Below are 71,674 nucleotides of genomic sequence, written 5' to 3' on the forward strand. Positions count from 1 at the left end.
GTTAGGTTTCTCATATTACAATGTGCTGTCCTGACAGGAGTCCTTGTCATACCTTGAGCAAATCAAACAAAACTAAACACAATATCCTAATTATCTTTGTTCACAAACACTCTTATTGGTATTAGTTTGCTCAACTAAATGTTGGATCTTTTCAACTGCATGGGTCTCATTTTTGTATGTTAACATCTAAAATTGATGACCAAATTGCATCTTGTTATTCTAGGTCCTATCTGTATCTCACATGCATTTGATGTAATTCTATCCGTTTTTCAGCATGGGGGAATGCGTTTTTGTTGAAACACATGAAAACTCAACCATCAGATTGATGTTATGAAAAACCCAAGTACAGTCTTTTGTTTAAGTGATAATCAGTAGATTGAGAGTGGGGTCATAGACCAGTGTTAAGTTATGAATTAGGTTATGCTGTGTGCATATGTATTTATTTGTTTATTTAATTTTTCACCTATAGTTCAATTTTTTTTTACTAGCAGCAAGAGGGCAGTGCTGCCATTTTTGAGTGAGTAGGTGTCAGCTCAGGGCTGAAGAAGAGAAGAAGGCTTCATTAGTGGGTCCTGGGCAGGTGTGTTTCCTTTGTTCTTCATTGTGCTGATGACTGCAGAGACGCCACTGGTAGGTTGAGACAGTTTCAAATGTATTCAAAGGATAAAACTGTAATTGCTAATTTGAGTTATGGTATGTTGGATGTTAAATGATTGTTGATAGATTAATTAATTAATTAATTAATTAATTAATATGGGTTTGTGTTTTTTTTTTTTATTTTAAGGTTATCAACTATTGAACACTCAGCCTGATTCCTTTCTGAAAAAATGAAATAAAAGATGGAAATGAGTGAAGTTGACCAGCGTCCTCTGTGGTCGTCAATGCCGAGCCGAGTTTAGGCAGATAATGAAGTTCATGATCCAATAACTCGACAACCAGAAATCACAAGTCAGTAGTGAAGAGTCACACATCTGTATAGAGTTAATGAGGTTGTTGGTGCAGGCTCGTGTAATGTTGCCCTATGCTTCCTGAAGGGCTTGTTGAAGTTGAGGATCAGATTGTCAACTCCTTCTGATCAGAGCATTATGTGGCAGACTGCGTGTCATACCATGCTGTCTGAAAGTATTTCTTCAACGGTGAATGGTGGAGTTTTGGACATTCAAGTGCCTGGCTATGGCTGATGACATGCCAGCATCCAGCATGCCAATAGCCTGTTCTCTTGTTTGTCTTGTTATCCATGGTATTATGTTGTTTAAATAAAAATGTCTTTTCAGGTGGCCTCTTTAGTCACTGGTGAAAGGAGTGTCTTTTATGATGTGATCATTGTCCTTTAAAGTCACACTTGATTCAATGATTGGGAATTTGTCACTAGTTGAACAGTTAAGAAACGTTTTGTGCACAACTGCCTAAATTTAACCTTTTTGCAAACACAGCAGCTGAAGTCAGATTTGCAATATTTTGCCTTAAGTCAGAAAATAAGGCCCTGTTGTGCTGCCTTGTTCTGTGTATTTTTCCCTTTCTTTTAGGTAAATTTTTATTTTTCAAAAATAGTTCAAACATTTGTAAAGATTGTGTTGTTTTTGTTTTAGAGCCACCATACAGAGATTTTCAAGTCTTTTAAATATCAGTCGCATTTTATTGTGAAAATCGGCGTCTTACGTCGACGTGTTTCGTGACGTCGTACGTAAATAAGTTGATCAGGCTGTTATTAGCTCGGTTGTTTTCCTCCTTTAGTGTGATCATCCGCTTCGGTTATATTAATGTCAGGGCTAATTTTACATACAAACACGGAGTTAAAACGGTACTAATATTTTATCCGACACATTAGGATATGCCATCCGACTTTGTAACGTAAATACAAAGTGAGCCTCGTCTGGACAACAAACCGAGTCTTTAGGCAACCTGCTAACCGGGGTTAGCACCACAAATCTCCACGCTGTGTGCACACATTCTCTTCCATCTTTTCTTCGTCTGTAGTCGGCCTTGTATTCTGTCACCGCTTTCAGTCCGTGGTGTCGCCAGGAGAGAATGAACTGGCTTTTCCCCCTGTCCAAAGGCTCCGGACCTCTCCCCCCTCTGAACAGCCTACAGCAACAAAGACAGCGGCAGATCGAGTCGCTGAAATCCGCTCACCCAAGGTAACGACGACCTGTCACCTATAAAAAAGAGAAAAGAAACAAGAAACAGCTGCTCGTTTGCTTGTTAACATTGTTTTGTCCGGAACAAAGCGCTTTACCGACGATGTTTCCCAACCACTTTAATCAAGAACACGTTGACTCAGCTCACATACACAGCCCTTGTTTACTTAGCACAGCTAGCCACTTGGCTCACAGCAAAGGAAGAAGTACAGTATGCTAACAATTAGCTTATCATTTGTTATCGTTCATATTTATCCCTGCTATTATGTAAACATGTCAAAACAGTGCCACGTGATTTTACTGCCACTGCTTTGACACCCCTAGTGAGTTCTTTGCAGGCTAATGTTTGCTAACTTGTCCTCAGAGCTAACTAGCTTGCTCGCCAGGGAGCTATGTTAGCTGGCGTGCTAATCAAGTCAGTCAGTGACAGTGACAGCGGCTATTTTTAGGGTTGATGACACCAGCTGGAGCTGGTTGGCCGTGTCCTGTGATCATTCCGTTGTTTGTCACGCGTGTAGTTTTAGGATGAGCTCGTTACTTGGATGTGGAGATTAAAGTATTAACCTTTGTTTACCAAGAAGTTTCGTTCCCTCAGTGAGCATTTGTCTTATCTTCGTACTCAGCTAGACACAGACGAACTGTTCTCATAATTCATCTCTTGTAAGCTACACGCATGAAATCATCGTCGTATCTGTACTGCTGTGAAGTATGCCAAGTGTGTGACTCAGGGGAAATTGGATTACTCACTTTGTGTGAAGGAACCATGCGTTTCAATTGCAGTTCATGGGATTTCCGAAGCTAATGTACAATGGAGAAGGCTGTTCATGCCATGGCAGCGGTGTTATGGAAAAACTAGTTGAGCAGTGAGAACATTTTGAACCCTGAAGCCTGTACAGGACTAGCCTTTTTTGACTTTTAACTCTCAGCTTTGTAAAGAAGATGTGGATTGTTTGAAAATCTGGTATTCATTTATATCATCGGCCTTAAAACTTATTGCAGTTTGCTTCAATTCTTTACTGACATGAATCATATGAACAGTGTAATGTGGTGACGCTACAGCGAGTCAAGCAAATATTGGGATGAAGGGCAGTGAACGTAGAAGTTTGTCGTTATAGGGTATTAGTGAACACTGAATTATGATTGTAAAATTGGCAAAACTGAACATCAGAAGAAAATAGAGCATTTTTTCTTAAGTATAAATATTTTTGCACTTAAGATCTGATATAAATGAAGAAATCCTGTTAAAATATACGTTTTTGTTGCGCTCTTACATTGACGCAGCTGCATATCAGTAAATGCTATAAACCATTTGTGAGGAAATGCGATCACAAAACATCTTAAAGACGTAAAACACTTGTACACTGAAGAATACATACTATATTTCATGAAACCACTGCTGAAACTTGTTTCTCTTTTTTTTCAATAAGAAAAAGAGTGATTTGGTGAGGATAGGCAATAAAGACTTGTCTTTATAAATCTGTCTCTTTCTCTCCAAACTAGAAGAATTTTCATAAACAACGATGGTAGATGTATCATATGTTTTCTCATTGTATTATGACAGAACATGACCATAAATACCTGATTAGAAATAATCACATTTCTGTGTTCCTGTCTCTCCCCAGCCTTGCAGAGATCCAGAAAGATGTGGAGTACAGAATACCATTCACAGTCAACAACTCCACCATTAGTGTTAACATGTGAGTACATCTTTGCACATACAGTCACAATGTCAGACGATCAACAGCAGATGTTCTTCCTGCCTCATGGTCAGTGTGTAGCTCAGTCACTGATGTGGTTTAAATTCTGGCTTTGATTTGACCGCTCTGTTCATGCAACTACATCCAAAGGACTGCTAGCGTTACAGTAGAAAAAACACAGAGAAGAAAGAGGTGACAAGAAAAACTAGAACAGCCAGTTAACAACCCAAACAACATGTGTCATTGGCTTTAGTCCCTGAACTAGTCAAACTCTGTATATTTGCAAGAGCTTAGTGAAAACGTTAACTGCATTCCTTTCTCTTCGTGGGAAGACTTCCATTTTTGTCACCTGCAAAGCCTCATAGAACATAAGACTGTGCTGTGTAGAGACTAGGGATGGGTACAGCGGACTGGTCTTAAGTAGATTCTGGTTCTGGGTAAGTCAAACCTGTCCAGGGTGTACGCTTCATTTCGCCCTAAGTCGGCTGGGACAGGCTCCAGCAACCCTCTGCAGGACAAAGCAGTATAGAGATCATGAATGGGTGTTTATATTTTGTCTCTTTCTTCCAGTCTGCTGCCTCCTCAGTTCCCTCAGGAGAAACCGGTTGTTAGTGTCTATCCTCCCGTTGGTCATCATTTAGTTGACAGCAATAATGGCACCATGATCACAAGCCCCCTCATCACTAATGTAAGTAGTTGTCTTTTTTTTTTTTTGATTTGTGATGTGATACAGTCTAGAAAACCTCAGGCCAGGTTGTTGGCTGGAGAGGTGGCTGCAGCATATGCTAATGAGCACACTAATACAAATTCTGTCTGCATTGTTGAGCCTATTGATGCTGGAATTAATATTTAAAATGATATTTTGTGTCAATCTTTTGATGCTTAGGAGATGAGTCTGACCACCCCTAACAGTGGTAGAGATGAGATAGCACAATGTTGACTGCAAACACTGGCATGATTTTTAATCGTTTTTAAGAGAAACCCAATAACTACAGTGCATGAAGGGGACAGTGTTGCTGTGGCAGCAGTGTGGCAAGTTAAAGGGAAAGATCATTACTCATGGTAGTGGCCAAGGTAATTTAATCTCACATCTGACTATAACTGAAACTGAAATGAGTCAGGCAAAGTAAGGTGGTTTCCAGTATGTGTTTGAAAAATGAAGCCACGTGAACTCTAAAGAAACACTGTACTTTCTCAGAACAGAGTTTGTCTTATTATTACAGCCTTAGTCCACATGCTCTGACTTTTTGACAAGGAAAAATGTGTTCATGACATTATTTTTACTTGCTTTTTACTTTGATATTTCATTTCCTGTTTTCATGATTTTATCATGCCACTATCCCTGACGTTTTCTGACACAAGGGTACACACACACACACAAGTACATGCTATAAAACCCTGATCAGAGGTATTAGTGTACATGTAAACACAGTAACAAAATAATCAAAGAAACCACTACATCTAATGTCTAATGCAGTAATATATACTGAACAGAAATATAAATGCAGCATGTTATGTTTTCCTAAATGACATCTATTTTTTTTTAGCATGGGGGGAATAAGTATTTGTTGTTCCAACACATGACATCACTATACAAGAGGTATGGACTATAATGGGCAGAGAGTGGGATTTTAGACCAGAAATCACAACTCACACATCTGCTACGCATAGAGTCAATGAGGTTGTTGATGCAGGCTAGTGTAATGTTGTCTTGCTCTTCCTGAAGTGCTTCCTGATCGGAGATATTAGTGTGCGTGTAAACATACTAATCAAATATGCCAGCCCAAAACAGAGACATGGGGAGAAATCTGAGTACCGAGCAGCTGCATGTAAACATTGGTCTGACAAAAATCAAGTAAATGTGTTCTCCAGGTTTGTCCTTGGTAGCTTGTTTTATTTTTTTGTGCATCAGATGTAGAAACTTGTTTTTCTTTTTCCTGCTTCTTTTCTTCCTTCTTTTTCTCTCCATTAAGAAAATGTCCTCATTTTACTTAAGATCTTTTGTTAATTCAGGCTTTGTTCTGCTCATGTTCCATCGAGTATTTAGATTGTCTTGTTGTATATGTTGCAGTTTGGGATGCATTCAGATCTGGGCAAGGTCATTCAAAGTCTGCTGGACGAGTTCTGGAAAAGTCCGCCTGCCTTGATGTCCACCGGCCCTCCTGGCTTTCCATAGTGAGTCTCCTTTTAAATTCATTGAGAATATCGAAATCCTATTTCTAAGTATTTTCTCATTACATTCTCAAAAACATCGGGTCTTCTTTTTTGTTGAGATTTTCCTCCATGCTTTTTTTTGCACACTTTTAACTTCCCTATTTAATTTTTTTAAAACTTTTAAATAAATTGTGTTAAAATTTGTATATTTAATATGTTTGTTATGCTTGTTTTTCTCTCCCCCCATTTACGGCAGCAGCATTTACAAACAATCAGGCATCGCTCCCTACCCTACTCAGGCTTACCACTATGGTCCTCGCCACGTGGGTCCCAGCCAGACTCCGCCTCCTGGTCCGGGCCCAGCACCATCTCCAGCTCCTATGCCTCACCCGGGGGTCGATAGTGCCCATGGGCCCCCTCGAGCTCCTGCCCCATATGGACTGATATCTGACCTGCCACTGCCTGTACCTACTGCAGACTCACAGGTACACTGTTGGTGGATGATACACATGGTTTGGCTCCTAACATCCATTCTGACACAAGCACACAGAGAAGCATCATGTAGAATTTGAGTTTTCTAAATGAAGGGAAATAAATCTTTATTTATTGGTCTGTAAACTGCTTGTTATTCTTCAACTCAATAAAATTAAACTCTCGAGCTCCAGTGTGCTCTGAAAGGCAAATGTCAAGTTAAGCATTTGAGAGTTTTCAAAGTTTCAGTTTCACCAAACCAGATAAAAATAAATTACAAAAAACAAAACAAGCAGTACAATAACATTCTCTGTAGCACTGACACCATAACAGCTTAAGATTTTCCAACACAGTTAAGAAGAGATTTTTGATATTTTTCTTGAAACTGATTGTAAGAATTCAGACAAATCTAGCGTCCACTTAAATCCATCTCCGTCTCTTTCAGGCTGGACTGAACGGACACATGTACAAGATGCCTGAGATTCCCGAGACTTTTCCTGAACTCTGTGAAATGAAGTAAAGTATTTCAGAATGCTATCAACATAAAATGTCTTTAATATTTTATTATTCAGACATTGTTTGAGCAAGTCACAAGTGTTTCAGAAAAGAGGTTTGAAAAGCATTGATGGTTTGCCTCTCTTGTTCTTGCTCACTGTTATGTGTCTCTCTGTGTGTGTCCACCTGTCGCTTCACGCCACTCCAGTCTGGCCCAGCTGTCTGATATGTCTGATAACGAGGACGTGTTACTGGAGTTCTTTGTGAGTTTACCACAGCTCAAACAAGTCACCAGTGATAAAGAAGAACTGGTCACCAACATAGTGGACATGGCTAGTAAGTTCCTCTCTTGTCCCTTCCCAGACAGCAAGGCCTTCATGGTCTGCTGTGACAGAGGAGCTTTACTTGAGTCCAGCTTTATAAAGAATCTTTCTGTCATTTTCAGAGAAGAACCTTCAGATGGAGCCACAGCTGGAAGGAAAAAGACAAGAGATGCTCTACAAGGTTGGTTCTTTCATTACATGACCTACTTTCATCCCCACACATGCACAGCAAATACATTCATGCCTTTTGTCATGCTGCTCACAATGTGTGTTTTTGTCTGTTGCGTTGGCAGTATGAACAGCTGACTCAGATGAAATCGGCCTTTGAGACAAAGATGCAGAGACAGCATGAACTCAGTGAGGTAAATCGCTACACTAATAGTTTCATTGACAGCCGACGTTTAGAGCAGATGCACGTTTTGGATTGATGCGCTTGTTGCAGTTTTTTTTTTTTGCATTTCAGTGACCTATACTGATGATTTGAGTTGCTCCCTGGCTTTAAGGATGTTGGAAATAGTTATAGTACTTTTAACTTAAGCTTATGACAATCAACTGGCCAGTGTCAATCAGATCATATATATCATATTTTATTGTGTTTTATTGATCAGCAGAGACGTCTAAAGCCACATTACTGTTGCATTGTCAAATAAAACAAATCTAATAAGGAAATATTGTACAATTCAAAGAAATCAATCACCCAGAACATGCTTGAATATGTCCTTAAACTCTTCTGACATTTTCTGTCTCTCATTTTCTTACTTTTGTGCCTTTAACCCCCACCAGAGTTGTAGTCTAAGCACTCTGCAGGCTCGATTAAAAGTTGCAGCCCACCAGGCAGAGGAGGAGTCGGAGGAGACGGCCGAAAACTTCCTGGAGGGACGCACCGACATCGATGAATTCCTGACCAGCTTCATGGAAAAGAGAACGGTGAGAGGCCAAAAGTGCAGTATTTGTGTAAACATACTTGTTTAAATGTTGACTTTATTGATTGTGCGAGAAGTGTACTGTACTGTGTGATAATATAAGAAGGAAAAGGGCTCATTGGTGGGTTTTTATGTTTTTCTGCAGCTTTGCCACAGCAGACGGGCCAAAGAAGAGAAGTTGCAACAGTCCATCAACACACATGGACAGTTTCCTACCAGCCACTAGAACACAAGGTAGAACACACAAACATGTGCTATCTTTGTGAGGACCCTCAGTGACATGAACTCACTTTTCCCCCCTTTACATCACAGTTAAATACATAATCCTACCTTTAACCAAATTCTAACCTTAAAAAAAACGATTTAACCCACAAATTTAAGGTGAAGAGGACCAGCCTCAAGGTCCTCAAAACCTATGAAATGCCCTCACAGCAATGGTTCTGAGTCAAAACTGGTCCTCACAAAACCAAAATTCCTCATAAAGATTGCAAAACATGTTGACAAGGGCAGTTAAGAAGCAAAACACACAAGACTGTCACATCACAGTCATCTGTTGCCTTATAGGCTAAAAGTAGTGCTTCTCAGCTGACAGTTTCACAACAGAGCTCATGCTTGTTGTTTACAGCTAAACTCTCCTCTTGTTTTAATCAGATAAATCTGACATGTTATGATTGTCCATTCTGCTCCTCATGCCATGTCTTTGGTCCTCAGGTTTGGTGTTTTCTCAGCCAACTGCTGCCAACTCAAAGGAAAAAGACAGTAAAGGGGCCGAAAAGCACACTGAGTCAACAATGGGCACTTTGGAGAAATAAGAAGATAACAAAGGCAGTGCTGGGCTAAAAATCAGAAGCCCGTTGTGTCCAGATTTGAGCTTCAAAAGAAAACTGTTGATTTTGGATCGTGTGAGCGCAAGATGGAGAAACTTTTGAGTCACCACAGGAGGCCAGAACTGGGGGAATGAGCGACACATGCCTAGATGTTCCAGTCACATTACTAAGGACGGATCACATTGTGGATAATTTTTTATTTTTTTGCACATTCAGTTTGTCCAGTTTTGACTTGACAGTGATGACAAGAGTTTTGTTTCTTACTCGGATTCATGTCACGTTGCTCAGTTCAGAGCAACACCTGCACTTGATCAGAGTGTTTGGTGACGTGAAAGACGAAAGTACAAATTGCTTAGCACAGTATTCCAATCTTACATTTCTCCATGCAGTGAGCAAGTTAATATCACTTAAAAATTGTTGTGAAATGCTGATGTTGGTGTCTGTACTATCCATCTCTGAGATCAGTGTCCGGTCCTTGCTTTTTTTTGTCCCTCAGAGGAAATGCTGTGCGAATATTTTCGCTCACATTGAAAAAGTTGTTCTTGACATTGACATAAATCAATCTGGGGTTTAAGAACAAAGAAGAGAAGCAAGGATGGGACACTGTTGTCAGCAGACCTTTGACTCGGGCTGTTAAAACTGCACATCTTAAAAGTGGTTGATTCTTGATCAGGTTGTTGGGTTTCCCATTTTGAGCAAATCCGACACACAGCCTGATTATCAGTGTGTTTGCATAGACACGTATAATTCGTTGGATCATATTAAGGCAGCGCTCTGATAACCCCGTAAAAATGTATCTACTGTATGTCATAATAGTCTTGTTTCAAAATCAACCTCGACCAAATGATGAATAACTGTCGTCTTTAGAGTTGCTGTCTTTGAATCCTACCTGTCACACTGTAAACAGGATGCTGACATGATTTGCGGTTGTGGTTCATCTTATTCGCACAGAGAACAAACACCACTTCAGTTAGCTTTTGTGTTTCACAGGTGGGATGATTCCTACAGAATACTCAAAACTATTTTCATCAATTCTAGGGGTTTTACATTTATCGAGTTATTTATGTGGATGCAAACAGACTGATTGCCACTTTTCTCTGACGTGCGCTGTTATAACAGCCCGACTGTTTTGACGCCTTTTGAACTTGAAATTGCTGATGAAAAGCCTCCGAAGATATGGGATAATGTCGAGGAATATTAGGTTAAATGCTGCAGTAACACTCGATGACATTGGATACTGTATTTAAATAATATTAATAATAGGCTATATTGTAATCAAAGACTCAGACACCTTGTATTATATGTTCTTATTTAATTTGTTAGAGTAATAAAGCATTTAGAATAAATCCTGGTGGTGTTTGACAGTAACTATTGTTGCACTCACACTTTGGTACAGGAACACTATAATTTAGTTTGTGGTACTGAAGTTCAGCACCAGCTTACATCTCATAGTAAACAAGGAACTGTTCATTCTTAAACAGGATTTTCATTACTACACACCTTCATTGCATTGAGTTGAAATGCAGATTTATTTTACTAGATGGAAAGTTACAGCAAAATCCGTAGAGGCTGTATTGGTTACAGCATAAAAAGGTTGTTATTGTTGTGTAATACTTATTGTCTTGGGTGACTAACAAAGGAGCATGTTCACACACCTTCTTAACAAGTCAAACCAGTGGTGCAGTCAAGCAGAAGTTGTTCAGACATACTCTGGTGTAAACACACGATGGGAAGCTTCACAGAAGTAACTCTGAAAGAATGCACAGACTTAAAAACTTCTATTTGTTTAAAAAAAACAAAAAAACAAAAGTAATAGGATTGCTACATTAGTTTAAAAAAGGGCAATTGACAGTAAAACAAACAAACCTAAAAAAAAAAACGAACTAGAATCACACTATTGACCACGATCAGCCCATGACAGGACATCCATGGTTGCTGGTTTCTATTACTGTTGGTTACTGGACCCACCAGGTTATTTTTCTGAACCCAAAGTGCTTGTTCAAAGGGAACTATTACATTTGTTGGGTTTTTCTCTATAATATAATATCATGAGATCTTTAACTTACTGCATAAATTGCCCTCAGATTACCTTGGTTATGAACTGGCGTTCTTTGAATACAACTGAATTGAATGTAAAAGACAGAATTTAGCATTAAATACTAATTGTAGATTAAATTCATAATCCATGTTTCCTCCAGTTATTGTTAAAGAAATATATGACTGTCTGGGTTCATTCAGCAATTACTTGCTTCATGAAATCATAGATTGCTTAGCATTTAAAAATGCAGGGGTCAAATGTCAAAAAAAAAAAACATTTAGGATTATAAATTGTATAAAGTTGCTCCTTTTGGACTTTTATAGGCCTTAACCTTGCAGGCTAGGATTAGATGCATTTTTGTAGGGTTAATCAATATAATTGTCCTTTCTTATGATCCTGAAGGATAAAATGCTAAAAGATTTCATTATATCCTTTATGAGCCAATCCAATCATTTTGAAACTAATCTTATATGATAGGCCCCGAAACCGAGTAGATCGGAGTTTTATTTTGAAATCCTAAACAATATTTTAGGCTAGAGCAGAATTAAAGCAGCCACTTGTTCTTCAAAAGGTCAAAAAGTAAAAAAACAAACAAACTGTGACACCTCTGACAGAGGGGGGGATGAATCAAAGCGTGGATGTTGCAATCTGGTTGTCAAATAAATGTAGTGAAGTAAAAAGAGCAATTTCTCTCTCAATTGTTGTGACTTTTACGAGAAAAAAAAAGCAATATACAGTAATTATGGTGTAGTAATACAATTACGTTGTTTTGAATATAAAAATAGATGATGAAAGTGTAATTCTGTGCTATGAATGAAGTCTGAACCCTTTTTGTTGCACACTGTGGTGCACCTGATCCTCCACAACAGCAGGTGGCAGGAAGTCTCCACACAGGACGACGACCGGAAATACGCACGACGAAGAAGAAGACCGAGCACAAACACGGAAGGCGCGCAGGAAAAGAGAGAGCAGGCAGAGCCGGTGAGTTTATTTGCAACTCAGAAACGAAAAAAAAAGCTTGATTGTGTACATTTTTAAAGAAAGCTGCTGTAAAATAAAACAGCAAATGACTCAACTCAGCCGTTAATTGACAAAATCTCCACGGTGTCGCACGTTAGCAAACAGAAATACACCGTTAGCTAGCATGTCAGTTTGGAAGATTAACTCCATGTCTTTGGTATAACATTAATTAAGTCGATATTGACATCCAGCCTCAATAGTTTTAGATTCAGTTAGCTATGGAGGTGTTGTTCCACAGACTTAAATGTGCTGTCATGGTCATGGTTGGCAGGTGTCTGTCAGATAGTTGTAGTAACTTAAAGATCATCTCCAGACATGTGCAAAGATATCCAAACACATTCTCTTTGGTTTGAATGTTAATTGATGTGTGGTGTTTTATCTCGAAAGAAAAGGTTAAATTTCGTGTTTAGAATTTTTTAAAATGACACCAACTCCTCTCTCATTGAAAGCATGTAAACATTTGTCATTTTAAAAGTTTATCGTGTGTCTCTCATGTTACCAAAGGATCATTCTGCAACCTAAACAGCCCCTCAATTCATTATAAGTCATACCTAAACTAAGGGTATATGATTCAGATTTTGCTGAAACTAGGACGTGATATGTTGTTTTTCTGCGACATATGTTGCAATATGACAACAAAATAAATAAATGGAATAATTCTGTTTGAAAATAATTAATCAATCTAGATTGATCAATAATAATAATAATACATTTTATTTATAAAGTGCTTTTCTGAATGCTCAAAGACACTGCACAGTGAATAAAAACAACAAGAAATAAAAATAACATGCAAAAAAAAACAACAGCAGAAAGCACATGCATTGAGTGCATTTAAAAACAATCATACTTTAAAAGCATTTTTGTAAAGGTGAGTTTTGGTGAGCGATTTGAAGGTGGACAGGTTCGGGCAGTTACCGATGTTTGGTGGTAAGGAGTTCCAGAGGGTGGGGGCGGCGACAGAGAAAGCTCTGCTAGTTAATGTTCATCCAGGATTCGAGTTCAGTCAGACAGTTAGTCAGGGTGGCGATGGTTGGGGCAGATATGGAATTTGTTGATATGTAAAGTTGGATGTCGTCAGCGTAGCAGTGGAAGCAGAGACCATGACGACAGATGATGTTGCCGATTGGGTGATTTTGTTGAGGAGTACATTTGCATAGAAACTACATATTTTCATAAACTGATGACAAAAAACAAGGACAACATTCTTTTAGTGCAACATGTTTGGAACCCTTTTTTAAAATGGTGTAACACTGGAAAAGGCATCCAGAATAATTCGACTCTATATTGCATGCAGGCCTGGCTTCATTATGCTGATTCAAATGGTCAAACAAATCAGCTGTGATGAATTTCATGGTGTGCAACAGTCGCAGGACACTGCTCACAGAGTAGCTGTTTTTGCATTTGTTTTTACAACCAAGTCTTCCTTTTCATCAGTTCCTAACTCATTTTTCTATACACATTTGGAGTCTGCATGTTAACAAACTCTTTTTTTCCCCCTCAAACTTTTTCTTCTTGTATAAAGCAACAAAAAATGTACTGTAATGTGTCATGTGTTAGAAATGTGGGATATTAATTGTTCTTACTTCATACTTTACTTCCTGTGATAATTGCACTTGCACATGTTGATGTTAAGACATTGCATTGTAGAGCCCTAATTCAAACAGTTCTAAAGAGGTTGTGTCGTCATTTTGAAGCGTGGAGTTTGCGGTGTTTCTTCATCGGTAATTGATGCTGCCATTAAAATTCTTACTGTGTAGACTTTGTACAACTATGAAATAGAAAGAATCTTCTGAAACCTCTTTGTAGGAACTGGTTGTCTCCTTGTGTAACCATGTAACTGTTGAGTTCATCCATGTATATATTGTAAGCTGAAGACTGTGTAACCACCATTACTCTCTGTGTCCAGAAACATGTCACGACAGATGGGAGACAGCCATCGAAGGTTTCTACAAACCATGATGGCCAATGGCATCATTGATGAGCAGGGGGCGAAGACGCTCCATCAGCATTGTTGTCAAACACACAATGGTGAGTCCCGTTTTCCGATTATTTTTATATTTGAAGTTCAGCAGGCTGTTGACACTGTGTTTTATGTACACAATATATACTGTGAATTTATATCACCCATAATTCTTATCATCTAGTGAATACATCAAGCTCATCATCCCCAATACTTCTACTATTTTTGGCTGTAACTCCTTTCGCTTTGCAGCAGCTAACGACTAGAACACCTTACAAAACACTCTCAAACATGCAACTCTGACTCCACTCGCCAGCTTCAAGCTTAAAATCCAACAGATTGTAGTTGACTGTTGCTTCCGCCAGATTTTACTTACATGCTTATATACACACACACTTTCTTACACCTCATGCACATTGTTTTTCACTCACATGCATATGCCCCCATGCTTCTTACTTGTTTACTTTTGTTCTATGTTATGTTTATTTGTCTATTTGTGTCTGTAATTTACATATGTTTTTGTTCCTGCTGGCGCCTGTTGGCCAGGTCATGTTTGCAAATGAGAACTGGTTCTCAAACATTTTTATCTGGTAAAATAAAGATCAGATAAAAATAAAAATATAATTTGCTCACTTCATGAACACAAATTTAATGCCAGGAATATGTATGTTTATTTTATTGGTTCCAAATATGTTGATTTAATTAGTCTCAATTTTAAACCCCACAGTGAAGCATTTTTAAATTCATGGTGAAAAGCAGATGAAATAAAAACAAAATCCTAGTCGGTGAAGTCAGGCATTTTTCCATATCTTACTGTACACTTTAATATGCCTGAATTGCATGTCCTATTTTTCTGCTTAAAGGAAACATTACTACCAAACTAACTATAGCAAAACTATATTTACATCCAAAACCAAAGATGCACGTTGCTTTCCAATTTTGAGATTAACTTGTCTTCAATGAGATCAATAGTGGCACAAAAAAGGGGCAAATATGAGAAGGAAGTTTCCCTAAGATTAACAAACCTGGTTGTGTTTGTCATTTTTGCAGCACAGTATGCACCAGACAGACTGGATGATTTCATTGATACCATCAACTCCAAGCTGCAGCCGATGTTCATGCAGATTAGAAAAGGGATGTCTGAAGACAATGGTCACCAGTACTACGCCTTGGTAAGCGACTTTAACTCCAGCATCAGGTCGGCAGTGTCAGGCCTGTTTCTTAATTAGTGATTCTGTCTGGGGACTTTATTAACAACGACACTGTTAAATGCGGTTTCACTTTAACCCCACCCAGGTCAACATGGTTGAAAACGATGTCACCAGGATGACGTCAGATTATGCTGACAATGAACTGGAGCTGTTCCGGAAAATGGTGAGTAAAATTAACAGAAAGAAAATGTTGAAGACAGCTGTACCAGATGTTTTTTTACAGGACAGTTTCTACATGTGTGTTTAAAGGTCACTTCTAATCCATATATATGGGATATCAGTTGTGGATTACCACAGACCGATGAGGGTTTTTCTATGACTCTCAGTGTGCGAGGTGCAGTACTTGATTACTTCACAATCTCTGCTTGTGAAGGAGTGAGAACTGCTTTTAAACAGCATGCAGTGGCACAGTGTTGAACGTCTTCAAAATCTGTTATTTAAAACTACAAAGTGTGCTGTGAATAATTACAGCTCTTTGAATTCAGATGGACCTGATTGTCGGCTCTGAGGATGGCAAACTCTCCTCCATTGATATTCTGAACAGCGCCGACTCCATGACCACCAAAAAGCTGAAGAAGAGTGAAGTAGAGCACCTCTTGAACCGACTGGTGCAGGACAAATGGCTCAGTGAGGTAAATCACAGTGTCTCCACCGAGAATTCACAATTACAGTTAATTTGTATGCATTATCTGGATCAGAGCAATTTTAATAATTTCACTCACATCTTCAGAGATGTAGAGCAATATGAACTCAGGGTATCTTACAAAATAGACAGTTTCTCTAAGTAAACATGGATGGTTCTGTAATTAACAGTTTGTGTTAACCATGGATCAGGCACACTATTATTTATTAGGTGGGATTCAATAAAGCACAGAACAACTCCTGGTCCTTGCTGGAAAATAGATATCTGCAGCAGGAAAAAGTCACCCGATTCAATGGGGTGAAAGATTTAAAATGCTGGTTGAGATCATGAGAAATATTAAGTATTAACAACACACTTGTTAAAATGGTAGCACTTTGCAGAATGTGAAACAAGTCAACACAATCATGAGACTACATTTTCAGTCTCAATTTCATTTTCAATTTAAAGCAGTTTGTATTACACTCACAAGTGTAGTGACCAGATAAAAACTGGAGCAGTGTCTCTCTTTCTTTCTCCCACTTCGTTGATGTGTTTCGTGCGTAACTGGGTGCTGTTTATTAACTTAGAAACGGGGTGAATACACCTTGTCCACCAGATGTATCATCGAGATGGAGCCATATATTCGCACAATGTATCAAGACCAGGTGAAAGTTTGTCACATCTGTCACGCCATCGCTTTCCAGGTAAATGTTACTTCTTTTTTTTTCTGTTTCACAACGGCTTTGTAGTAGCTCCCTTTTACGTGTCGGATAAATACAGTCGTGACTCGATAATCCGACACTAAATGTAAAACCGTCTTTCATGTCAGATAGCAAGGCTGTCGGATTGTCAAGACAGAGGTTGAGATACAAGGAGGGATGGATGCTTGAAGGGTCATTTGTTGGTAATATTCATTGTTTATAGTTGTTATAATAACTAGTTTATTGTTAGAACACTATGCATGGCTGGATTTCTAATTGACCCGTGCGCTTGTGCACGGGCCCATCGGTTGACATCAAAGGTAAATACGTTCAGACAGCAGGCTGAAGTGATCCAAATCAGATTTTTTTTCCCTCCTATGCGACCTGTATCTGGTCTTTTCATGACAGTCTGAACAACACAGATCCAATTAATGATGAATACCCAAATATTTGGCGCAGTCAGGGGGGACACTTCCACCCCGGGGGAGCACTCTGACAGAGTGAAAGTGGGCGGAACGCACAGGCAGTATTTGGCTGCTGATGCTAGTTTAGTTAGCGGTCACACTTCTGTTTCCACCATCAGTGGCGGTGGGGGAGTGGCAAAAACACTCCACCGTTACCATCCGTGTTTACTTCTGCAAACACTGAACATGCTCGCTGCGTGTGACGTTGTTGTGTCCTCCTCTGCACATGTGGGACACTTTTGGGTCGTATGAAGTTCACACAGCAGATCGCATTTAATTGGAAATGTGAACGAAATCACAAAAAATTGAATTTCACAAAAAAATCAGAATTGAGCATTAAGTCCTGCAGTCTGAATGTAGCCAATCTGTCTGATTGTTCAGTCAGAAAATACGCTGTTATCCTTATTTGTGACATAAAATGTCATGTTGGAGTCAGAATCCAAGGCTGTCGGTATGTGAAGGCTATTTTGAATGGGTTCCGTTCGTTTTTCCTAAAAACCTGTCGGATAGCAAGGTTTTCAGATTGTTAAGGGTCAGATTATCAAGTCACGACTGTACCTGAATAAATTCAAACACTAATTTTATCAAATCTCTATCATAGAAAGTAGAAATGTCATGTCACTATAGTTATAAAACTACATTCGTTTTTATAATTTAAAGGCTTTTACATCATACATTTTAGATTTGGTTATAAAAGTTTGAATCATGTCTTTACACATCTGAGCAGTGAAAGTACTTCTGAGTTTTGTTTAAAGAACCAACTTGCTCTTAACTAACTACACAAATAAAAACTCGCTTTAATTACTCTGATTTTATATGTTGCTGCAGTAAAACCAGATGCAGTAAGCGATGCTGATGTGTTGTGGTGCTTTTTTCTGCCAGATTCCGTTCGGTTGAGTTTTTTCACAGCTTATGAAATGTTGTTTTTAGTAGGATTGTGTGACAAAGTTTATTTATCGCTGGCTCACAGTGTTATCTCATCTGAATAACTGTTTGTTTTCAGTGCCAGATTTGTGAGAATCCTACATGTGGCATTAAAATCCACAACCCATGTGTGGCCAGATACTTCAAAGGAAGAACGGAGCCGCGATGTCCAGCTTGTGAAGATTTTTGGCCACATGAAATTCCTGGTATTTATACTTCTTTTATAGAGGCTGTTTGTGCACATTTTACCGCTTTCAAAAATCAGATAGTCCTGTTTTGTTTTTGTTTTTTTGCCGCAGATGTCGCTTTGCACGTTTTGCTTTGCTTTGGAAATGACTGATGCATTATATTGATCTGCTACTGGAACTCTGAGAATGATAGAGATGGAGATGAGTGCCGAAAAGAAGATGTTGGCTACCATTAACAATATTCTCTTTTGAACTTCATTTTAATGTATATGTGAATGGAAAGTAAGTAGAAGAAGAAAATCCACGTAATGCACATACATTTATCATGTCCTATGTTCTGTTTGTTACAGAAGTCAGACGGCTGCGTTCTCAGTGAAGGACATGATGGCTTGAGCATCAACTGTGTTTTCTGTTTGTAAAAAGTTGTAATTATTTTATTAACCCAAGTTTGTAATAAACAAAGTTGTTATTTAAGTGTTATATCGGTATTGGTTACATAAAATAAAATGGATTACATTTCATCAATGTCTCTATTGTGTCTATTTACACACATTCATCATGAAAAAAACAATTTCTTATCAAGCTCATTTTGCAAATGTTATGTCTCCATACATGTTCTTTCCTTCCTTCACATAGTTTTCTTTTACGTGCCACTTAAGGTTCAGTTATCAAGAACTTAATAATCGCTTTCCAACAACATAGAAATCAAATATTAATGTAAAAACCGTTTTAAATGTTTTACCAAAGCATGAACGCCTCTAGTTTTACCTATAAAGATGAGGGTGGTTTGAACAATCATTTTGCTGAATAAGTGCATGCATATGTCACTCTGAACTGCTCATATAGAAATGAAATTAGTTTGGACTAAAAAAAAAAAAAAAAGATCCAAAACTCACAATCAGAAAGAATATTTCAAACTGTTTTCCTTTAAACTCAACTACTCAGATAATTTCTAATTCCCTATATTGCTGCAAACACGTCCTAGAAAATCATTGTACAATTGTGACAAAAACATAAATCAAGCCTGAACCACTGAGCATAAAATCACCTTTAAATACAGTAAGAATTAAATGTATTTATGTATATTGTCAAGATATTGTTTTTTTTTTCTTGCAAAAACTCAGAACTTCCTATATTATACCAGCAGTAAACATTTAACTGATAATCACAGTTTCCTTAAAGCCCAGGGTGTCTTTTTTTGTCTCTTTAACAAACAGTTTAGAGCTGAAAGATACTGAGATTATTATAATTTAATGAGAAAATGAATAAAAGCAGCAAACTTTCACATTTAAGAAAGCATCAAATGTTTGACCTTTTCATAAATGGCCTACATGTTAAATTGATTATGAAGATGCAAATCAGTTTTCTGGAGATCGACTTAACAGCTCTGGATTAAATGTTTGCTGACTAACATGCTGGTTAAAGACAGTGGTACAAATGAAATAATACTTTTATGTGAAATCCCAGTTAATCTGTCCACCATACAGTGGATATAAAAAGCCTACACACCCCGGTTCAAATGCCAGGTTTTTGTAATGTAAAAAAATGACAGTAAGACAAATAATTTCACAATTTTTTCCACCTGTAATGTGACCTATAACCTGTACAATGCAATTGAAAAACAAACTGAAACCTTTAAAGGGGAAAAATATAAAATAAAAAACGAAAAAGAACCTGGTTGCATAAATATGCACACCCTTAAACTAATACTTTGTTGCAGCACCTTTGGCTTTTATTACAGCACTCAGTCTTTTTGGGTAGGAGCCTATCAGCGTGGCACATCTTGATGTGGCAATATTTGCCCACTCTTCTTTGCAAAATCGAAATCTGACAGATTGCGAGGGCATCTCCTGTGCACAGCCCTCCTCAGATCACCCCACAGATGTTCGATGGGATTCAGGTCTGGTCTCTGGCCGGGCCATTCCAAAGCCTCAATCTTATTCCAGTGAACCCATTCTTTGGTTGATTTAGATGTGTGCTTTGGGTCATTGTCGTGCTAAAAGATGAAGCTCCTCTTCATCTTCAGCTTTCTAACAGAAGGCCGAAGCTTTTGTGCCAACACTGACTGGTATTTGGAACTGTTCATAATTCCCTCCACCCTGACTAAGGCCCCAGTTCCAGCTGAAGAGAAACAGCCCCAAAGCATGATGCTGCCACCACCATGCTTCACTGTAGGTATGGTGTTCTTTTGGTGATGAGCAGTGTTGTTTTTGCGCCAAATATACCTCTCGGAATTATGTCCAAAAAGTTCAACCTTGGTTTCATCAGACCATAACACATTTTCCCACATGCGTTTGGGAGATTTCAGATGTCTTTTTGCAAAATTAAGCCAGGCTTCGATGTTTTTCTTTGTAAGATAAGGCTTCCGTCTTGCCACCCTACCCCATAGCCCAGACAAATGAAGAAGACGGGAGATTGTTGTCACATGTACAACACAGCCAGTACTTGCCAGAAATTCCTGCAGCTCCTTCAGTGTTGCTGTCGGCCTCTTGGCAGCCTCCCTGACCAGTTTTCTTCTCGTCTTATCATCAATTTTGGAAGGACGTCCTGTTCTTGGTAATGTCACTGTTGTGCCACTTGATAATGATGATGGTCTTCACTGTGTTCCATGGTATATTTAATTCCTTGGAAATTCTTTTGTAGCCTTCACCTGACTGATATCTTTGAATAATGAGATCCCTCTGATGCTTTGGAAGCTCTCTGCGGACCATGGCTTGTGCTGGAAGATGTGGCTACAAAAATGTCAGCAAAAGCCTACTGGAACAGCTGAACTTTATTTGGGGTTAATCAGAGGCACTTTATTTGATGACAGGTGTGTGCTGACTCCAATTTAACATGAGTTTGAATATAATTGGTTAAATCTGAACACAGCCACATCCCCAGTTATAAAAGGGTGTGCACACTTATGCAACCACATTATCTCAGTTGTTTATTTTTACTTTACCTCCCTGAAAGATTTCTGTTTGTTTTTCAATTGCGTTGTGCAGGTTATAGGTCACATTAAAGGTGGAAACTGTTGTGAAATTATTTATCTTGATGTAATTTTTTTACATGAGAAAAACCTGGCATTTGAACAGGGGTGTGTAGACTTTTTATATCCACTGTATATGATCAGTAACAGTTTCATTTTTTTACATTCTGTCATGCTTATTGACTTTAAAGTGTTTTTGCTTGGGAGGAGTCCTTCTCCAGTATCTTCAGGGTGACTGTGTACCAGATGGCTTTTCTAAACCACGGATAGAAAAAGGCATATATCAGAGGATTTAGACAAGAATTGAAATACACCAACCAGGACACAATGGCCCAGGACGAAGCACTGTTTGAGATGTCTTGTCCTGCCAGAGAGGGATAGTAGTAAGGACAGAAACTCATCAGAAACACTAATATCACAACACCTAGAGTCCTGGCTGCCTTTTTCTCTGATTTCCTAGCAGTGATTGTTAGCGTACCGACTCCAACAGTTGTAACGTGAGACTGTATGGCACGAGCCTGAGACACGGCCACAACAAACACCCTCATGTACAGGATGACGATGACTGAGCAGGGGCAGATAAATGTGAAAACAAGGTCAACAGTGCCCGAGACATAGTCAATCACCACCAAACACTTCCCGTAGCAGGAGTTGTATCTGTCCGGCTGCCTGAGGTGGTCCTTTAAGATCAGCCCGTTGTAGAGAAGTGAACAGGCCCAGCACAGGCTCACGGACACCTCCGCCCTGCTGCGAGTGATTCTGCTGGGGTACTGCAGAGGATAACAAATAGCTACAAAGCGATCGATCGATATGAGCACCATGTTCCCCACGGAGGCCGACGCTTAGAGACAGACAACCAAGCACACTCACATTCACACCTACGGACAATTTAGAATCACCAATTAACCTCAACATGTTTTTGGACCTTGTGGGAGGAAGCCGGAGAACCCGGAGAGAACCCACGCTGCACGGGGAGAACATGCAAACTCCACGCAGAAAGATCCCAGGTGTCCTCACTTTGAATTAAGTTTTAAAAAATATTAAATGTATTAATTTATTCAGGTAACGCTTTTAAATGAATGATAACCAATTAAACAGTTCAAACACATTTCTGTGAATTTAAACCTTTTCTAAACACAACAATAGACATGAACTTTTTCTCTAAGTCAGAAAAGACCATTTATATGCTGCGTCTTGATTCAGTGTCATGGTTTCATTGGACAACCATGATATGCAAGACTTAGCCTACAAGGTGGAAATAATCAATCCGTTATCTGCAGACTCATTTTCAAATGAAGAAATATAAACAGGTGGTGTCACAAGTTTTTTTTTGCCAGATATTATACCTGGCAGAATTAGACTTGAGTCCTATGTTAGAAGGTTCTTACCACTGATCTGGTGCTGATGACCCAGTTGGGCATCACACTGCAGATCTGCTCAGTGTTTGAACTGCTGTAGCTCATTCTGTTTGATTTATCAGCGCTTCAAAACCAAACCTGCACTTGAAACCATTCCGTTGTTGGTCTTCTACTTATTCTACTGAGGTGGTTATGTGCCTCATCAGGCACTAGATGGCCCCGTTGGTAAAGCCTCTGACACTCTGGCTCTCAACTGGTTGATTAGCTCACAATTTATTGTACTTTCCTCCTGGAGGCTTTGAAACCTGCATGTTTTTGCTGTAAGAACACAAAATGCGACTTGTATGAACAAGCAGTTTTATCCTTTGTATGTTTGGGTATTATTGGTTGCATTATGTGCTTTTTGTTTGTTTGTTTTTGCTCCATCCAGATTACCTTTATATGTTAAACGCAGCGGCCTGTCCTCGATGTAGCTGATAATAGCTGCTGCTCACATCATGAGGAGAATACAGACAGGGAGAGGAGAGCAAATCAATAAAAACTATTGGTTTAATTCAATATAAATATCTTGTTACTGTCTGTTTTTTTAAGTGTGAATATAGAGACAACTGAAATTAAATTCCTTAAAATGAATCCAAACTACTTTTCTGTTAAATCATTCAAATTAAACATGATTTGGTGCTTCACAAAAATGTAGAAATAACACGGAAACTCTAACACTGTAGCAGTAGGTTACATGATCTGTGCTAATATATCAAATGTTCTAAATGTTTTCTCTCTCTTTTTTTTTTCTTCCCCTCACCATATATTTGATATTTCAGCCGTTTCACTGATGCTCCTATTCATAGCTGTGTGTTGGCTGCTACAAAAGCCCCAAATCTCCCTCCAAAAATAACAAGCAGCCTGAAGTAAGAACAGCAACAGCGAAGCAAAAACCACGGCCTTGGTTTTCTTTTAATATCGGTGTTGCTTTACTGTAGGACGAGAAGCAGCAGCTGAGGAGGAAACAGAATTAAACTGAGAGAGAGAGAGAGAGAGATGAGCTATTTATAGAGAGCAAGGACAGGTTAAATGGTTCTGTGGAAAGAGGGCGACGTTTGTTTAGAAGGTGAGTTTTCAGCGGAGGAGGACGGATATGAGCAGTCGGTACAGGGATCACTGTGTGAAGGACTCCATCGATCCTGCTGAACCTGTGTTGAATGCACACTTAGTTTTTCCACGTTGGATACCGATAAGACAGTGTGTTTGGTTCATGTACTGTACAGTTCACTGACAATCTTGCCTGGAAATTAGGCTCTCAGTTTACATTCATATTTACTTTTGTTTGCCATTTCTACACTGTTTAGTTATTTTAAAATAAAATATAAGTGTTCTAAGGACACACACTGGCCACTTTGTTCCTCACGCTGATATTACATTCAGTGGATCAGCTTGCTTTCACAAAAATGCCCAATTATGTGCATTAAAAATAAATATGTGACGTCTACTGCATTGTTCGAGGACAGCCTCAACCAGACCACTTATTCTAAACTGAGCTAAGATGTTAATCAAATAGTGTCCTCATGTTAATTGAACATAAATGCTGTCTTGTGGCATTTTATATTGCTGTCACTTTTTATTTCTTCTTTTAATGCAGATTTAATGGCTGTGAGAAACTATGGGAGACGCACTGTGCAGCACTGCTCTCGTAATGTTTATAGTGAATAGCAGCGTCCATTCTGTTTTTAAACCACATCGGCCCCGATACACAAAGAAAATGACTCAAAAGTTTTAAGTGCTCAGAAGAATGACATCATATTTACTATACATCTGACTCTATTTTATAAATTGTGATAAGTTTTCTCATTTTACTTTTCTATATCTATTTATTTCCTGTATCTAGTATTAGCTCAAAATCTTTTATAATGTTTGAACAGTAAAAGTAATTTAGTAATCAAATTTGCCCCTTTTAATTTTTTTTTTTTAAATAAAACTCTTTATTCCCTTTTGATATGTTTCCTTTGATGTCCAAATGTCACATCAGTTTGTCAGTTGGAGCCTCTTTAATGCAAAATATTTCTGGTGCTTTTGGGGAACTATAGAAACGGATTGTTTCTTTTCATTAGTACTTTCCAGAGATTTTTTTTTTTTTACTTTGAAAGCTGAAGAAAGTAGTAAAAGGTCATTAAATTACCATCAATAGAATTGGTTTTGTGAGTGGTTAGACTGTAAATTACAGATTTATTTGTTTATTAACACTTTTTTTTAACATATCACACAAATATGGAAACATTCTAATCACAATATAATGCTGTTATCATGATCATACCATACAAAAATAATATATTTAATAAATGCAGAACATACATTTTGTTATAGCTGTGCAGTTTCTCAAAGTTTGGAAACATATTTTAGGATATTTATTGTGTTTAACTGTTAAAAGTAGATTTTTTTTTAAGAGTGAACAACTGAATGAAATATAACATTTTTAAGAAAGCGCTTATAAAACAAATTAAAAGTCGTCAGCCTGTTAGAGAGGTTTATACGCACACAGACACACATCAGTAGAGAAGTGCATGCCTACGCACATTAACACGCCTGGTTTGACAGGTTAGTTCTTCCATACACTGCGGCCTAATTGATTCTCATTTTAATTATGCTGACCCAGACTCCGTCTCTCTTCTTCACTGACAACAAAACCAGCGCAGGGCGGCAGTCTGCCTCTCACACTGTGAGGATGACACCTCCGTCTCCTTACAGAGCAGCGAGTCGAGGATCCACTTTGATGTCACTCCCCCTCAAAGGAAAGGTCAAAATAATAAATGTAGGCCCAATTGATGGGTTGGCAGGGGGGCTGTGGGGGTACAGCGCTGATTTTTGGACCAGTGCTCCCCTAAAGGCGTAATGAATTCATACAGTCAGGCACGGCCAAAGAGGAAAACAGCGTGAGTCCTCTTTCCATGAAAAGGTTGATCTAAATCTGCAGACAAGCCTGGCTCCTTCTTCCCACTCCTTCACCAACACATCACTCTTCTTTCTCTCAGGCACCGGCTCACAATGTGCGAGTAAATCCTTAACAAATATACTTCTTTTGCTTCTTTTTGACACAAAACTTGTTCACCTTCTCTGAACCAGATGCCCGTTTCATTAAAAAAAAGCCCTCAGTAGGATGCTCTACTCTTTCTCACAGCAAGACACCTTTGATTCATGAGTAAATAACCCAAATGCTAAAATATGTCTTTGAAGACTCCTCAGGTCACCCAGGTCATGTGATATGTGTTACTGGGTCAAAGGCAACACCATCAGCACTCACCATGATCATTGCAAACCCTTGTTTTGCAGCCCGAGAACTTTCTTTTAAATCCTAATGAATATTTTAATCCTTGCGAAGAAGCAAAATAGTTCAGTGTGTAGAAATAACACACTTCTAGGATTCAGTTTTTGTTGTCATATGCAGCAAGTTATGATGACTGCAATGAAATTCATTCTGTTGTTGTGATTCACCTGCTTACAAGACAAACATGCTTTACATGAAAACAGATAACCTCAGTGTGAAAACTCTCGATTAATAATACTAGTGTGGAAAACAAAATCAGCAAAATGTACTAAAAATGCTTATTTAGAATGACTCCTTAAAAGATGAACATCCCAAACACACTCATGTGAATTCAGATGTTAATATGAATTACTTTACACTGTTGGAAGTCTTATATAAATATGTAGTCTTATTATTTAAGTTAATCATATTTTTTGAATGAAAATCTACAAAGTCAACAATGCTTCACAAGCTCCAACATGTAGGCTAGTAAATGTAATAAAGTACACATTCAGTAGGCAAAATAAGAATCTTACACGTGAAATATGCCGTATTTAACACTGTCTGAAAAGTGATGCTTTGAAATTCTGTGTTGGCTGAAATGTGGAGCCACTATCTTCTTGCATCCATACTTTGAAATACACTCAACATTTTAGATTTAAGGGTTTTAATTATATCCTCGTAGACAAATACAGCTCCAACAGGCAGATGCTGATACAGATGTAACACCGTTGTAATAAGATATGTCTTCACTTGAGAAATGGTAAATGCTGGTAAATACTGTGTATTAATAAACATTTACACTTCCCATTTAAAAGCATTTGTTAAATGTATGTATACTGATTATAAATGCTGAATGAGGGAATTAAACTAGAATCAAACATGGTGAAGTGAATGTAGTGTAGCCTACACTGTAAAAATAGTTCCATGAAAAACTGTGACATCTGGATGCAAGGTTGCCAGGAAACATCAGGTAATAAAACTGTATAAAAGAATAATTTATTATTTGTAGAAATACAGATTTTTATTGTGGACATTTTTTTTTTTACAGTTTTGACCTTTTCTGATTGTTTAGTTTTTTTTACAGTCAAAGTGTAAATGAATACATTTGTTCTGTAATTTTACTAGATATCAGAAATTTGGCAAAACAGGGAAAATCTATAACATAAGAGCCAGCAAATTATTTAGAATTAAAAAGTCTTTAATATACATAGTTTTAAAAAAAAACATCTGTAAAATTATATTTTAAGCAAATTTAAATAATTTTATAGTCACACATTGTTAAAGAACAAAACTATTTGTAAAATTACCGATTTTTTAAATTGGAGATCATTTACAGTTTGGACTTTTTTTTTCACAGTCAACATGTAAGTTAGTGTTTGTTTTTTTTTCTTTTTTTCTGCAAAATATACGTTTTTTTTTTTTTTTTTTTAAAAGCCAGATCTTTAATAATCAGAGTTATTCTTTTAAATATTGGCAAATATCTGTCAAACTGTAATTTAACAGTCACATGCTGAAGGAACAAATGAGTATTTGTGGAAGTATAGATCATTTATATGGATGTTACTTACAGTTTTGGCTTTTTATTTCTATTTTATTTTATTTACTGTCAGTGTGTGACATTCTAGATATTAAATACAAAATAGTGAAAATTCTTAAAATTGGAGCAAAAAAAACCTTTTTTTTAAGATACATTTTTTAAAATATTTTTTTAGATGATGGCCAAAATCTGCAAAATAATTACATTTTGAGTAGATTTTGTTTATTTATTTATTTATTTATTTTAACTGTGAAATGGTGCAATTTTATGGGCAGGCACTGTGAAAGAACAAGTTATTTTGGTAAAATTACACTATTTACAGTTTTGCTAATTTATTTATTTTTTTGATGTTGTTTTTACAGTTGACATGAAAATTATTGCAGATTATATTGTTTGCAATAAAACAAGGGAACTCTGAAAAAAATGTACGAGTTGTTTAATAAATTACAGTTTAAAGAAAAACATTTTTACAGTGTAGTAAATGTGGCATTTTCATGTTAAACGTAGAAGCAGCAGTGAAGACAAACAGTCCAGTCAACACCTCAGTGTGCGCTCAAGTGCACAACTTGAATGAATGCACTTCAACCTGGAGAGTAATTCAGAGGAAATAAAGCCTCTTTGTGTTTGTTTCAAGGCCACGTATAAAACGCAGATATGATTATTTGCCCACACAGACGCAATTTCCTGACGAGCCTCCGTCACCGAGCCGCGCGTTCACACCGAGCTGCCGGATGCTGCCGGAGCCGCTCCAGCCTCGATTACATGCGCAGTCCTGCCGTGAATCACACATCACCACGGTAACCGGCGCGCACACCGAGTCCCCTCAGTCAGCATCGGCGAGATCCGAGTGCATCTACAGGAGGAAGCACAGTAAGTTTTTATTCCCCCCTTCTTTTTTTCCCCTGCATGTACACATCTGTAGGTGCTCTAGTGTGTGTGTGTGTGTGTGTGTGTGTGTGTGTGTGTGTGTGTGTGTGGCATGTGATTGCGGCTGATGCGAGTGTGTGCGGCTGCAGATTGTGTCGCTGCTGAGAGACTCAATCAGGTGATTTAGTGCAGGTTGCTTAATTCATGCTTTTTTTCCTTTAGGGGAACGAAGGGACACGCATCAAACCTTGATCCCAGTGTTAGATGGGACTCAGCTGCGTTATGTAAGAGGCTGCAATTAAATACGCATCTTTAGATTGTCTTCATGGCTTGTGGGCTTTAATTAACTCTGCAACTCAATAAAAAAAAAAAAAAAAAACGAGCCTAATCATGTTGGAAATGTGCATTCTTTCCAGTGAAGGTTATATAAGTTTGCCAGAATGGACTGAAATAATAATTTACAGCCATAATTGCAGAGTTTCTCTCAGATGTTTTTGGTTACACACCCTGTACAGTATATCTTGTCGCAGTAGTCTTCAATGCAGCAAGTTCAGATATGCATGAGCAGTGAACCCTGAAGAACTTGACAGACACAGGTAGCAAACACTCTGCTCTTCGCTATTCATAGCACAGCACGCGTTCACCTTTAGAAAGCTCTCCCCCGTCTTCTCATGTATGTCAGATTTTGGTAGCTAAAGATCATTGATGTTCTTGTACAGTAGCTAAAATGGAAGTAAACATGCTATGGGTGTTCATTTAGGAGATATTTGCAGCTCTTTTATTCGTTGGATGCGTTTCCAGTCCAGAGTGTGGGAACACCGAGTGTTTGACAGCCACGCTTGACTCATTTGTTAATCACAGATCCAGGATGATTCATCGTACCCACACTTCACTCCAAGTGTGGGGAGGAAAAATGGTGGTCAGCACAGATGACCACTCTAACCACCCACTCATCGACAACTATGTGTGGCAGTCTCGAGCAACATATTCCCTCCAGATCATTTCTTTTCCCAAACAAAAAATGCGTAACGTCAGAGTTGTGCCGAGAGCGGGCTGCAGAGTTGATAACATAAAATCATCAATATTCTGTTTGTTCACAGTTGGTGTATCTGGAGGGTTTAGTAAGTGATCCTCCGTTATCAAGCCGCGGTTCCCGGACACGAGGGATTTCTCCCATAAAAGCCTAAAAACCAGCTCTTTGCCTCCTGGTGTGTGTATCATCATTGTGAGTCGGTGGCGTCAGTGGGGTCCTTGGCTTGGGGGAAGGTGTTGTGTTGCACTGCGTGAATGAGATAAGTGGCTCCTCACCTCTTCCCTCCACATTTAGATCATTACTTAATCCAGGAGAGAAAATCGAATCATCATCAGAGCAGAGGAGCGTTCGGTAGTTTTAGACGTCGATCCTAAACATTAAAGATAAGAGATTTGGAAGACGAGATCGGCCTGATATGGATCTGAGATGAATCACGCACCGGAGTTATGAAACATGTTTGTTCTAGACTGCTGGGTTGGATAAACAGGAAGACAACAGGCGTCTGTGTTTTCTAAATGTGTCCCCAAGCTACGTAACTATAATTACCAGAGACTCTGTGAATTATTCACTCGATAATTATCCGAGGAATAGTCTGAAATTGCTTTCTTGCCGAGAGATGAAAAGATGGCACTGCTGTCATACCTGCACTATCAAAATGTAGCTGTAGCCAGCAGCTACTTAGCTTAGCATTAAAGATTGGAAACAGGTGGAAACAGGCAGTCTTGCCCTTTTCAAGGGCAACAAAATCTGCTAACCAGCAACTCACACGACACAAATTTGCCACAACATTGAAACCACCTGCGAAGGCCACCTTTGCACCACTAAAACAGTTTAGACGCATTGGGGCAGGGACATGGGACCTTTAGCAGCAGATGTTTTAGGCCCTGGGGATTGCAAAGTGGGACCTATGTGGATCAGACTGGTTAGGGGACATACCTTGAATGGTCAATCAGATTGGGATCTGAGGAGCTCGGAGGCTGGTTAAACACTCTTAGCTCTTGGTCATGTTCCTTGAGCCCTTCTTTTAAAGTTTTTGCCATGTGGTAGGGTGTATTGTTCTGCTGAGCTATTGCCATTGGAGATGTGCTTAGGATTTGCTTGGTGTGCTAGGTTCCCCAGCAGAACATTGCATTGTAACGAAGTGGTCAATGATATTCTTTTCACCTGTCAGAAGTTTTAGTACAGTGCTGCCCACTTAATGTCATACCCCTTGATAGAATATCCTGTCATGGTCATGGTCAGCCGATCGTTGAGCCTCACAGGCCGAGCGTCGGTCATACGTGGCAGACTATCACACCTCGGTCAGCTGTGGAAAGCAACATGTTTGTTTGTCAATTACCTGCTCACCTGAGATCTCCTTCACTGAGTTATTCACACACTGTCTGACATTAATTAGGGCACATCGAAGAGAATCACATTGTTGCAGAGCATGTCGTCATTTATAATTGAACTGTTCAGCTAGTTAATCATGGTAAGTTAATCCTCTGTATACCCTCTGATTAAAGGAAATAACTTTTATTGATGGGGTGGCTTTTCGTACCGACAAAAGCGAAATTTCACTGAAGCAAAACCTTAAAGCTCAGTTTGAATAAACATTTCTTGATCTTCAAAGAAACTGTCCTTCGGTCTTGTGAAAACATTCCCATTTTGGCTTTTTAAACCCCCGTTTCTCGTCACATAGCCACAATTTTCTGAGTGCTCTATCATTGCAGACACTTCGATACGCTAATCTTGAAGCCTGCTTATTGGAATATCCCGAATATAGTCATAATTCCATCCTGGACCGAGGTTATAATAATAAACGGACAGCACTGTATTCTCTTCAATTTGTACAAAAGTGTGCTTCCTCACATTAAACACAAACTGCAGCCTGATGGGAGTCTCATTAGTTCACATGTATTTGGTCATAAACTCAAGTGTGATGTGATGACCTGGTGATGGCAGGAGATGAAAGTCATTAGAATTCATCCTGAAGGGGAAATTAACACTAGACTTGATGGCAATGCATACAAGAGTTCCATCCATCCATTATCTATACACCGCTTAGTCCTCACTAAGGTCGCGGGGAGGCTGGAGTCTATCCCAGCTGACTCAGGGTGAAGACAGGGGACACCCTGGACAGGTCACCAGTCTATCACAGGGCCACACTTAGAGACAGACAACCAAGCACACTCACATTCACACCTACGGACAATTTAGAATCACCAATTAACCTCAACATGTTTTTGGACCTTATGGGAGGAAGCCGGAGAATCCACGCTGCACGGGGAGAACATGCAAACTCCATGCAGAAAGATCACAGATATCCTCACCAGGACGCAAACCGGCGACCTTCTTGCTGTGAGGCAACAGTGCTAACCACCGATCCACCTTGCAGCCCTGCATTCAAGAGTTTTGAGACATTTTACAAAAAATATGCCCAAGGAAAAGTCAGAGGATTATCAAAGTCTGTAGGTTTCGCTCTGTTTGCATATAACTCCATAGCACTCAGCGGAGTGGCTGTTGAGATGTCTGTGTGTGATCAAAGTGGTAGACTGACAGACTTGTCCTTATCTACATCCATGCTGCTAGCAAAAGTACTTTTTTCTTGTTTTCTTCTTCTGGTGTTGTTTGTTTTGCTTTTGTTGTGTCCTGTTTGTCCTCGTATCTTTGCAGGATCCTCGAGCAGCACTGTCACATTTGATTACAAAAACACACTGACTGAGTCGGTCTGACCTGAGTAGTCTGTCCCCACATTTCTAGATCCATCTGGGCATTTTGAGGCAGCTGAGCAGCTATGGTGAAGCTGGGCAGCAATCTGTCAGATAAGCTGGAGAAGCAGCCATCTGTGGACGATGGCTTTGATAACATTCCCCTCATCACACCCCTGGAGGTCAACCAGCTCCAGCAGTCATTCGCAGACAAGGTAAGTAAGTCCTCCTAGACATGTGTTTCCAAGTTAAAAAGTGGCCGCAGCAGAACCGTGCGTCACAGAAATACGCAACAGATTACAACTCCCTGCAAAACATGCTGGGCAAACACCATTAAAATTCATGTGGGGACACTTAACTCCCTTACATAAGCAACACTGAGACTACTGTATTTACCTTTCCTTACCTTCCCTCCCAGGTTAAAACCTTGGCATCAGGCCACATGATGCAAGCACCCCTTTGAATGCATAATGCAAGAAGAAAGCCGTCACAATCACTTTTTGATCGGACGATGCATTTAGCTGCACAGGATGTTCCACAGACAGAGTAGCTAAGCTGATGGTGCACACTTCCTAAATGTCTTTGCAGGGTATCGCTCAAAACTGCCAACAAATGACGCTGATGTATTTTTAGACATGCAAAGCAGTGTTTTGAGTGGAAACAGGATCGCTGAACCTGTGCTGAACACTGGGGACAACATCATCCATCAACCATAATGGCTAATTAGGAATTCTGAGCTTTTTTTTTTTTTTGCCGGCACAGTCACACTGAAAGCACATTTTCTCTGCTACAGGTCATTGTGAAGACGTCGACACAGTACCAGCTGCAGCAGCAGAAGAAGAACAAGCTGTATGTTCCCAACATTAAGAAGCTGAATATCAACTTCTACAGTGATGTTTCTGAGAAGGCCAAGGTAGGACAGTGTAATGTCTAGAAACAAACGCAAATTCTTATTTTGATGTAAGTCTGGAGGTTTTTTTTATGTACGTACTAACAGCATCAAAAATCCAAAACCAATAATAAACGATGTAGGCTCTTGTAGTTCTAACGACTTTTGCGTCGGTCGCCAAGAGTTCCATTTTTGCCCGAAGACTTCTGCACTGGGTGGCATGCACACTGGCAATGTACTTTCTTTTGATTCATACAGTATCATAAACACTATCCTGATGCTGGAAAGGCTCCATTGAGTAATGGATGTGTCTTCATTCATGCCAGAAAACGGGGCCTTACTGTTTAAGCTAAAAACCACAGTGCCCAACTTTTTGAGGAAATTGTTTAGTCTTTTTTTTTTTTTAAGGACTTTTTCGATCAATCCGGTAGCTTCATATGTTCAGAGGGAACCATGGACTGTATATAAAGATGGACAACATGCCACTTCTTCCTCCCACTGTACAAATGTGAAGCCAAAGTATTGCAGGAATGGGTGCTGCCATCTTGTGCTCGTCATTTTGTTTTACCGCCAGAATCTGCACAGTAGTGAGGTGGTAGTGAGGTTCAATCTGTTTCCAAGCCCAATTGTGAGCACACACCTCTTAAACTTAATATAGTCCCGACGCTACAGTCCTGACTGTGTTGGAATGTTGTGGACAATCACTTTGCCCTTTTTATTTCCTAGAATAGACAATAAATGATTAGTTGGTGCGAGTTGTCTTGCTGCCTGGTTACATTTAAACATAATTTCCCAGTAGATTGGTTCGTGGTTTTACCTTGCAAGCCACTATATTCAATACAATCTAGTTTTATTTAGATAGTCAGATAGTTAGTCAGATAATTCACTGCATATGTCACCTCAAGGTAGTTCACCTACTAAGGGCAAACCCTTACAAAATTACAGAGAGAAACCCAACAAATCCAAATGATTTTTCTCAAGAAGAAACCTCCGGCAGAACCAAGTTTAGGGAGAGGGGTCATCTGCCACAACCGGTTTGGTTGAGGGCTAGGGGGCAAAAGAAAAGGATAGCAGATAGACAAACAATGCATAAGTGAAACAATAAACCCCGGAGAGGTCGGTGAGGCCAATAACCACCCATCAGAAACGTGTAGCTCCACAGCCAGAGAAGAGAAGAGTCCTCCAGCAGTTTGGACCTATTGGAGGATAACGAAGGGATGTTCAGGGTCACCTGAGCTAGACCGAAATATAAGCTTTCTCAAAGAGGAAAGTTTTAAGCCTAATCTTAAACTGGGAGCTGATTCCATAACAAAGGAGCTGGTACCTTCTGAAAACTCTGGGACCTGCAAGTAAACCTGGATTCTGAGAGCATTCTAAAGTGTGCTGTTGGGAATGTGATACATGAAGGAGTTACAGTGGTCCAGCCGAGAAGTTACAAATGCATGGACTAATGTTTCAGCATCACTCTGAAACAGGATGTTCCTAGCTTTGACAATATTGCACAGGTGCAAGAAGGTCGTCCTACAGTGAGAGTTAAATGACATATCCTTCTCAAAACTAACTCCAATGTCATCTGGAGCAACTTAATGGTTAGAAAGTGTGTTGCTGAGGTGCTTAGGGCCAAATACCATAACTTCAGTTTTATCTGAATTTAGCCCATGAACATTACAGATCAGGACCTGATTTGTTTTGTCCAGGTTCATAGATAAATATAGCTGGGTGTCATCTGCATAGCAGTGTCTTAATTTCTAATAATATTGCCTGATGGGAGTACATACAAGGTGAATAGTTCTGGTCCTAGCATATTACGTAGTTAAGGAAAGGAACAGTCCAGTTTCTGAACAGTGGTTCACATGTGTCTCCCAGACTACTTTAGACCAGCTGCCAGTCATGACGACATACATCCCTTTAAACAACTAATCAAAAACAGTATTTAAGTACTTAATATGACAGAAACCATATTTACTTCGATTTCTTTTTAGCTTGGCTCATGTCCCATCTGCTAACATGGAGGGGGTAGGATTTATGACCTGTACTGCAGGTAGCCATCAGCTCCAAGCACTTCTGAGGGGCTGTCCAAGCTCCCAGAAACTTTACTGGGCTATGTGTTGATTTTGATAAAGTGGCCAAACTGCATTACCAAACCTCCACATATATCATCTGATCCACACTTGGTGCAAAAAAAGCGTTTTTCCCGCACACATCATTGGAAAAGGAGTGGATGTAAACTGGTGAATACATTTGGAAGCCTGACACACATGCTCCATACGTACTTGGCTGTGAAGGATGCTAATGCTCCTGCTCTATGGGTAATCAATTGCAACATCTGGGTAATTCATGGAGGAAGCTTGGATGCTTATATGCACCACTGACCAGCCTTCCTTTCAATGAATGGAAGGCTGGTATCTTGTAATCTGGTATCCACATGTCCTTGATGCGTCCATTGAGCTGTCATGTCCATCTTAAAGTCTGTAGAAGGAACCAATGAAGGAAAATCAGCAAATATTGAGAGACGGGCTAATGCATTATTGAGTAAAGATGACACTTATTGCGGAAATGGTGTGTATGTACAGAATGTGTGTGTGTTCATGTCTCTGTGTGTGTTTTGTCCGTCAGATCACAGGTCTGATCCTCATCACTTTGGCCTTCTTGACCAGCCTGCTCCTCCTGCTCATGTACAAAACCATGTGGTACGACCAACTTACCTGTCCAGAGGGTTTCATCCTTAAGGTAAGGTAGCATATACGTGTAGGTAAGCTTACATACACCATCTGAGCCACTAAAACACTGCTTAGCATATGTGATTTTGCAGTTTTAGGGAGTTTTTTAAAAATGTATTTTATGTAAACTCTACTTGCGGAGTTGTCGATACACACAGATGTGTTCCGACTCACATTCAAAATCTGATTTTTATCACCTGTTCCATGAACGTACATTAAATTCTTTAAGAATTACCATAACTAATTCTTGCCTAATCCTTTTCCTAACCTGTATCTAATCTTAAATCTAGACTTTAACCTAAAATTTAATGATTTGAGTTGCAAGGACTTTCTTTTGGTCCCCAGAAGGGAGGTGAATCCCCACAGTACGACTATGTAAACAGATTTTTGTCCCCACAACATTAGTAATACAAACACACACACACACACAAACGTATAAATGTGGATATAAGTGATTCAGACAAACACAGGAACGCAAAACATCTTGGCAGATCTATTATCTCATCTTCCTGCAGTATAGCAGAGATGAGTATAAGCAGCTCATATCAACAGTTCATAATTTGATTTCACAAACCCACATCAGTGTGTGCGACACCCACTCAGAGAGTACTCACACAGTCTGCACCGTAGTTTATCTGGTGCTGTATTTCTCAGCATAACCTCACTTTGTCACTTCGGGAGGATTGTGCAAAAGCAGGAGCCCAAACTCATTGTCTCCCAACGACACCTTGGAGGCATTGCGTACCGAGGCGGCGCTGCCACGCATGTTGGTTAAAGAGTCTGTCCCTTAGAAGAAAATGAGAGAGTGTTACAGACAGAGAGAGAGAGAAGGGGGAGGAAGGAGGAAAGGGAGTGACGAGGCCCGCTTTCTGGTCAGGCAGAGATTGGGATGCCCGCCTGTGAATCGGAGGGGTCTTTAATTAGGGCTGAGCGTGACTAAACTGTGATTAAAGGCTTAACAGTGAGGGGGGAAGCAAGGAAGGGAAGCAGGAGGAGGAGGGGAGGGGAGGACCTTCCGGCAAAGCTTTTGAAGTTTTTGCCGGTTACAGTTGCTTTTAGCATTTTTTTTTTTTTTTTTTTTACTGCTAATGCGTTGTTGGAGACATAAAAAGAGGATGGAGGGTGGCGTAGCCGCTGCCAGGCTTTTGAGAGTCTCGACTCCTTGCTGTGAAGGAAGGTCAGGTAGTGGATCCTCTAAAGGGAAAGACTTGTGAGGTCAGGGACTCTTCAGTGTGCTCTTTCCAAAGCAGAACATTAACAGGATCACTTTGATGTAATCCATCCACATTATCTTATACAAACCTTCACTCGCCCCAAAAACAAGTACATTTAGGGATGTGTTGACGGAGGCTTTCTCCTCAAACGAGGACTGATTCTGATAACTGTGTTCTGTTAGTACTGTACACCTTTAACTATGTATGTGCACTGCATTTCAACAACCCTGGTCTCATTTGGAGAAACATTTGTGATGCAGAATATTATAGAAAAACTAACATTTGTCCTCTGATGGAAATACATTATCTTGTCTTATTTTCTTAATATTTCCGCTCAGTCTGGTGCATCCTCATGATAACCTGATTATCCTCTGGAGCACCTTTTAATTTGTGCTTGAAAGCTTATTCTTGGAATTATAAGAAGTTTGACACTATAATCTTAATTCCATGTCAAATTACTAGTTTTGTCAATGAGCCATTTACCTGCTCAACCATGTCAGCACTTCTAAACCTACTTTCTGAAATATCTTCCTGAATGTGCAGCCAAGCAGTGACAGTGGCTGCACGTTAAACTGCAGTTCTTTAAGGAATTTTTTTAAGACTTCCGAGAACAACCACGTGCATGATTATTTGACATGTCGGAAAATCAGATGTTAACGAGATGAAACATGCAGGAGAAGGCTCCTGATTGTGGAATAATTCTGAAATACATTGACACGTATATAAAGCAGAATACAGTTTAGCTGTGATAGAAACCTAAACTTATGTTACTGTGAACAGTGATTTCAACTGTCTCTTAGAGTTGCAGTTACGTTGGGCAAGTTATGTGCATAACTTCGATGGAATATGCAACTTGCAAAAAAATAAGCCAATACATGCAACTGCATTGGATTGTGATTTCAAATGTCATTATTGCAAAAAATGTTCATATATTGGTCAAATCAGAAAGAAATATGTAGTCTGTGTTGACCCAAGATGGACTTTGCTCCGTGTTTTTAACGTCAAAGCAATGGCTGTGCTCCAGATCGCATACTTATGTAGTGTAGCTGCCCTCAGAAAGTACGCACTCCTTTGTACAGTATGGATACATATTACTTCATCATAATAATTAAAACTTTGACCATCACAGTCAGACACCACGACGTATGTGATGTAACTGCACTGAGCAGTGTGGGTCAGAAAAGTGTGTTGGTTTCATACTGCATAGTTCAACTGGATGTAGTAGGACATCTGGGGTAGTACCAGGTACTGTGAACAGGATTTTGCTAGTATTTTACATGAGACGTGTAAATTCAGCTTCTTTAAAAAAAAAAAAAAAGTGTATTTTTTTTAATATTTAAAAAATACCAGGAAAAAAAATCTGTTACTTTACAGTTCGTTTTTTGCTTTTTACTGCAACATTCAACAGGCTGTAGTTGGACATCTGGGTATTTTTGGCCTGTTACATTTTACATACTGTGCACTGGGACACACTCAGTCTCTTCTGACGTACTAAACAGTGTGGTAGTTTGGCTGTTGCGTCACTTAAACTGAAACCAACGGAGCCGTTATGTTTCCGTCGTAACAGCAGAAGCACTGCACCCCTGCAGCTCTGGAGATGTACTACACAGAGCAGCAGCAGCAGCAGCAGCAGCAGGAGCCCGGCGTCCACGGCAGCACCAACACCGGGCTGTACGCCGCTCTCAGCCACCTCAACCAGGTCAAGAGGACTGAGCCTGAGCTGCCGTCGCCATGGTTACCAGTCATCAGCGCTCTGAAGGAGGCCGAGGTGGCCAAACAAGGCAGCGAGTCGCTGAAAGGAGCGCTGGAGGGAGAAAAGTGAAGGAGTGAATGGAAACGTGGGTGTTAGAGGAGAAAATGGCAGTGGGGACGTCGTGTATGTTATTTTTCTTTGTGTGTATAAGATTTTTTGGTTTATTCTTCCCCCAGACAGTCCAGTGAATCACTTGCTCACAGTGGTGCTTCAGAAGGTCTGAGTATCTACTGACGATTCCAATCAGTATTATAAGGATGTGTGTGTGTGTGCGTGTGTGTGGTGAGTTGTTGTGGTCGGAGGCAGGAATGTGCCTGACTATTACAGTGTTACTGAGTCATGACTAAAGTCTGCCATCTGGATCTTGTGTGCGCTTTGTAAATACTGTACACTGTAAATGCTTACATACATACGAGCATGTATGTCCGGTGTGAGTATGTGTATTAATGGGCGGTGTGTGTGCGCATACACACTGTGTAAAATGTGCGCTCGTCTGAATAAGTTGGAGGAGAGAGAAGAGAAGCGAGGCGAGAACTCGCAGTGAGAAGCGAAGATAACAAGTTTTTAATGAGATGGCTGCGAGTTTTTCTCCTCATCACTTTGTTATCTTCTCGTCTCTTCATTTAGTCTTAGAGCAGAATGTATGAAATCATTATTAAATGTGCTCACAGTTTAATTATTAAGACATTTTCATTTTTTTCCCCCATCTTACTGTCTCTGGACTGTAAGTTTCTTGGGTTTTGTAAAGTTAAAGTTAGAGGACAGTTAGTTTTCAAAGTATCAAAAGTAAAAAAAAATCACGACAGTATTTAGAATTAATTACCAGAAAAGGTAATTAAATCCACGGTATATTAAATATATAACACGATGAATCAACTAAAGGGGTCCGGATGCTTTCTCAGTATGACTCCTCATTTATGTTCCTCTACAGTGTGAGCTCCTGACTTTAATTATGGACACCACTTGAGAACTTTTAATGTATTATTACAAACAAAATCAACATTTCAACAATGCTGCATATTCATGTGGTTAAGTTAATTAAGCCAATTAAGCTCCACCCTATTTGTTTTTGTTGTTGCTGCTACTAATTTATTTTTTAATTTATGTAACTGTATGTATGCTGTAAAGACCTTGTAAATGTACAGTATAACAACACCAGGGTTAACTCCTCATCATCCTTTATATGAATGTATGAAGTAGCTGCTCGCATCATGCAGTAAATATAATTAGCGCTTAGGATGTAAAAAGCTTCTATGTTGTTTCTGATTGTTTAACAGAGTATTTATCTTATTTAATGTCTTTGAATGGAAAGTTTTTGTTTGCAGGAGAATTCTTTTCAGTTCCATCATACATCTGATTTTAAAGGGAAGGGGGAAAAATACATGAAGGTGATCATCAAACACAGGTGAAAATATGACATGTGGCTAATAAATAACAAGACTAATGCGGTAACTCTATTTTATTTCATTTAGGTGGTTTGTAGCTTTAGGGGGGGGTGGTTATGCTTGTCCATTGGTCAGTGTATATCATGTGATTGGACTTCCATAACATCAGTCTTGTTATTTAATAGCCACACCTCATATTGAGTCTCACACTGACCTGACAAGTCTTGTAATTTGTCTTAATTCTCTCATTTTGTCTGACCTGCTGTACCTTTTCTCTTCTTGTCAATCTAAGTTTTTTCCTTTATGTTTTTTTTTTTTCTTTTTCCCCTCAAATGGCAATAATCTTTTTTTGGAAGGAAACTCTTTCATGTGAGTAGGACGAATGTGAGATCACAGCACAGCTTGTCCCTCCGGGTTCAGGTGCCAAACGTTGACATCAGCCCCATCTGCTCTGATGTCACTGACTGAACAGAAATAAATGACTGGAGTGTTGAGCTCTCTCATTCACAACCAGCCCCGTTCGCCTCTAATGACCTGAATTCATGATTTGCCAGGACAGATGGAATTTTTTGCTGTTTGGGTTTAACTGAAACCATTCGGGAGGTGTTTTTATCCCCACTGTTTGATAGCGATGGTTAGTAGTTACTTTGCAGAGTAAGATTTAGCACACAAAGCATTTAAGACATGATAACCTTATAAAACATCAGCTTGGTTATCAACCCTGAAAAGCACAAATATAATGTCCAAAATGTACAGTAGTAAGAAACGCTACATTATTATGCAGCGACACAGACTCATTTAACCTTGTGAACTTATGGTTTCTCAATATTTTCACCCAAGAGTCCTTGTATTTCTTTCTGAGTTAGGCAAACTTTTATCTTTACATACACAACCTTGTAGAATGTGATGCATTGTTGCAGACTTAGTTACCTGACATGTAAAAATCTGCTCCACCTTGACAGACACACACTTAATGACGTCTTACACATGCATCAGTAATAACCATCAAATGCTACATATAGTAGTGAAAGTGATTGTTTCCTGAAAAATAAATCAGAAACAAGTAGTTACCCCCTGTAAAATAAGGAAAAATAAGATAAGATAAGATAAGATCTCACAGTGGAGAAATTCACAGACAACCTTCTTATAAAAATATAAAGCAATCTTCTAAAATGGTCATACGGTTGCTAACCTTAATTTTACATGAGATCATGATAATTAACTATAAACCCATAAACAATGTTAAGTGACGCTATAGGCTAACTACAAAATATCAGGTGTAATACCACAAAAAAGGGCCATTATCACCTGGCTTGTACTGTGTATGTTATCAACTGTAGTTTTTACACATAATTTTACAGTAAAATCTCATTTTCAATGTTAAAAAAAAGTATTTCCACCTACAAAATAAATATAGAATAACTTATAGATAACTTTACCTTAGTATATAATATGTTTACAATATTAAATGAGAATTTACCAGTTTCATTTCTTGAATGAAAGTAAATATTTGCAAAAATTCAGATTATCTTTATGTGGAAAAATATTTCAAAAAAAAATATTTTTGGTTATCCGCAACCACAAGGTTTTAGTGTTATTTTAATTTGGCATTTAAATCCATCATTTATTTTTGGAATCGTTTTAGTATTTATTTATTTTTTCCCACTTTTGATCCTCAACATTTAAGTATTAAAACTTGCATACTTTTACTTAAGTCTCCATGTAATGAAGTTTTTCTACAAAGTCGTACGGCTACTTTTAAGTGATGAATTCAACTGCTTCTTCCACCAGTCGTTCCTGTGCAGGGAAAAGAAGTCAAGGCATTTGCTTTGGTAGAGCATTTGCTATTCAGACTTTTTTTTTTTTTTTCGTCTAAAAAAAGAACTAATCCTAAATTACCAGCGGAAGAAACATGTACAGCTCCTGTTACGCTGTCTTGCTCAAAGATGCTCAGTATGCATAGAATTCAAAATATGATTCCTTCCATCTCCTCAAACTTTAGTTTAGCAATTCAAAGCCAAGCCACATCCTCTCGTTCGCTCTCTGCTGGCTTCGCTGCTGTGAGCCTGTCTGCATCTCATTTACACTCACATATTTTCACACCATCGCTGTAAACCCAGGGATGTGTGGCTTGAAGCTTTTGTATGCCTGCGTGTGTGTGTGTGTGTGTGTGTGTCACTATGAAATCATTAACCTAAAGTTATGTGTGCGTTCGCTAAAGTTTATGCCCGTCCTGTGTCTGTTAGAGTGTGTGTTTACGCCTTGATGTGTGTGTTTGTATGCGTGTGTGTGCCCATGCTTAGCCTGTTAATTAAATCTACATTACACCCTGTTTAGCCTTTAGGGTTTTTTTGTTTTTTTTTTCTCCCCCCACTGTTCCTGGGTGACATACTTTAGATGCTGTTGGCCCAGGGCATGGAATTAAATAAAGTGCTAAAAAATATTTATTAGGGCATTTACAGATCCCAGGCTTGGTCAAGGCATAGCATGTTGTGCCAAAAAGCCTCAGATTCAGGGCCGGAGGAAAATCACGTAAAATCAGCCGAGTAGTCACGTAAAGGCCGCCAAGCCCACTTTCCTGCTTTATAGCATCAACAGATCTGAACAGTAAAATAGCAGGTTGGCTTTTTAATTTGTTCTGACCGTTTCGGAGTCCTCCTCTCCTCCCCCAATGCGTCCCCCCGTGAAGATTGCAAAGGAGGCCGAGCCAAGAGTCATTTGGCCAGAAGCATCCCAGCAGAATTCCTCTGAGCCCTGATGTCACTCAAACGTTGGAGGGAAGGAGGGAGGTTTCATGGTGATGTAAGTACCGTCTTCCTCTTTCTCCGTTTGCTGTGCATCTCCCGCTGCAGTGTCAGCTTTTCAATAAAGCGGGAAACACAATAAAAAGATAGGCAGGTGTGGATCCAAAGAGTAGAGAGCAGCGTCCATGTTGATTAAGTGGTGAACTCTTTGGAATGAAGTAAAAGACAAGACTGACTTTTATGAGGTTCAGCCTGGAGATTCCAGCAAGTTGCTTCTCAGAGTTAAGAACAAACAAAAAGCACATAAGCCCCATAAAATTTAATTTGTACTTTCTTATTTTTCGTACTAATCCGTGAGCTTTAGAGGTGCTAATAGGTGGATTTTGCCACCTTCGGACACTGTGCTAAGATAACTACCCACATGTTCACCTAAAAACTATTTCCCCTAATGTCAAACTTTTGCCTTAAATCTTTAACAACTCAAAAAAAAAAAACCCTGTAGATATAAACAACGATGGTCTCTAAAGTTCGGTTCGAGGTGATTTTCAGCTGTCTGCAGTACAGAAATATGTAAATACAGACTTTTAGGGGCATGTTTTGGAGTTCCTGTCCAAAACATTTGCAAATTACTTTCATAGCAAATATTACTGAAGCCAGGTGTGGTTTTGGATTATGAAAACAGCAGATTTTGTATATTTTATTTGAGTATTTCTTAGGATGTTACATCATTCTTTTGTGATTTTCAGGTGCGTTTCTTTACACCAATAGAATTTCTTTCCTCTGTCCATTATATATGACTGCTGTTTATTTTACAAATTAATCTCTAGAAAGGACTCAAAGGAGTTCCAACAAATTAATTATTGTTTTTTGAAATTGTGTTTTATTTTGGCAGAAAAAAACACATCAAATCCTTGTCTCTGATTGGCTATTTCAGCTCCAAACACACATGATCCATCATCTGATCGCTTCACGGTGCCTCCTACACTTTACTTTCACACTTTGTTATAAACAAAAGTAAGTCTCTTGACGAATGTTTTGTTGTTGCCTCTCAGCAGATAACTCTTCTTTACTCCTATCTTGGCACTTTTTGAAGTGTGATTGCTAAAAGTTTGACGAATTGGAGGAGAGGAAATGAGGACGGTAAAACAAGACAGGAGAGAAATGGAACGAGAAACAGAAGGAGGAAAGAAAAAAGAAAAAAAAAAAGATGAACAAGAGAGAAAGAGCAGATGAGAGGCGGCCAGGCCTGGGAAGTGAAGGTGGGGGGTGAGCAGAAGAAGAGGAGGCGGTGGAGGCCAAGAGGCATGGAGGAGGCAGCGGTGGAGGAGGAGGAGGAGGAGGAGGGTGAATCCAAGCTGACCCCTGTGTCTGTGTGTGTTGTTGTGTGTCTCAGTGGGTTTCCTCTGCCCTGGCGCCAGCTGGAAATGCCTCCACTAAGCAGAGGCAGTGCACACATCATCCTCCATTCACCCCCATTCAGTCCCCTTTGATGAGAGTAACACTATACATGCTCAGCAAGCCTCACAGATCCTATCAAGCTGCTGTTTAAAGGCCATGAGCTCGGAGCGGGGCCGCCGATCATAACTTATAGCGGCACTGTCATCCAGTTCTGTCGCTCCGCAGAGCAAATAAAAGCGAGGGACAATTGAGGAGGTTTTGTAATTGGAGTGATGCAGTGACAGTGGAGGAGGTTTTTGGTGAGGCACGCTGCCACCTAGGGGTCATTTCCCTCTGATGCACGGAGGAATGTTGTCTCCTTCCTGATTACTTTGGTTTCATAAGAAGAATTCAAGTGGATTAAATTTTCTCAAAAGCCTTTAAAACTACTACAACCTGAAGTCTTAAAGTTCGTCTTTTTTTAACTTTACAACAGTAATTATACCTTGTTAGCCATAACCTGAATACCTGCTATCAGATTAGGCACAGTTGCTTTTTAAAGCTGATCCTCATGATGGTCTTTTTACAATGACTCAATAGCCATGAAATTAGTCATTAGTTTGTTATCCTGCCGTGATGTTGCCCTCATGCAACAAAAACCCTCGCCAGTAAACAATTATCCGACCGACATGGCGAGGTAAAGGCCCAAAGCTGCAGCCCAGACATGCCGTGAGGAAGAAAAACAACCGGCTTTGCTTAGCTTAGCTTTAGTTTGCTTTGTTCTGGCCATTACGAAGCCGAAATATTGTCATTACTCATAGACCAAATCATTTTACGACATCCTGCAATTAAACTTTAAGCTGAAAGGTTAATGAGACAAATGAAGTTTGAATGCTGAGAGTTGGTTTCTATTAGTGATGGCATTGCAGGGAAAAGTGCAATGTTGCATGCTTTGCACACACACACACACACACACACACACACACACGCACACACACGCACTCATGCAAACACAAACAGAGAACAGACTGGTTTGATTTAGGTTTTGCGGTCCCCTCCTGGTGTAGCCTCAGACAGGCGGAGCGGACCGGAGTGCAGTGAACTCCGGTTCAGCCTGAGCCCGGCTGTCTCTGCAAAGCTTCAAGTTGAAACCCTCCAAATTGGGTTTAATCTGTGTTTTGCTTTGCCAATTATCGACCCACAGAGCTGCATGGCAAATGGGGATGAATGAGCTTTAGATGGGCCTGGTTGAGAGGAAGGTCACAGCGTGATTAATGGTGATCAGTTGAATCCATGACTCGGCCGGCGGAGATGTAGCCGGTGATGAGTTATCAGCAAGTGAACATGTGCCGGACAAAAGCATGATGCAGCAGAAGTGTGGTTTAACTGTTGGAAAAGTGGAATCACCGTGTGCTGCATTTGTTTTTCGATCAACATGCTTCCTAAATGTATCCAGACATGAGATCTGGTTTCTGTGTCATGTAACACCAGAGTTGTGGTATCAGTAGCTTTACGAAGATTAATATGCTGTCTGTACGTTTACTGTTCACAGTGGGGCAAAGTGGAATGTCATTTCGACAACTTTGTGTTTTGCTTTGGATATTTAACTTTTACATTCAGATTTTTTCCCCTTGTTGCCCAAAGGGTCATTCCACTGATTTAACATGTGGTAACATGTGGAAATCAGTTCATCCAGCCTGTAGACAGGGTCTCGTTCTCAGTTTGGGACATAAAACGTTTTCAGCAGAAAGTTTGTAGCGCAATCTTCAGGTGTGGGGTTTGAGGACAAAGCCAAACTGCAGCACTGTTGCAATCCAACGCGCTGAAGTGTTTGTGGAAAAGTTGAATGTATGCAGATTGAAAACCCGTCTGATCCTTGTAGTAGCAGCTCCTCTGTGTCTGCACCTCGCTGGTTTTGATGTCTGTACGTCGTCTGGTCTTTGTTTGCTGTGTTCCTCAATAATGGTCAGCTGCTGTGACCCCAGAAAAACTGCTTTAAAGTCTGTTTTTTATACTCTGCATTCCCTAAGTATTAGTAGGCAAAAATGCAGCATCTTCTGCTGCTGCTTTACTTCAGAGGGTTTCCAAAAACTGTCAACTGTTATTTTTTTTAACGGTAGTATATTTTGCCCCTTTTTAGTAAATTAATGAAAGTCTCACATGTCCCCAGAATGTGTTTTAATATTCAGCTTAAAAGACTGCAAAGATGGTTCATTTTACAATGACTGTACAACCCCTGGTTTTATCCCTGTTATAAATTGGGTGTTTCAGCTTCTGTAGCTTTTCATGCAGGTGAGCTGCTGCGGTCCCTGTATGACAACTGACATAGACCTGAGTGAGTGTTAAAGACCAGGATGTTCTGTTGCTTCTACCACTTTCATTTGATGTGGAAATACCGCCACATTTAGCACAGCTGTTGTGTTTTTAACTTGTGTGTTTGCTGAGTTTGTCAGATGACGTTGTGATTTTAAAATCAGTAGTTTAGCGGTGCAGAGAAAACGCTAGGAAATGATGCTGGTTAACATGTAGTCTTAATACGCTTTCAGTCACAATTTCATACTTGTTGCACCGTATATGTGAGCACAGACAACAGGACAGAAGCAAACAGATGTCGAGGCTACAAGAAATCACAGAAACCTACCCAGTCCCTTGTTTATTGGTTTCAAATTGATCTTAAAGTTTCCAGCATCTCTGAATGTCTCTTAGTTTTAGGGTTTCCAGATTTGGCCTTTGGGCATACGATTGAAGCTAATGGTTAGCCACATTAACCACATAACACACTAGCAATAAGGGTTTTCTTAATGTTGTGGGGACACTGCGATCAAAAATCTAAAGTAATCCCGATCTTCAGATGCTAGGAGTGCATGAGGACTCTTGTGTTCACTCTTGTTGCAGCAGAACATTTGGTGTTCTTTGCTCATGACTGAGACATTTTAGAGTTAGCAGAAGCAGCTTTAGAAAGTAAATAAACTCGGTGAACTGAGAGGCAGCTGCCCTTTCTGAATCGATCACCTGGAAGCAGCAGGGAGCGAGGGAACAGGATTATCTCCTGGTTCCTTAGCTGGAAGGTAGCAGCTCAGTAAACGTCTCACTGGCCTGTGAAGCTGAGAGGCTATCTAGTTGCGTGTGGCTCGAGGAATAGCAGAAATAAATGTCCTCATATCTTAACTATTTTGATTCTACACCTCCAAGTATACAGCAACCACAAAATGCAATAAAAATGGATTTTCACCATATGGGACCTGGAATTGATTAATCTCTTGAGTTTGTTGTTGGTGAATTGCTTGATTTCTAATGTGAGAAAATATTGAAAATATCCTTATGATTCTCAAGTCATGCGATGTCTGGACTGTCACTTCATGGAAAATGTATAGAAGGGTTTTAGAGCTCGACTCAAACTAGGGTCAAAGTTAACTGATCTTTATTTAAAAGTTAAGAATCCCTTAAATTTGTAGAATGTCTCTTTCAATTTACTAGGCAAGATGTTACTTAACTGATGGATTAATATGTGTTTGCTAACTTGCATTTCTTTAAGAGATTTTTTTCTGTTTTTGTGATAAAACAACACATAAACACTTGGATGTATGTTGTCTTAGTTTGGGGTATTTTTGACTGTGTCTCTGGGAATCTCTCTCCCTTTATTCTCGGATGTTCTCGCTGACCTTCCCTTCTCTCTCCATCTGGGTGTCTTCATCTCTCTGTGTCTCTCTCAGCTGGTGTCAGTGTTGACACTCAAAGCATATCTGGGATTCCTTCATTTAATTAAAGAAACACAATGTTCACATTGAACTACTTATTACACTTCACTGTACCAGAACGCTAACTCTTGATTCTCTTCTGTTTCTCTTTTACAGTCCATGAAACAGTTCATAAAATATGAGTTGTGTTTCTCACAGTTTGCTACACAGTGCATTTTTACTCTGTCATTCTATCCGAGTGTCCAAATTCTCACTGTTAAATCTTCAGCGCACAGTGCCCTCAGTACATCCCATAATAGAATGAAAAAATGGCTTTTAGCTAAAAATGTTTTTCAATTTGGTAAATGTAAAAATTGTATCACTTTGCATGTCAATGATGGCACGAAGTCGTGTATGAAATCACAGCTTGCAACTTACTTCAGAATAAAGCATACAACTAATTCTGATGTGTTTCATCGTTGGTCCATCACCGTGATCATCCCATTAATGGCCACAACCTTGACTGCAAAAACTATGCTGTAGCTTCAAAAAAATGACATTTAATCTAAAAAAAAACGTGTGGTTTAAGTGTGGTGGAATATTTCCTGTAGTTGCCAAAAAGCTCTGTAAAAATACATCTGATTTACATTTCTGCGACTCCACATCCAGTGTTAAACAATAATGTTGAACTGTTCTCAATGCACTTTACAGACTCCAAACTCTGAACCTGTGTAAGCCAAACCACTCATGACAAAACAGAATTACAGCTCACTGTGAGTTCAACAAATTTCCATGGCTTCCCCTCTTTGACCGTATATCCAAGAGCAGTTTATAAAGATATGACATATTGCCATGGCTGGACCAGTACATAGGGGCGTGGCTACACACAGCCCCCAACAAATTTATAATCCCTGAAATGTTCTAGGGATCCGGTCCAGCACGGGTTTCCCGAAAAGGGGTGTCACAGCCCACCAACCGTCACATACGCTCCAAAACCAAATGTATTTATTGGACATTTTTGGTTGTCACTGGTCATGTTGGAACAGCAACTGCTGCTCTGCAGTATGTCAAATATTACAAGACTTCACAGGGAGAAATGCATTTTTCCAAGACGTGCAGAGTAACTGTACTGGAGGCTATTAGAATACTGTAATACATAAGCTACTCCTTATACTGGATAGTGAGTGGTAAATTGGAGAATCTGAACTTGTCATTTTGCATCATCACCTGTTAAGTCGCATAACATTTATTTGTCATTGTGGAATTGTTGTTGTTGTTGTCCACTTTTTGAAGACACTATTTTGTAATGAATACATTTGCACAATCAAACATAATGTAGGAGAGAAAATACAGTGCACAGCTTTGCTTTCTGTTGGTTGATCTGTTGATTGTAGCAGCTGCTACTGGTACTGCATCATTTGGTCAGATCTGTGTTTAAACAAATATTATCAGATATTATTTACCTTTTACCTAATGTCCCTGTAGAACATTGTGGTTATTCTCTTTATTACAGCTGTTTTGTGACTGATGATTTGAAGTTTTTCTATGATTAGCTTAAAGGGTTCCTGTGCAACGTTCAGAAACCCTCATTAGTGACTCCAGTGGCCAGTAAGAGGACTGCAGTCAGAATCTTGTTCCGTAACTCAAGTGATCATCCTGACCATCGGCCCAAAGTGGTGACGTGACAAACATGAAAGTGTACGAGACTGACCAGCATTATGTTGACGTAAGTATGCTTGTACTGTTATAGTTTATTGTTTATAGTTTGACTATAAACAATATGTTAGATTACAGACTATATTTCATCCTTTATCACTGACACAGCGCTAAAATAAGATAAGATAAGATATGCCTTTATTTATGAATGAACTGTGGAGATACATCTGGCAATGCAAGACTAAAGTTTGGCTAACATTTTATTTATTCCCTGTTTTGTTCCTCCATAAATCTGATGTCCAGCCAAGCTGAGGCACTGGAGGCAGAGAGGCACTGAGGCAACGCAGGTGGAGCATCAGTGTTGCTGGAGAGGACGCCAGAGAACCCAGTGAGAACCCATCCTGCACAGGGAGAACATGCAAACTAATCAGAAAGATCCCAGGTGTCCTGACATGAAAGTTTGAATATCAATGTGCAAAAAAATGTGCTAAAAGTGGGTCAACAATTTTTTTTTTTTAATCTGTGGAAGTACTACATGTATAAGTCTACTACTTCACAGACAACACCGTGTTAAATATTGATAGTTTATTAAAAGAAAAAAGTTTCAGGCAAAAAAGAGATGGTCAAGCAGAAGGTTCCTGATGATTTGAGATGGAAAAACAAGATTGCTTTTTTGCTGCTTGTTTCTTCCAGACATGAAGCACAATGTCATTAAACTGGCTGCTATACTTTAGTGATTTTAGTTCCCTTGACACTTCTGTTTTAACTTTGATTTAGGAAGTTCTGTATCTGTAATCACAATCATTAATATTTTCTCTGATACTATTATCATAGAGCACCTTTATTTAAAGTGTGTTTAGCTCCTGCACAGCTGTGTACGTGCCATCTGAAGCCTGACGTGAAGCTCCGTTCAGGCTTCATTAGCAGGTGGGTCCGCTGCACTCTTACCAGTTTCAGAAGGGTACAAGCCTAAATTCAATGCAGCATCAGTTGCACTTCTGCTCTACATTGTTATTATCATGTAGGAGCTCCGTTCGCAGGCAGCTGTGACAGATTTTTGCAGGATTAACTTTGATTGCCGCTGCTGACAGATTCCCCGAAATCCCTCAGTGGGGCGACTCAGGGCCACTCACACAGTGAGTCGCCTGTCAGCGGACCCCACTGAGATCCAGTTAAAGCTGATACAGAGCTCACTCACACTGCACAGCACAATCCTGCTTTTCTCTTATTAGCCAACTACAGTTTCACCAGAGGATCATCTTGCTGCCCGCAGATGATATATCATTACTGTCCTTTGCTAAAGGGAATGAAAATGTCACTGTCGATTTGAGGTGGTGTTTCACGTCTCTGGCTCTTATTATGTGTTGTAGCTTGGAAGCCAAATGCGAGACAATAAACTGTTGTAAAAAAAAAAAAAAAAAAAAGTCAAATGTTTACGAGCTCATCTCATGAGCAGGATTCTTAGCAGTACGAGGTTCTTGTAGGAATCCCCCTCTAACCCCACCATATAAAAAAAAAAAAAAAAGATGTCATGTCATGTGCTTGTTGCTTCACAGTGGCCTAATTCTTGACATGTTTTCACCCCTCACTTCATTTGACAGTGGTCATAACTGCAGAGAACACAAAGAAATACTTTCAGGAAGGGACGATAAATTAGGAAAGGATGATGAACAACTGTCAACAAATAATGACAGTCGCTATTAAAAACCGAAGCGACCCTCTCGCCACAAGCTTCTCTCGAGGGGGACGAGGGAAGCCAAGAATAAATTGCCTGTCTGTAGTCATTTGAATGCAACATTTAGCTGTGATTTATGTGAAGGCAGAAAAGCATTATGAGAAAACATTTTCCAAGTGCAACAGCTTGCAGCAATTTACATTATATGGGGGGAAAACCGCTGAAACAAATATTTGACTGGCCTCCTATAATGAAATGGATATATTTATACACACTGAATTGAGTCAAAGGCTCAGTAACGAACGCATGGCTTCACCAAAGGACCTCTCTGCGCTCTTGTAGTAAACATTTTACTGATGCTACAGGGGCCTCAAATGAAAGTTATTAGAGCCATAATTCTTCCAACGGGCCAAGAGATACAAAGATAATCCACATGAAGAGGGAGAAGATATGCTCGAGGGAAATCAACACTGTGTTTGTGTCCGTGACAGAAAGAGATTCAGAGATTTACAAATTGAATTTCAATTATCTGTAAGCAGGGATAGATTTGCTTTTTCTCCTCTAGTTAGCGCACTGATTGTGTTACCCTTTGATACCCAGCATTTTTCTTTTTCTGCAAAAAACTCGAAAAGTTAAAGACATTTGCAGAACTTTGAGTAGCAATTAAACGTTTACCTTCATTTGCTGGTTAAAAATCTGATTCTGGTGGTGCGTTTAAAGCTGCACTGGTCAATATTTCTGTATTATAAATGGAACAAATGAGTAAATAAAATACAAAAGTTGTCACTCACCGTGATCAACGCGCACAGAATTATCACTAAGCTTTAAGAGCTTTTTAGTATCTTCTAGCTCATCGTTTTGGTTTTACAACCTACAACTTTAAAGTTTTGATTCACTCTCACTGCTTTCATCAGCAGCAGTTGTTTTCAAGGAAAACTCTGAAGAAGCAAACAGTCCAGTGTTTCCCTCTGAAGAAGGTGGAGAACAAAAGCAGAGCTAAAAGAAAGGTGAGTATTGTATTTGGTGACCACAAAATTTCAGAAAACGTTGCTTTATGTCTGTATGATGTGTAAATAATCAGCTGTTTGCTGCCATATGTAGACATAAGAATTTTGTAAGAGGAGAATATCTTCATTTGGTGTTTAGAACTGGCTTAGCTGCCTCCAAAACCAACCATTTCACTTTCAATTTTGGCTACTTTTAGGCCAAGACTATAAGATAATTCATAAATAAGTGCTTCTGTGGGAGAATTTTCTTCCTGCCAATGTAGGGACGACTTCCAAACACCATTTCGGCCTTTAAGGTGAAGCCCAGCTAAACAGTAAGCTAAATAAAAACAATACATCCAATTCCAAATAAATAATTTGACCCTTATTTTGGTTTCTAGTCAACATTGTCAGCACTGTTTCTCCAACTGTTCCTCAGTCATGTTTACTATAGCTAGAAACTTCCTCTGAGGACATCTGCGTTTTTAAATGGTAAGCCGATGTGTTACAGACGGTTGACGCTGATAAACAGTTATCTTATGACTGTTCATGAACGAAGCCACACGTTCGTCGAGCAAAGCGTGCAGAGCCTCAGCTCTCCCCCGTGCGCCGGCGAGAAGACGAAACGAACCCAGCGCTCTTCTAATTAATATGTCACACAGAAAATATTTTAATGGCTTACAAATGGGGGTGACTGCATACTGCCCTGTGCCATTTATTTACAGTGAGGCTGAGACTTACTGGCATGAGGCAGCACATACAGCAAATTCTTAGACATCTAAATTAGAGGGGGCCCGGAGTGTCGTGGCTTCAGATACATGTGTGTAACCCCTGTGGTCTCCAAGCCCCCTCCTTCCAATTTGCGTCTTCCCTAATCAGTGCCAAATGGAGTTTTTTTTTTTTTTTCCTCTCCCCTCTCTCTTCCACAGCTTGGACGACAGAGAGAGAGAGAGAGAGAGAGAGAGAGGAAGGAAGTCATTGTATTGAATGAGAGCCTTCCATTTTTATTTTTTACACTCCTCCCCCCACCTTCCACATAAACGCTGCGACTCTTACAATTACCAACGCTTTCATGTGTCCCAGTCAGCGGTTGGTTGGGGAAGGAGGGCCAATTACTTATAATTAAGAGGTATTTGTTTGGGAGCTGCAGGGTGCTAAATTCTTCATGCATATGGCACTTTTTTTTTTTCCCCCTCATCATATTAGCAGCAGCGTGGGGCAAAAACTAACAGACTGTAGCTCACGAGTCTGTCTGTCTGCTCCGTTTCCTCTCATATCTCAGTGTGATTTTGAACATTAAAAATAAAATAAATATGTAACCAAACAGATATTCGCTCGCATGAAGCTGTCAGAGGTGCTGTTTAAAGTGCCCATGTTGGACGGAGGGGCCGAGCAGCCATTACTGCACTTTTAATCTCATTTGCACCTAATGCCACAGTAAAAGAATTCCACACTTCGCCCAGCATATGCTAGTGATTATTAATTAGTGTTTTGCCTGCATTTTAATAAGACAGAGAACCAGTAAAATTGTTCACCCTCATACCCAAGGCAAATGCCCACAATTAAAGTTTACTATGTGTTTGTTTTTCAATAGGTTTTTAATGTTCGGCTGATGCAACGGCTTGGCAGACGCACACTCGGAGCAGCTAAGAAGTTCCTCCTGCGAGATAAACAGAGCTGAGCAGCGAGTCTGAGCGGAGGAGAGCGGAGTTCAAGGGCGACGTGAACCTGTCGAGGTGAGTGGGAGGAGGGACAGAAAGGGACGGTTCATTCACCAAAATATCACTTTAAGTTAGAACCAGAAACCAATGAAACGAGAGGAAAATCGTGTCATTATGTCTTTAATAACTACAACAACAAACAAGCACTGAGAAAACAAGCTGTCTGGGACTTTAAAAAACTGAACGCTACTCCCCTCAGATGCATAAATATTACTGTATTTGTGGTGTTTTATGTAGTTAATGAGCTTTTCTTTTTTTTTTTTTTAACTACTGGATGGTTTTATGCATGATGAATACTGTCCTCTTTATTGCACCATGAGCTCACCAAGGTAAGTTCCTGCACCTTTTTTTGCAGGAGAAGCAGCTTGAATTTAAACAAAATGTTCTACTTTTAAACACAGGATGCAAAACAGCCTTTTCTCTTGTCTCTCACCTCAACCGGTTGAAAGCGTCGCCCACCCTCAGTCTGGTTTTATCGGCCGGTTCTTCCCATTAAAAGGGAGTTTTTCCTCCCTACTGTCGCCAAAAAGCTGCTCAAGGGGGACTTTCTTGATTTCTCTCGATACTATAGGTCCTGACCTTACAGTGTTGTTATATACAGAGGGACTGGAGTTCCCTGTGATGACATATGTTAGATTGGAAACTGAATTAAATCTCCCTGGCTGTCTGATAATATATGACACTTGGTTGAATTCTATATTCTAGTTTATGTGTGTTTTGCTTTTGTTGTTTTTTTAAGCAAAACATGTTTTAGTACAAGCCTTCAAGTGAAACCCATGTTGTAAAATTGCTTGTCATTTTCTGTATATTTCTCATTACTGTCCCCAGTAACTGTGTAGCTAAAGTGAAACAGTCATTAAAAAGCACCAGTTGTTGCACTGGTGGCTAACATGAACCTTCACTACAATCAACGCACTCGTTATAGTTTATTTTGACCAAATGTGCTTCCATTTTTAATCTGCAGCAAAATTAGTCTCCAAACAAATGCTGCTCACATTCATAGACATTTTTAGTACATTTTACATTCATATTTTTTCCACTATCATGGATCACTTTTCTTCATTTTTTGCTCTCCAGTATTATTCATCTTCTAAATCCTTGCATATATGCTAATAGAACATTACCTCTTTGCTATATGTGCACCACCATACCTATACTGTATTGCACTGTTTTCATCTTTTTAAAATATTTTTCTGAACACCTAGTTTTTAAAAAAAATCTTAGATTTGAAGCTGCTGGATGCTTGGATTTCCCTGAGAATAAAAAAAGTATCTATCTATCTATCTATCTATCTATCTATCTATCTATCTATCTATCTATCTATCTATCTATCTATCTATCTATCTATCTATCTATCTATCTATTGACAATAACAAGAACATCATCAGCCTCAACCTTCAAAACAGAAATACAAGAAAAGCCACACAGAATAATAATGAATACAACCATAGCTGCTGTCTTCAAAATTAGATTTTCAATTTCAAGCCTCTAAATCTATATAATTATTTTCTCCGGCTGCAAACATAGGAGCTTTTGTTGCTGCTGCTGCTGCTGCTGGTTGACGCTACAAACAGGGGGTCACTTCTTCTTCTTCTCCGCTCATCTCCAGGGGCAGCGCCATCATTCAGCTGATCAACAGAGAAGATGTCCAATTCTCCACAGTGACACTCTGCGCAGTGCTATTGTGTTGTTGTGTGCGTTCATGTGTGTGTGTGTGTGTGTGTGTGTGTGTGTGTGTGAGGGGGGTATTACTACTATAGCACTGTCATTTGGTCCTGCTGACATGGCAGAAACCCGTCTGGGTCACAGAGTCAGCTGGCACCAGAGCTAATGGGCCTGGCCTCCGTGTGCATGTGCGTGAAAGTGGACACACTAAGGTCCCGTGTGTGTGTGTGTGTGTGTGCGTGCGCGCGCATGAGTGTGTGTTTGTGAGTCCCTCCTCGGCCCCCCAGCTCTGCTCTCCGTCCACAATGAGGCTCGCTCTGTAACGTGGAGCCGCATGATGACAGGCCGATCGGCGGGAGACAATGTGCTGTAATTTGTGAGGGGCCTTGCCGCGAGAGGAATGATGGGTAATTAAGAGGAAGACACTGAGAGAAGCGGCGGGGGCTCGGTTACAGGCAACAGGCCATTGGCTGTATGTACCGACAAGCCAACAAACCCTTCTCTGGTTCTCCAATAACACGCTGCTCTCCTGCTCTGTTTAATACACTCACACACACTCCGGCTCTCTTCCTGCTGTCCCGGCTACATACTGATAACTGAGTGCATTAGGAAACATATATCAAGTTATTAATTACATAATTTAGATATCATTTCAGTTTTTTGGCAACTTCTGCTTTGTTTTCAAAATGTTTGTCCACCTTTTCTACCAGTTATGATGACATTAATACATCACTAGAACAAAGTTCAGTTGGTCGACGAACACATTCAGAGAAATGGTCAGACCAGGCAAGTTGGAAACAAACAAATACTTCATCCAAATCATGTAAAGCAGGTTCTGTTTTGTTTCTGCTCCTTCCCTCTGTAGCCAAATGCAAAGGGAATCCAAAAGAAACTCTGAATTTGTTGGGTTTCTCTATTTAAAATGTGTAAGGTCTTCCCCTTACAAGTCAAGTGTTACGAGATGACATGTTGATGCTTTATAAATAAAACTGAAGTAAACTGAATGTTATTTGGACGTAAAACTGAAAGCGAGCAAAGGAAACTATTAAGTAAAAACAAATCATGGATGCTGTACGTTGCATAGTTTGGGTTATAACCAACTTACACAGAAAGATTGTTCTTCAATTACTGTTTCAAATAATGAACATGATGTTTGTATCATCCTCACGCCGCTCATGCTTCCTTTTAGCATCGCCACCACTTTCTCATGTCACATCAAAGTGACCAATGACCAGTAACAGCAACAGCAAAAATCAGGCACGTGTTGCAAAACGCTGAAGTCGATGTGACAATTTTTGTGTGGTAGTGACAAAAATGATCAAACAAAATGCAAATCACCGTTGAATAAAATTGAAAACACATTCAGTTGCCAGTTTATTAAGTTTGCGATCGCTAAAACTGATACAACCGTCCTGCACTAATTTCCACTTTTGGTAATGACAGTTGTAATGTGCATCTGTTTTTGTTAAAACGGTTTTAGAAAGATGTTGGTTTAACTTTATTGCCATTTTTGAGGCTGCAATTTGCGGTCCAGATAAACTACAATATGTACTGGGAGGTTGTTTCGAATAGTTTGTAACCAGAAACAAGGGACAGCTGACGACGGAGTCCAACTTTGGAAATAAGGAAAAGGTCAAATAAACCTTTTTTTTTCTTTTTTTTTTTTGTCAATTTCCTTTTCAAGCTGCGAGTGACAGTCATTCAAGTAAAAATAGTGCTCTGTGTACTTCTTTACAGTAATAACATTGACCTGGAAGCCGTTATTCCTCCCTGTGGTGAGACGGTGCCAAGTCGAGGCCTTTGTAAGTGAACCTGAATGAGGATGATGACAGTGGAGGCAGTGATGTGTTATGTATCAAGTGATATGAGGCCACGTGCTCTCTGTGGAACATAAAATACACTTTTAACAGATCTGCAGGTGTGACAGCAGCGTACTGTGCGCTACTGTGGATGGCAATGAGTAACACCTGTGAACGTGAGGACACTGTCTATGTGTGTTTGTTGAAATGTGAAAACTGTGGACACATAAAAGCGTCATATTAGAGGAGACATTAATCACATGATTAAGCATTTATTTATTTTTATTTTTTTTTATTTTAACATAATGACTAGTTTTGGAAATGTTTTGCTTCAATCAGGGAAGTAATTGGTACATTGATAAAGGGAAGAACATAAGATGACTTAAGAAACCTGGAGTGTTTGCAGTTGGCTCTAAAAATTAAAAAAATAATAATATTTGCAATCAGATAGAAGAGACAAAACCTTCATGAAAGTCAAAAAAAGCAGTGATGCTGTGTTGCACTGAATTTTAAATATATATATTATCACACCCTTTGTTGAATATTCACATATAAACACTGTAGATTTTATTTTTATTTATTTTAGAATGAATTGTCAATTGCCAAGCGTGCTGTGTGACGCAGTGGCTTCGAGCATCTAAATGCAATATTGATAATCACTTCTTTTTAAACAACACATGAGGAAGCTCCAAGTAATTGGTGTGTTCCAGTCCCCGCCCCCCCTTTTTTTAATTGCAATTTATTATCCTCGAGCTCAGAAGCATCTGCTGCATTTTGTTAGAAGACTCACGGTATATCCTGTTTTTAAGGATTTTTCTCTTCAGGCAAAATTTGCTCAAAAATTTTGCACGATCACTTCAGAACTTTTTTTTGTGACAAAATATGTTTAAAAAAGCACCACAAGCATTGCACCACACAATTAATTTGTCTTGTAAGTACAAAAGCTTGTCTTCTATGAGGTATTTCTGCCTCTTTCATAGTTTCGGCAAAAACCTTTCTTTCTTCTTTCCTTTTCTTCTCATCATCAAAACCATTAACATCTATTTTTTTTTCTGCTTTTAAGCTCACTTAGAGAAATATATCCATCCACCATCTTATCATCTGCATTTGGTCAGTTAACGCCAACTTAAATCCAAACTAAATCCTTCATAACCATTTCTGACAGTGTCATAGTGATTTAAGTTGCATTTTTTCCCTTTGAAAGCAAAATCTTAAAATCAATACACAACATTTGTACCTTCTGTTTTTTATCTTAAAGCTTTTTCATAGTATATCACAAGGCTGCGGCTCTTGCACCAAAAAAAGCTGTGGTTGAAATCCAATCCATATGAAAAGAAGCATTTAGCTGTCCAGAAAATCTCAAACATTTTCTCTCTCCTTTGCATTTCTTCTCTTCCTCTCCAAACCTTTTCATCTTATGGACGTTTCACCGCATTACTACAGAGACCTTAAACCACAGGACCAAATCCTCAAGGTACGCAGCGCGAAGGCTTCGTTCCCACAGACCCAAAAACAAACTCATATCAGCCCATGTCTGCACATCTCTCCTTTACATCTCCCTCGCAGCCTGTAAATCACCAAAGCTCACTCCCGGCCTCATTAAATAAATGTGCTGGAGTCGCTGACTAATTGATAGCGTTACAATGTGAACTGCTTCATAGTGGCGCTAAATTGAAAACACCGGGAGAGGAAGACAGGGTGGATGTTGGTGGTGCAGAGAAGAAGGGAAGGGACTGTGAGGAGGGAGACGCAGAACAGAGGAAACGTTGGGAGGAGACAGAGGGAAGGAGAGGAAGAGGTTTAGATGAGGAGACAGAAGAGGAGGAGACGGGGACGAGAGGGTAAAGAGGATGCTGATCACAGCAAACATCTGGTGAGGAGCTGACAGAAACTGGCAGGTTGTTCAAGTTGGTTAACCCTTTAAAACTGCTGCTGCTACTGCTGGTATTGTCTAAAAGTAGTCTATACCATTTGAATCACAAGACTTTCACTTTCTACTTTCTAATAATGTACAATCAGGGCCAAAGCATACAGAACACAGCAGCACAAGTCTTCACCTGCTTTCTGCAATCACTTTAACTGTGTTTTCATACAAAGCTTCCTTGTTCTTAATAAGAATTTGAAAATTCTGATTTAATTGGAATATTTAAGAAACATTTCTGTTGTGACCTGTGACCCTATAAGTCTCACAAACTGAACAACTAAACATGCCATCGCCTTAGAAGCTAACCTCAAAAACCAAAGATTATTTCTCATTTCTCTCCAAACATTTTCATACAACAGTTTCCACCACGATTCTAAATATAATCACAAAACTCTTTGGTTATGCTCAAAGCTGGAGTGTGACTTTTACATCTAAATGAACGTCCACTACATTTAAGCTGTTGCCAAATGAATTTACACAATGCCAGTCGGTAAATTTCTATAAATCGCAGCATACTGGAGTTTTAATTTTGATTTCTATCACACGCTGAGTCGTTGGTACGACACGTTTCATGCCCACCAGCAATGACTGGTGTATAACTCTAGCAAAGGAGACTGATAAACTACAGCAACTAGGAGTATAGCCTAAAAACCTGGTCAACATCCGGGAAAAGAAGTTTCTGATGCGCCGAAATAAAAAAAGGAAGGATTGCTTCTGAGAAGGAAAGCTATTGCATTTGTGCAATTACTCTCATTGCCAGAAGGGAGAGACAGAAGATCCCCAGTGCAGAGGGAAATGATTGTGACAGTTACACAGCAAAAAAATAAATAAACTGTTGGCTGGTAAAGGCAGCAAGCTAGGTTAGATCTCTTAGAAAAGTTGAGGCTAGATAGAGATGGGTTGAGCATCTTATCAGCATTGGCTCTCTCTTCTACAGTGACGACCAAAGTGTCAAAATCTCCAGCAAGCAGCCCTGTAACCTGATGCTGCAGATAAAAAAAAAAAAAGGTATTACAGTAACGAGAAAAGCTGTAAGTCAGAAACACACATCAACAAGGAAACATTTTTTAAAAATATGTCAACTGGTAAAGCTGGCTGTCTTCTAAAAGATAGATAGGTTGATAACATTAGCAGTGATATTACTTTTTTTTGGTTTGTGTTACTTTTAAAACCTGAGGTAAGCACCTAATTGGCATCATCCGTCTCTCACAGTCCCCAATAAGTTGCCCTGAAAGCTCATCTGTATGTCCGTTACCCTGTGATTCAACTGATGAAACAGATCAGGTGCCTTCACAACATCTACAGCGACATATTTTTAGGCCTGGACCCAACATTCACTAGCAAATGTGAAGCAGAAAAGTAAATCAAAACTTAAAATGCCTTTTTTTTTGGCCATTAGAATTCTGACCAAATAAGTAAGGATAAACATTAAAGAGATGCATGCGTTGATTTCTTACCAAAATGGATTTCATTTCAGTTTGACTTGAGTCTGGACATGCTCTTAGAGGATTTAGACAGAGGCAGAGAGATAGAAAGACGGAGAGGTGGATGTGGAGGAGGAGGAGGGAGTGTAGTCTTTGATCTCGGTGCATGTCTGCCATGCTGTTTTCCTTCAAGGCTTCCTGGTAAGTTTCAGTAGACACCAGCGGGTCCACTCTCAGGGATCGGACACTAATGGATCAGTTAAAGGGGCCTATTCTTTATGGCCGGGCTAAGTGTTATCATCTGGGGTTAAAGACACTGACCACGGAGCAAACTCCTGCCAGATAGCCGCTCCTCTGGGGGATTACTGTAGGCCCTTTGCCAAAGCAAGGAGCCAATTGAGAGAAAGTGGTTCCCATTCTTTGTTTTGTTTTGGTTCATTTATCTCACTTAGATCTCTCTCTTCATCTCATTTTTCTCTTTCTCCCTCCTCTCCCCTTTGTTTCTTTTCACTTTCCTCTTGTTCTCTCTGCAGACACACATCAGGGAATACCTCTCTAAAGCCCCCCGAATGCTGTTTGAAACCATTTGTCAGCCGCGCAAGACAGAAAGCTGACGATGGATTCCAGAGGTTGAGGTGACCCCTTTCATACAGCGGTTTATCCGTGGGACCTGTCAGGGCCGACTGGTTCAAATATGATGCAGGGCCCGTCAGATAAGGATCACAAAGACAGAAACGTGCCTCCTAAAGTGATCATTCTCCGCCTGCGTTTTGGTGTAATGAGCGAGCCGAGCGCTGGATTGACAGCTCATTGACTCCCTCTAATTGAATGTGATAGCTTCAGTCATTAAGTTAATTGGCAGCTGGTTTTGATCACGACCTGTCACACTCACTCAAAGATTTTATGGCATAATTTTTGGAGTCAATCGCAAAAAAAAAAAGAAGCTCTGTCTCACGGCGAATACCAGGTCTGTGAGAAAAGGCTGGACTTTTCACTTGTGTCTTTTCATCACGTCACGTTAGCAGCATGTGTTGTGCCAAAGTGTTGCTTCTGACGTAAAAGTAACACAGATTCACAGTCTGTGGTCCAGGTAAAGGGAAACTGAAAGTCTTTGTTAAGTTTTTCAAATGTTGTCCATCAGCTGTATGAGTTTCCTGTTTGCATGTAAACTGCAATTTGAGTTTTAGTTTTGCTATAAAATTTTCACCAGGAAAGTAGAAAAAAAGAGTGAAAAACTTTGGCAATTTTCACTCAGAAAGTTTGGCTGATATTTCTCTTCATGGCAATGTTGTAATCCTATTAATCACCTGTAGATGAAGCTGATATCATTGATCCGTATGAACCATAAACTTGCATGTTTTCCATAAACTAAAAAAAACATCCATCACAGATGCACTCAGTGACAAGATATTTCATTCTAATGAACGTAATTTTTTATACACCATCTTCCTATAAACATTCACGAGAATCCCCAACGTGTATTAATTCACGACTGAAAATAGTCCCCCAGAAAAGCACAGTTACTCCTGTTTGAGTAACAAATTCAGAAACTACAGCTCCCACCTTTTTTAATGTATCACTGAGCCTTTTAAAACGTGACCCTGCAGGATATAGTTGTGAGATAGTTTTAAATGTAGCAGGAATTAACAAGAACTAGAGGGAAAACTTGTCCAAAAAGAAAAAACATCGAAAAAAAATCAGAGTATTCCCAGCCTTATCCATTAATAACGAAATGCCACAAGAACCATGTTCCCGTAACACATTTTTTTTATGGTTCATTAGAAAAAAGTTAATGGAAACGGCAAAATTAAAAATCTAAATTACACTTGCTTGAGTTGGTTTTGGATCTTTTTCGTAAAGAGAATTTGGAAAAAGTGATGCAGCAACGATTTGACTTACGATTGATCAGCTGCTTCCAGTGAAACATGGACGATACCAGCAGACATTAAGTCAAAATTATAGCATTCCTGATTAGAAAACAGTTCCTGAACACTACTCTCTATTCTTTCTTTCGTAGATAGCTAAAGTTTTGTTAGTATCTTCTTCAACTTTTTTTTTTTAAGTAGCTGGTAAATGATTGGTTTTGTTGCTGGCTTCTTCTACTCTGTTTATTACAGTCATGTGTAGCCTACAGCGCCACCTTCTGACAAGACTATGCAACCTGGTTTATTTGATCCAAAGCAGTTGGTGGAAACAAGACAAATTCACATTTCCTTTCAACAACATTTCAAGTTACAAGTTTGCTTTAAAAATTTTTGACAATTATACGGAAGCTCAACTAGTGACACTATAGCAAAGCAGCAGATTGTACAATTGTACTGCTACAAAAAGATAGGATGAAATAAAATAAGATAAACCTTGTTGATCCTTCACTGGGGAGATTCACACAGTGCAACAGCTACACACAAATGAAGCACAGTAAGAAAGAGGGAAGGAAATACAAAGGTACAAGAAGGATTCAATAAAAAAGGTTAAAAAAAAAAACAAAAGGAAAAAGTGATACTCTGAACAAAAACAGGGAAACAGATTTGTAAATTAAAGGGATGATTTAATCACATGACAAAAATATAATCTACTTTGTAATAAATTGCTGTAAAAATAAAGTTAGATTATAATAGTAATGTACCATTTTTTTTTTAATACAGCTAAATCCTGGAAAATCTGATCCTTAAGAAATGATGATGTTGAATATTTTAACAATAATTACAATATTCAAATCAAAAAGAAACTAAATTCCATTCAGCAGAAAGCTCTTTTCCACTGGATACCTTACCACCTGTTGATTTTGGTCAACCACTGCCTGAAGGTAAAGTTGCTTCTAAGAGCAGTTTTTTTTCCTCCGCTTGTCTGAAGTAAGATCCTCTGATGCACTGAAAACAAAACTTAGTCACGCTGGCTTTTCTCTACCACTGTTCCTGTTCCGTCTGTCAATCAGAGAGCGTTGCCGTCTGAAGTCGAGAGGGATCGTCTTATACGCCAAAACATCTCAGTCGAGTTAGAAGTGGGGACCTGTTGTAAAATAGCCAATAACACGTGTTTCAAATTGGCCATTGGTTATAGATTGGTTTACAAGGCTGGCTGGTTATCGGCCCAGTGGCATTTCCCCGTGTTGATAAAGCACCAGGGAGTTGTGGGTCAATTAGTTTGCCAGAGCAGAAATTCCTGCAGACAGCCAATTAAAGCTCCTGGCCTGTAGTCATGAAGCACGCTCTTCCTGTTGACGGCTCACGCAGTTATTCTGAGCCCCCGGCAGCTCCTCGCTCTGCCAGTGTAAAACCTTATTCTAAGTCCAGTGCTATTATGAGAGCGCTTTAGGAGATCTCCATAGTTAGCTGAAATTACTTTGAGAAAAAAGTCAAAGCATGTGTGTTTATGAGCAGCCTGCAGACAGTACAATGCAGTGATTGAGCTCCTTTATTTTGTGCTTTTAAGTCACTGGAAGTGTATGCACGAAGATAAACAGAACATATAAAGAAATAAACAAAATCAAATGGGGTTGCAACAAGTTCATGCGTTCAAAGGAGCATTGTGTGCGGGGGGATGATTGGAGTGAAGGCCAGAGTGGTGCAAAAAGACGACAGGAGATGATTGCAGGGAATCAGTTTTCCATTCTGCTCTGGCTTTTCTTTGTCACAATGGCCTCGGAGAGCAAACCTATCTTCTGCAACGAGGAAGATAAACTTTTAATTTTTTTTCCATTTGCTTTTTTGGAGTGAAAAAAAAAAAATAGAGGCTCTCTGTCACAAGCTTTTATTATGAGGCCTTTTGTTCAGGCTGCAAACTGTTGTTTTTGTGACGTGACGCAAACCGAGTGTAACGGTAAACATTGGTCCGTTGTGGGATGTCGGCGGAGGTTTTGGAGATCATTGGAGTTCTTTGTGAAGGGCAAGAAGAGCAGCAGCTGAGTCACAGAACGTCCAAGTAGCGACAGGCTTTTTTTTTCTCTGCAGTTATTTTGTTTTAATCATAGCAAAAGCTTGGGGGGGAGAAAAAAAACCCTGTAACTGTGCTTTTTAGTCCACATTTTACCATCACCAATTCTGCAGAAAGTGTAAAACTTCAAAGATGAACCGTATAATGTGATCAGACTCAGTCACACACCATATGAGCAGCATGTCAGTCTGTCTGTGTGCCAGGGGCCTCAAATAAAAGAAGGGATCGCTATCATCCCTGCAGCTACGACTACATACACAACCACTTATGATCACTTATAACTAGTCCTTGGACACGGCGGGCGTCAGCTGATCCACGCCGACAGGCACAAGAAGCGGCAACCCGGGAGACTAGCCCTTTAAAACCCAATTATCCCGTGGAGCCGGTGTCCTTTCAAAGGCCAACAGTAGAAGATGTTGGCCCCCGATAAGGGACACATGTGTTCCATCACACTTAATTGAAGCAGGGTTTCCTGAAAAAGAAACAACCCTGCAGCAATATGACAAAACAAACAGATTTAAGGACATAACAACTGTATTTGTAATAGGAACGTTTTTCATGGTGCATGGAAATTGCTTTTTGTGGGGCGTATATCTTTTTTAGAAAGACCTTTTCTCATAGTCTAGCACAGCATGATGAGTGTGTGCGAGCGTATTTCTACTTCTTTTTTTTTTTTTTTTTTTTACTGGACATCATTCTGTCTTGGAGAGCGCACCATGACGATAGGTTTCCAAACCTTCCCAAATTTGATTACAGGTCTGCAAAAACCTCAAACAATGCCGTGGCAAGCATGTCACATACGGTCACAAGCCAAAGTCCTTCTCTGCTTTATTTTTCCTTCTCTCTCTCTCTCTCTTCTCTTTCTTTTCATCCTTATGATCTGAAGTTAAGAATAAAGATGTAAGTCATGTGTTTTAACAGAAAACACGCAAAACAAATTTACAGAAAAGACAAAAAAAAAGAGAGAGTTAAGCTGCACTGGAGGAAAACATGGATTCTGATTTATGTGTAATGTCAACACAAAAAAAAAGCTGCATATTGTGGCTTTAATTTTGGGAAACGTTAGAGCAGCAGGAGCAAATCCATGTTTAGAAATGTTATCATCTTTTTGTGCATTTAAAACTGTGTACTTAGAAATCATTTGAAGGAAGGAAAGTGAGAAAAGAAGGACTGGTGTCAAACATTCTGAAGTATTTGTCTTCACGTGTCATTTGCAAAAATGAAATACAGAAGTCTTCTGTGTCTGGCTTCACCGTGTTGCTGCCCGGTCTATTCCCATCATCTGTAGGATGTACTTTGCATTTACAATTTCTCATTTACAGGGATATTATTACCTCTCTGGCACGGAGCCCCGTTTTTGGAATCCGTCCCTTTAATGTTAAATCATGTGGACATTAAAGTCTTTCCTTGACTTACAAGACATGACATGTCTGGAAACATACAACCCAGGTCAAAGATGGAGCTCATTAAAGGATTGCACACGACCACAAATTCACTGAGAGAAAAGAGGATAAAGAGAAAAAAATGTTTAGTTAAGTCAGACTTCAGTCAATCGGGGGGAAGCTCGGCTTTGTAACTGGCCGCTGGAGATGAGAGACAAAGACAGTTTTGTGCAGACGGCTCGGCGAGGCTCCCCTGTCTTACTCAGTTTATCACAGGAAAATTGTGTTTGTTATCGACAATGGCTTTTAACAAGCACCACAAGCAACGAGGGGATATGACTATGAGGAGATAAAACCGCAAAATAATGCACTGTGTACTTTCCTCCCTCTGATGTTAAATGAAGACCACGTTTTTTAAAAAGGTCAGATATGATTAAAAGCCGGTGCAGCTATTTGATCACAAACTGTTTTCTGCTGCTCACGCTGATGGAATATTAACTGTTTTCTTGTCTTTTAATCAAGAAAATCTTCCTTTTTAACCCCCTCATGGCTCAGGTATTCATACTCCAGCTTCAATTGTTGCTAAACAAACTAATCCAAAACACATATAATACACACCAGTCAGCCAGCAAGTCTCACCTACAGAGTACAAAGATGTCTCAAATTGACTTGTTTTAGCATCTAGAGCCAACAGTCAGCCGGGGATAATTACAGCTAACTATTTGTCTCATTAACTGCAGTTTGTATCCCATTAAACCAAGCCAGGGAGACACTTAATGACCCCACAGACGAGCAAATTACAGAGTTAATATTGCAAACTTTAATTAGACTTTACTAGCTGCTTTCAGATTTGGAAAGTTATTTTAAAGTCTCATTTTCCCAAAGAAATCCAACAAGACAGGGCTGCAGCTCCTCGAGACAACTTTACACATCCCATAACTGGTCAATGATCCCATTCGCTTCGTTTGGAGAGCGCTTTCCCCCCCTCTTCTTCTTCTGAATTGCCCAACATCATGATGCAATTTGGGTTTTTAATCACCACTTTAGCAGTTACAGCGCGGCTGTCCGATTTCCTGCAACAAAAGTGTGTAGTGCCATTAGTGCGAGTAATTCCACACAGCAGGCCTCCAGTTGTGGATGTGATCGGAGCAGAAGAAAACAACAAGCTTCACAATGGAAAACCTGAGCTAATGTCCTCGATCGTCCCACCTTGTTGTGGTTGTTTTCTGGGGCAATTACATTCTTTTGACGTTATGGGGGGAGAAATACCCGCAGATGGGATATAATCCTTTGGCTCTGTTGTTCGGCGCAGTGTGTGTGTGTGTGTGTGTGTGTGTGTGTGTGTGTTTATGCAGACTGGTTTTCAGGTGTGTTTAGTGTTATACTGTGTCATACTGAAATGTGTGTCCCTTAAGATTTGCCTAAATGGATCTGGAGGAGCGCCGGGAAGTTATTGCAAGGTCAGTGGTGAGTCATGGAGCTGATGGCAGACCACTGGGGAGTGTGGTGCAGCGCTGGGATACTTTGCTACTGTGTCATTGTTACATTAAGAGATGTCAAGGTCTGACTTTTTAAGCACTTCTACAAAGAATCCCCCTTGTCTCCCCTGCGCGCTGGCCGGCTCAAGCCATTTTGCGGGCAGAATCGCATCTATAGTTAAGTGTATTTTTACATATACCCGGTGCCATATGCCTGACAACGAGGAGGCTAACCTCACCGTCGCGGCCTGCTCCACATTTCAGCCCCGACGCAAGAAGTCAAACAAGCAAAGCCACGCAGCGGGTCAGATATTGAAAATCGTGCACTTATAGAGCCGAAAAGCAAAACAGCGAGAATTCTTGTCCTGTTTTAAACTTTGTCTTATATAAACGAAGCCGGGGCCAGGGTGATATCTGATAAAATAGATCAGAATTACATTATTGGCTTTTATAGCCCACTGAAAACATAGCCCAAAGGTATGCTATTTGGCAGAGAGCAGCTCGTAATATGTCTAAGAATTGTTACCATCTGGCTTGACTGCAGGGAATGCTTCTCTCTTAAAAACCTCAAAGTCAAAATGATACAAGTAAAACGCAGCATTCATAACCAGGTTGGCTTTTTATGGATGCCTGTCCACATTGATTTGGCTCCACCGTGTCTTGAAGATAACTTGTGCTATTTAGAGGTAATCATGTCTCCTTCTAAAAGTGGACTGCGCCGTCTCTGTGATGCTGAAGTGTGACAATTCCTGCTTTAAGGAGGCAGAATTTGCTGTTTTTTATTCTCAAAAGCGACTCCCAGTAATCCTCTTTAGTTACAACATGCTGTAAAGATAAGAAAAAGAACAGAGCACCGATACAGGCCTCCAAACACAAAACCATACAATATGCAACCCTTCTGCCTGGACACGAAAATGCTATCCCCTGACATTTTAACCTTTTTTTTTTTCCCCCGTGAGCTACACCCTTCTAATCGCACTCCTGTACACAGTTTCAGCCCTCCATTACCTTATTATGAGATTACAATGTCAATGCGGTCAGAATTGTGACAATTACAGTAAGTGGTGGAGTAATTTTCGGCATTAAATGGGGTCTTTGTGCGCTATGTTGCCGTATATTTCCGCGGCCTGTCATGGGTTGAAAGGAGGCGAGTCCGACACATTCTCATACGTACAATGAGGTGAGCAGGTATAAGGATGCGTGTGTGTGTGTTTACGTGCGGGAGTGTATAAGTTACTCATTCATATTAGCAAACACACATGCAGAGTCGCACTGACAAGCTGCCGTGGAGCAGGAATGCATGTGAGTGTGTGCGTGAGGCCTGTGGCATATGAAACATGAGTCCCTGTTTAGCAGTGTGAACCGTGGGGGGGAGTGAAGGGGGGGAGGCTGTTTTCTCAATGCCTCCTTGACCTGTCACTATTGATGATGTGTGCGCGGTTGGTGTATGCGTGTGCATGTGAGTGTGTGAGAATCCAGCAGACATCTATTGGGGGGGGGGGAACAGCCATCCCTTCCCTTCCTCCTCCCCCCCCGCTGCCGATATCCTCTCATGCCACCCCTCCCTCCCCACCTCTCTCCTCCCCTCTCCTGGCGCCCTGGTATGAGAGAGAAAGCTGTTGTTAATAAAAAGTTTTCAAAGAATGGGATGAAAAGGGAGGTGAAATTGAGCGGCCCTGGCCGTATTATTTCTTCTCCGTATGGGAGCTGGCCTCTCGCGGTCTCTCCGACGCTCTCGGACCGGGAGGGGGTCGCTAGCTCGGTGACCATTACTGCCCCGGGGCCAAAGCAAATGATTTGCCTCTCTGAGGCTTCAAAGGGGAGCAATTACACTTAAGTAACCAAATGAATAGATAGCCCAGCTTGGCAGCAGTTTGGGGGAAACAGTGGAGGCCTTTGAGGGAAGAGGCACCACACCTTAGGAGTAATATGTAACAGCTCGCATCTCGGAGAGGAGGGAGGGAAAAAAAAAAGATGAAAAAAATAAACAAGTGAATATTCTGCCACTGAATTCAGAAGAAAGAAGGTGCTGAGACCTGCCCAAACCAAAACAACAACATCATTTAGAGTGGTTTACCAAGCCGGCCGATAGTTTTTAAAGTAATTGTTGCTTTGCAGAAATAAAGAGCCGACCGTTGGCCACTTTGGCTGGAATATCCCATAAACACATCTTGTATGCAGCATCATATCGTGGCAAATTTGGGAGAAATTAGATAAGAAAATGGTCTTTTGTTGCTGTTGTTCTTTAAGTGTGCTGTATCTATTTCCCCTGATTTGTTTCTGTAAGTCGTTTATCTGAAATAAGCCTCAGAAAAGGTCCCGTCTCTTTGCCGCAGACAGAGCGTGTTTTGCATGATGCTTGTTTGTTTATGGGTGTTGCAATTAGCATACAGGCAAACATCAGGAAGACTTGTGTCCAAATGTGCCCGAGAAGACGACACTAAAACAAGATATAAATCATCCGGGTGCCGAATCCAACTGCGTGTGTTGCACAATGAATAACATTAATTGCAATCTTGAGAGCCATGAATTGCAGTTGTGTGAGTGGTACACACATAAAGTAAGCCTTCCCCTCTGATAAAAGACTTGAAAAAAGGCCCTATTGAGTGAAGTGGAGACTGGGAGTTTGGTAGGGGAGCTCACCTGTGGAGAGGAGTCTATAGCTGCATAGAAGGCCCAACAGCTGCCAGGGTTGTAAGTCTAGGCACCTAGCAGAGCCGCAGAATGGGAAATGCAAGAAGCTCTTTCAATGCACTGCCACTTAGTAACAGAAGGCATGTGCCAAACTTGCAGAATGAGAATGAAAACTCCCCCTTCGGAGTTCACTAAATATCAGCAGCGACTCTCTTTTTATCCCCTCCCCTCTTCTCCCCCCTCCTCCCTTTTCTCTTTTCTCCTTCTCCTTTAGTCTATTATAATTCCTCCATAAGAGAACAATGGTTGACTGAAAGACCCCCAAACCACAGAGATATACCAACAATCGGCAAGGAGAAGGAAAAAGGGGGGACTCGGCTGAAGTGTGGAAGCCATCAATTACTGAGGGCCTAAAGTTAACATCCCAGCAGGATATGTGCATTAGAATGCAGATATAAGCAGGCTATGGGCAGCAGATGCCAAGCGGAGCGGTCAAAAGAGCATCTCCGAACTCATAGGAGGACATATGCAATGTGGGAGACTCTCGCCTCCGACGCCTCGCCTTGGAATCTACAGAAGAATAGAAAATTAAATTGAATGATGATTGTAGTAGTGGCTCAAAAGGGGCCATTGTGTGGAACTAACTGGAATTATGGGTTTGAAATGTGACAAACAACTGACATCGCGCATAATGGATGCCAGTGCACATGGCTGTGGTGCAGTCTCAATAAATCTCACACATCAGCAGCGAGATTGGACCGCTGCAACAAGTGGTGCTCCTTCCTCCGAGCTCCAGTCGGGTCAAAAAAACGCACCGTGATTCCTCCACATGGACCGCTCTAACAGGATTTTCCCCCCCTCTTCACCGCATCTCTCTATTCTGGCTGCTCAGCAAGACTCAGCCCTCCAGGCTTCCTTGCGCTGCTAATTTACACTAGCCTGCAGGCTACCTTCACAGTCAGGACAGTGCAATTGTATTTTCAGGCTCATTAAGCAATAGCACGAAAAAGAAGGGGGGGGGAGCTCTTACCCCCCATCTACTTTCCCGTCCACGCTCTGTTCAACAGGAGAGGGAAAACAGGGGGGAGTACAGATGAGATAAAAGAAATGGAGTAAAATTATAGTTGTGAGGCTCTATCAGGTTGTTTGTGTTTACTACATCAGTTTGTTTGGGAGCTGAGGAGGAGGAGGAGGAGGAGGAGGAGAGCCTGCACAGTCGCTGCTCTCGGATCTTCTGAGAACCAATCCGGCTGCTCGGTAGCAGCCCTATTCAGGATCGACCCATGCTTGTTTATTTGAAAGAGACCCCGCTTTTTTAACTTCCCACCCTCTCCATTGTTCCACTTCTCATGGGGAGGACTTTGAAATTGTAATCTCAGGATATTCAAACACACACATTTGTTCTGACCTTTGGTGCCTGCAATAACATTATTACTCCGAGACAAGCGGTGCCAGCTCGGATCCGTGTGTATTCAGCAACATTTTTATTGACTCATAAAGATTTTTTTAAATATATAATCAGGGTTTGGGTAAAAGAGTGATAAACATAATTGTCTTTAAAATAATTAAAGGAGGAATCTTAACTCAAATACGGGGAAAGATTCGGTTGTTTGAATTGCAAAGAAAATGATCATTGACTGCCAGGAAGGAGTTCCTGCAAGAAATCGACTTTTTCACTGAAGTTATTATAGAACTGATAAATCATTGCAGCTGGAAAACAATTGTGAG

General features: G+C 40.0%; 4 protein-coding genes across 5 annotated transcripts; 3 read left to right on the forward strand and 1 right to left on the reverse strand.

The window, feature by feature from the left end:
- The first annotated feature begins 1,671 nt into the window (after window positions 1–1,671).
- Window positions 1,672–10,374, forward strand: vps37a (VPS37A subunit of ESCRT-I). Of its 2 annotated transcripts, none has more exons than XM_008297793.1 (12): window positions 1,672–2,138; window positions 3,761–3,835; window positions 4,406–4,523; window positions 5,907–6,010; window positions 6,246–6,474; window positions 6,906–6,976; window positions 7,164–7,291; window positions 7,401–7,459; window positions 7,572–7,640; window positions 8,062–8,205; window positions 8,347–8,435; window positions 8,913–10,374. In XM_008297793.1, the coding sequence occupies exons 1-11, from the start codon at window positions 2,029–2,031 to the stop codon at window positions 8,425–8,427; spliced, it is 1,188 nt and encodes a 395-aa protein (XP_008296015.1). In that variant the 5' UTR covers window positions 1,672–2,028; the 3' UTR covers window positions 8,428–8,435; window positions 8,913–10,374. The 2 variants fall into 2 exon arrangements, with proteins under 2 accessions (XP_008296015.1, XP_008296016.1); XM_008297794.1 differs by having other exon boundaries at window positions 6,249–6,474.
- A 1,633-nt stretch (window positions 10,375–12,007) lies between these two features.
- nsmce1 (NSE1 homolog, SMC5-SMC6 complex component) lies at window positions 12,008–18,677 on the forward strand. The gene is made up of 8 exons (XM_008297795.1): window positions 12,008–12,047; window positions 13,993–14,114; window positions 15,097–15,218; window positions 15,343–15,420; window positions 15,743–15,889; window positions 16,467–16,583; window positions 18,048–18,174; window positions 18,507–18,677. The coding sequence occupies exons 2-8, from the start codon at window positions 13,997–13,999 to the stop codon at window positions 18,530–18,532; spliced, it is 735 nt and encodes a 244-aa protein (XP_008296017.1). The 5' UTR covers window positions 12,008–12,047; window positions 13,993–13,996; the 3' UTR covers window positions 18,533–18,677.
- Window positions 18,678–21,312: 2,635 nt separating this feature from the next.
- Window positions 21,313–22,639, reverse strand: LOC103369158 (trace amine-associated receptor 13c-like). Its single transcript, XM_008297803.1, has 2 exons — window positions 22,624–22,639; window positions 21,313–21,968 (listed from the first exon to the last, which is right to left on the reverse strand). Exons 1-2 carry the CDS (start codon window positions 22,637–22,639, stop codon window positions 21,313–21,315), a joined length of 672 nt encoding a protein of 223 aa, XP_008296025.1.
- A 9,349-nt stretch (window positions 22,640–31,988) lies between these two features.
- caly (calcyon neuron-specific vesicular protein) lies at window positions 31,989–38,555 on the forward strand. Its single transcript, XM_008297796.1, has 4 exons — window positions 31,989–32,125; window positions 32,704–32,823; window positions 35,416–35,529; window positions 38,301–38,555. The coding sequence occupies exons 1-4, from the start codon at window positions 31,997–31,999 to the stop codon at window positions 38,553–38,555; spliced, it is 618 nt and encodes a 205-aa protein (XP_008296018.1). The 5' UTR covers window positions 31,989–31,996.
- Window positions 38,556–71,674: the final 33,119 nt, after the last annotated feature.

This window comes from Stegastes partitus, unplaced genomic scaffold (genome assembly GCF_000690725.1).
Source record: "Stegastes partitus isolate 25-593 unplaced genomic scaffold, Stegastes_partitus-1.0.2 Scaffold1249, whole genome shotgun sequence".
NCBI classification, from domain to species: Eukaryota; Metazoa; Chordata; class Actinopteri; family Pomacentridae; genus Stegastes; species Stegastes partitus.

What these genes read in the sequence shown, in the direction of transcription:
- caly (XM_008297796.1), top strand. Translation starts at nt 31,997, where the DNA reads ATGGTGAAGCTGGGCAGCAATCTGTCAGATAAGCTGGAGAAGCAGCCA. An exon ending in AGCAGTCATTCGCAGACAAG is followed by an intron (nt 32,126 to 32,703) that starts GTAAGTAAGTCC and finishes TCTCTGCTACAG; the next exon opens with GTCATTGTGAAGACGTCGAC. An exon ending in CAGAGGGTTTCATCCTTAAG is followed by an intron (nt 35,530 to 38,300) that starts GTAAGGTAGCAT and finishes CCGTCGTAACAG; the next exon opens with CAGAAGCACTGCACCCCTGC.
- nsmce1 (XM_008297795.1), top strand. Translation starts at nt 13,997, where the DNA reads ATGTCACGACAGATGGGAGACAGCCATCGAAGGTTTCTACAAACCATG. An exon ending in GTCACGCCATCGCTTTCCAG is followed by an intron (nt 16,584 to 18,047) that starts GTAAATGTTACT and finishes GTTTGTTTTCAG; the next exon opens with TGCCAGATTTGTGAGAATCC. An exon ending in TTGGCCACATGAAATTCCTG is followed by an intron (nt 18,175 to 18,506) that starts GTATTTATACTT and finishes TGTTTGTTACAG; the next exon opens with AAGTCAGACGGCTGCGTTCT.
- vps37a (XM_008297793.1), top strand. Translation starts at nt 2,029, where the DNA reads ATGAACTGGCTTTTCCCCCTGTCCAAAGGCTCCGGACCTCTCCCCCCT. An exon ending in TCCACCATTAGTGTTAACAT is followed by an intron (nt 3,836 to 4,405) that starts GTGAGTACATCT and finishes TCTTTCTTCCAG; the next exon opens with TCTGCTGCCTCCTCAGTTCC. An exon ending in CAACATAGTGGACATGGCTA is followed by an intron (nt 7,292 to 7,400) that starts GTAAGTTCCTCT and finishes TGTCATTTTCAG; the next exon opens with AGAAGAACCTTCAGATGGAG.